General features: G+C 52.6%; 3 protein-coding genes across 5 annotated transcripts in view; 1 reads left to right on the forward strand and 2 right to left on the reverse strand.

The window, feature by feature from the left end:
- Positions 1 to 3,435, reverse strand: part of LOC111160074 (inositol polyphosphate-5-phosphatase J) — an 8,518-nt gene extending 5,083 nt beyond the window's left edge. Inside the window, exons 1-3 of one of the 2 annotated variants that reach the window (XM_022522884.1) lie at positions 3,250 to 3,435; positions 495 to 1,654; positions 16 to 132 (exon numbers count right to left, since the gene is read on the reverse strand). In XM_022522884.1, the coding sequence (XP_022378592.1) occupies positions 16 to 132; positions 495 to 1,654; positions 3,250 to 3,360 (1,388 nt within the window). In that variant the 5' untranslated portion in view covers positions 3,361 to 3,435. The remainder of the gene's footprint in view (positions 1 to 15; positions 133 to 494; positions 1,655 to 3,249) is intronic. The other variant, XM_022522885.1, reaches the window with a different exon arrangement.
- Positions 3,436 to 10,461: 7,026 nt separating this feature from the next.
- On the forward strand, positions 10,462 to 13,178 carry LOC111160070 (selenoprotein M). The gene is made up of 5 exons (XM_022522879.1): positions 10,462 to 10,650; positions 11,843 to 11,878; positions 12,271 to 12,305; positions 12,646 to 12,724; positions 12,825 to 13,178. Exons 1-5 carry the CDS (start codon positions 10,531 to 10,533, stop codon positions 12,981 to 12,983), a joined length of 429 nt encoding a protein of 142 aa, XP_022378587.1. The 5' UTR covers positions 10,462 to 10,530; the 3' UTR covers positions 12,984 to 13,178.
- A 162-nt stretch (positions 13,179 to 13,340) lies between these two features.
- LOC111160037 (smoothelin) lies at positions 13,341 to 35,691 on the reverse strand. 2 transcript variants are annotated; one of them, XM_022522816.1, is made up of 21 exons: positions 35,574 to 35,691; positions 33,706 to 33,833; positions 28,834 to 28,982; positions 28,339 to 28,432; positions 28,169 to 28,247; positions 27,975 to 28,072; positions 26,737 to 27,057; positions 26,578 to 26,650; positions 25,899 to 25,970; positions 25,296 to 25,817; positions 24,934 to 25,094; positions 21,739 to 21,891; positions 21,576 to 21,651; positions 20,304 to 20,468; positions 20,144 to 20,206; positions 19,857 to 19,923; positions 18,779 to 18,952; positions 18,444 to 18,561; positions 17,709 to 17,860; positions 16,681 to 16,749; positions 13,347 to 13,642 (listed from the first exon to the last, which is right to left on the reverse strand). In XM_022522816.1, the coding sequence occupies exons 2-21, from the start codon at positions 33,754 to 33,756 to the stop codon at positions 13,492 to 13,494; spliced, it is 2,808 nt and encodes a 935-aa protein (XP_022378524.1). In that variant the 5' UTR covers positions 33,757 to 33,833; positions 35,574 to 35,691; the 3' UTR covers positions 13,347 to 13,491. The 2 variants fall into 2 exon arrangements, with proteins under 2 accessions (XP_022378525.1, XP_022378524.1); XM_022522817.1 differs by lacking the exons at positions 16,681 to 16,749; positions 35,574 to 35,691 and adding an exon at positions 22,940 to 23,032 and having other exon boundaries at positions 13,341 to 13,642; positions 33,706 to 33,822.
- Between the last annotated feature and the right edge of the window lie 33,511 nt (positions 35,692 to 69,202).

Below are 69,202 nucleotides of genomic sequence, written 5' to 3' on the forward strand. Positions count from 1 at the left end.
CCCTGGCGCCCTCACCCTATGGCAATCATGTCTGCCCCGTCACTGTCACTGCCGCCGCTGCCCAGATGGAGGAGGGATGTGACGTCGTCAGGAGGCATGGCAGTGCCCACATTCCACGTGACCACAGTGATCCTGGGGTTGGGGGTATAAGAGGGGTTACCACTGGGCACCACTCCCTCCTCAACCTTCCTCCCACAGGGCTCTTTCTGGGGAAGTAAACTGAGGCAGGTGTAGGTGTAAGCTCTCAGAAGGAGGACAAGTGGGCCCAATATCCCTCCTACCAGACTCTCCCAGAGGAGGGTGATTGAGGCAGGGGTGGGCAAGTCCCTCAGGAGAAGATGCTGTCTCCTGAGGGTCCCACAGTAGGCCCAGTACCCCCAAAGAATCTTCCTCGGGCAAGTAAACTGGGGTAGTGTAGGGTAAGCCACCGTGGGAAGATGGCTAGCTTCAGAACTCAAGCCCCACCAATGTTTCTTGGGAGAGGGCCCCCTCACCAGAAGCCAGGGTCACTCTTGCAGGTAGGCTGAGCTGACCAAGAGGATGATGAGGTGGAGGTAGAAGGGGAGGTGGTGACCGGAGCTGGCGTTTCTCGGGGCTGAAGACTGGGGCTTGTGTGCCCACTAGACCCTGCACCCTGGGTGCCAGGCCTAGGGAGGGCCGTCTCAGGGGCTGGGGGGACACAGGGGGAGCGATTGGGGGAGAGGCTGGGGGAACGGCTGGGAGACCGGGGTGGCTTGGGCAGAGGTGGGGGCACAGTCTGAGCTGAGGAGGCTCCTGGCCGGAAGGTAGGGGACAGAAGTCCTGGGGAACGGGTGGCAGGCTCTGGAGGGCCCTGGCCCACATCCAGGGGCAGGGTCTGGGGTAGCCGGGGCAGGACAGGATCCTCAGGGCTGCTGCGGGGGGCCTCAGGCCGGGCTCTGAAGGAAGGGGAGATTCGGGGGTCTGGGGGGATTTGGCTCAAGGATGTGGAGCCCACAGGACCAGATGCCTGAGCTGAAGCCTGGAGATGCCCTTTGGAAGAGGGGAGGGGTTTAGAGGCTGGGGGATCCCTCTGTTTAGCTGGTGTCCATCCCCCAGAGGCCGAGGTCGATGTTATATAAGCTGGAGCCAGGACCTGGTCCTGAGAGGATGACAAAACTGGACTGGGCACTGGGGAAGAGTTGAAGGGGGGCTGTGGGGGCTGCTCCTCAGGGGCCAGAGCCAGGCTCAGGCCTGAGGCAGCCAGTGCTGGCTTGAGTCCCACGGAGGCAGGTGGCACCTGCTTCTGTTCCCTGGACGTCGGAGACAGCCGGGGCCGCAGGGTGGGTGGGGGAGGCCTCGGCGCTGCTGAGGCAGACATCACCAGCTGTCCCAGGGATGTTGGAGCCAGGACTGAGCCTGAGGTCACTGGAGGAGTCTTTGGCCCACCTGAGGCAGACACGACCAACTGACCCACAGATGTTGGAGCTAGGCTGGAACTGCGGCGGGTAGGAGCTGTCTTCTGCCTTTCCGGGGTAGACAGTGTAGCCAGGATGGGAGACACCAGAGCAGACCTTGGACCCTCTGTGGAAGGTGGCATAGCTGCTCTTGGGCCCACAGGCACTAGAGCCAATCTTGGTTCCGAGGGTACTAGGGCCATATTCTCCTTCACTGGGAGCTGAAAACTTGCATCCACCTTGCAGAAGACAAGTCAAAGACTCAGGGTAATCCTAACCAGGGGCTTGGGCCCCAAGTTCCATAGAGACCCCAGCAGACTCCGTCTAGCTAAGAAAGGTATGTATTTGCAAGGACGTACTCCCTAATTTCTCACCTCAATCCATTCTGTCATGAATCAGCTGCTCTTTTGGAAGAAACAGGATGCAGAACTTTATCCCCTCCCTCAAGTCTGACCCCTCTCATAGATGGGGAACCTAAGACCCCAACTCAAATGAGGCAGGTTGTGAACCTGAACCCAAGGGCACTCTCCTTGCCCTCCTGACTAACACCCACTCCCTGGGCACGCTGGAGGTTGGGTGTCTAGAGTCAGCCCTCCTTGCATATCCTCCTGCTCCCCTGGCTAAGGGCTACTGACCTAACACCCCAGATCTGCCCTCTCTGGACACCCTGGATCTAGCCTATTAAATTTGTCTCCTTTCCTCCACAGTTCCTCAAGAAACCCCCAGCTTTGTCCCTGCCAAGCATCCCAAACTCCTTGGTCCCAGAGTTCCATATAGGAGCAAGAGCCCAAGGCTAAGACTAGCCATGTCAATTCCAAGCCCAGCTCCGTTTCACCGCAGGCAAGCACCTCTCTGCCCAGGACCTCAGTTTTTGTCTGTAAAATGAAAGCGTCTGGTGAAGGGTTGCTGGCCACATTTTGCTCCCGAGAAGCCTCGGTCTCCTATTCTCTGTGTTTATGAGCCGAACATTTGCAAGGATTCCATCCGAGCCCATGGAATAGTCCGTCCTTATCAAGTGTGATTCTAACAGTCAGAGCAAGTCCAGGATTCTGTTGATCCTGGCATTCACTTCTCTGTGCCCAGCTGTACCCTCTCCCCTGTTTCCCCCACCTCTGAGGACAGGCAAGCAGGTATCCTCCTTTTGTCTGGCAGGTGGAATGGGGGGATGTGAGGCTCTGAGGGGACCTCCTCTCTCTTTCCCATCTGTCCTCTGTTTCTGATGCCCCTGTCTCCGGAAGACAGGATAAAACGTCCTCTGCCAGGGAGAGCAGAAGAAGATTTACCCTCGCCTTGAGGCGGCCCATCCCTGCCTCCAGACAGGCAGCTCTGTCTGTGTCCCATGTCCTTCTCAGTTCAGAGAACCTGAAACTCTGCCTCCACATTCCTCCTCAAACTTAGCTCTTTGAGGCTGCATTTTGGGCGTCCTCCTTGGCTCCAAGTGTCCCCCCAACCACCATACCGCCTCCAGCACTAACAACTTAGACATCCCAGATGTCACCATTTTAGTCTTCAGGGACAAGCCTCCTCATTTTGCATTGGTTCAGAGAAGACAAGCAACTTGCCCAAGGTCACACAGCAAAGCTGGAGTACAGCTGGATCCCACGACACCCGGCCCAGGGCTCTCCTGGGGGCTCCCAGAGATGGCTAACTCCATCTCTCTCTGGGTGTCCCATCACTGCCCCCTCACCCCCCAGAGTGCCCTGTTTGCCTAGCCCCTGCCAGTGGGCAGAGGAGAGTGCCCACCCCTCAGCCAGGGGCACCAGAGTGCCTGTGGTGTGTGGGGGTGTGTGGGACCAAGGATCAGGGATGGGGGACTAGGTTTTAGGGGTCTTACCTTGGAGGGTGCCCCAGTTTGGGAAACCCCACGGGGCACGGGCACCGGCAAGGGTCCCAGGCCAGCCCGGGTCCCTGGCCTCCTGCTGCCACTGCTGCTCTGGCCCTCCATGTCTGCAGCCCCTAGCAGCCCGGGCTCCCTCGGGCTCTGGCTCTAGCTCCTCCGCTCCCGGGAACCAGTGATGTCATCAGCCGTTTCAACCTGCTGAGAATTTAAAGACACAGGCACCTACTTCCCAACCTAGAGGTGGCCAAGGCAAGGTGGCCTGCTCTCTGGGAACCCTTCAAGCTGACTGCTGAGGCTGAAATGGTCATGTAGCAGGGTAGAAAATGTGCCCATTGGCCTGGCTGGGGTCCCAGCTGGCACCTGTCTGCCCCCACCCTCCAGCCATTAGGCCTGTGGGTTCTTACTCAAAGGTGGGTTATTGACACACCTGAGGGTAAGATAGAGACAGGTAAGTCAGAAGTCAGCACCCTTTACAGGGCCGCAAAGACATCCAAGTCCCTGCCATGATCCTGTGAGCTGCCTTGACTCCCCGCCAGCTCAGGGCTTGCCTTGGCCCCCACCTTTGTCCCATTTTTGGGCCTTAATGCCCGCCCCCTGCCTGGCTCTATCCTTCCCATCCCAAAGCCAGACACTCCGGCTCCAGCCACTGGAGTTCCCTCCTGTCTCAGCCTCTGTACCCCCCCTGCTATTCTGCAGACACCTGGCCACCTGCCCCGGATGTTTTCACAGCCCAGCCCCTCTCTGGCAGCTTTTCTCTTTCCAGTGCTCAACTGGGTGTGGTTTGGGTGAGGGACTAGCTCAAGGTCACCTGGTGGGGAGGTCTCAGCGTCTCAGTTTCAGTGAAGAAAGGGAGCTTTTTCAGTGACCCAAGACCCATGAGAGCCAAATGGGGTTTCTGGGGGCAAGGAACTAGGGTGGAGAAAGGCCCAGCAGTGGGGGAACAGGCTGGCAGGAAGGTGAAAAACAGGCCCAGGAAACTTCGATGGTCAGGACCCAGCACAGGGTCCCTGGAAATGTTTGCTGAATGAACTGATGATTCAGTCAATGAGTGAGGAGGGTAAATGAGTGACAGGGCTCTGAGGTGGGCCCTCTGCTTCTGCCTCTTTCCCTCTCTCTCTCTCATCTGCTAAGTAATCCCTGAGATCCTGATGTTTCCAGAATTGCTGGATTGCTTCGAGAGGAGTGATTGCACTCAGTGTGGCTAGAAAATGCCCAAAGTTTTGTACCCAGAGCTTTCTGGTGGTCCACGGTCACCTCTGTATCCTCATGGGCCTGTGTGGTCCCCTGCATGAAAGCTGTATGGACAGATGCCTCACCCCTTCTCCTGGATGGGTTTCCTCCCTCTGCTTAACTGTCTCTGGGTCTCATCTGTGTTTCCCAGAGAGGGAAGGAAAATTTGGACTTACCCCTCCCAGTCCTCTGACTCCCATTGTCTCTCATAGATGAGAAAACAGAGGACCCGTGAGGATGGAGGATCATGAGGATTGGCCTCCAATGCAATCCTGGAAGTTGGGGGGGCAGGGCAGATCCTAGTCCCTGGGGCCTGTCACAGGGCTCAGCCATCCACTGCTGAGAAGGGGCATCAGTGTCCTTTGGAGAGCAGGCAAATGTCATGCAAATGAGCATACAGAGGCCTGCTGCAGGCTGCAAGGCAGCCCAGGACTTCTCGTTACTGTCCCTCCCTGAAGTCAAATCCCATAGGGGACTTTGTTCCTGGCCCTGCCACTGACTTACCTGGGGAGGTTGCTCTGATTCCCAATTTGCGATTTGTGTAAGGGAGACGAAAACAGCAGATGCTTCGTATGGTTTCGGTGAAGGTTCATCAAGAGGATGTAAATGGAGTGTTTAGCCACAGAGCCAGAGCTCTCAGTGAGCTCCCCGTGAGGGCAGCTGCTCTGTAGTTAACATCATCAGTGCCGTCATCAGCATGAACATCACCATCATCAGCATCTGCTCCAACCTGCCCATTTAGCGGATGCTGAAACTGAGGCCCAGTGTTAGCTGCATTCCTGGGGGAAGGGACAGGGACTGTGAGACCCAGACATGGCTTTGCCAGGAGAAGGGGGCGGGGGAGGCGGACCCTGGCTGAGAAGGGAGCAGGGTAAGAGCTATATTTGAGCTCCTGGTGTGATGACTAAGGAGGTTGATAACAGGCTCTGGGGCTCTGGGCGGCAGGCTGGGGGCAGCTGCCAGGGAGAACCGCCCCCCTGGAGACGGCTGTCTCCAAAGGCCCCTCCTGGTTCCCTCCCTTCCCTCACTCCAGGGAGTAGGGGGGTGGTGTGCTGAGGCAGAGGGTACATCTTGTCCAGCCCCCCTCTTGGAAACTCTTAATGCTACCCTTCAGGCTGTTTAGGTCAGGAATAGGAAAGGAGAGAGCTGATGATTGACAAATTATCTCACTCTCCATAGTAACCCTGGGAGGTTGGTAATAAGATCCCCATTTGACAGGGGAAGAAACTGAGCTCTAGGGATTACACAGCCATTAGGGGTAGAGCATGGGGTTCCCAGGAGAGAGTGGATAATTCTCCCCTATAGAAGTGGCCGTTGAACTCCTTTGAAGGAGAGTTGGTGTTGCCAAATTGAAAAAAAGGAGACATGCCCTGGGAAGCAGAGGGAGGAGCGGGGCAGAAGAATGGAGTGGGAAGGTTCAGGCTATGTATGACAGGGTATAAAACCTGGATATGTGCCCTTGTGGTCCTTCGGCTCAGAGTAAACCCACTATAAGCAGGAAAGGGAGGGAGATTTTCTCTTTCCTTCCCCCCCCTTCCTCTTCCTTCCCCTTCTTCCACCTCCCAGGGGCACCTGAGGATGGTAAGGGTACAAAAGGGGCCTAGCCTCTTTCCTTTTGCTCCCTGGTCACCCCAACCCACAGAGAGGGAGGTCACACTGTGGCCACTAGCTGATAAATAAATGCCTTGTGATGTAGAGTGTGCCATAGGGTCCTGTAGGAAGGTGGAAGAGGGAAGCATTGAGGAGGGCTTCCCTGAGGAGGAAGCATACAGGGCATAGAACATTTCTCCTCCCTTTGCTCCAGGGTTCCTTATTGGTTCCAAGTGCCACATGTTATGTTATTGTCTCCTCCTTCTCCCCCTCTGGGGCAGGTGTCATCCTTACCTCCCGTTCTGCCCCGCAGGAAATGGGTTCAAGGACAAGTGACTTTCCCGAGGTCACACAGCTGGGGCTGCACTCAGGCATCCCTCCTCCCTCTCCTCAGCTCCCCCTCCTCCCTGGCAGCCCAGCACCCGCTGTCAGCTGCTCTGAAGTGAGCAGCTATTTTTATTCTGGTGCGAGGGGATCTTGGGCAGCAGAGCCATGTAGGTTAGAAGGCTCTAGGACACCGGCTTCAGCAGGAAAAGGGAGATTTACTGCAAGAACGTAAGCTTGCCTGGGGGCTCGCATTTCCTGCATACCAAGATGCCCTGGGCTCTCATGTATCCAGGAATTGCTTTTCTGGAGCTCAGAACAAAGCACAGAACCAGACTAAACCATGGCCCTGAGCCCAGATCCAGTTTGAGCCCTGATTTTGGTGTTAACTGAGCCCTGATCCCATGCCAAGACTGACTCTATACCCTATCCTGAGTGTAGTCTTAGATGGAGCCCTGATTCTACCCATGTACTGAACCCTATCCAAGCCTGACTAAGGCTGATCCCAACTTGAGACCTTGAGTCTGGACCCAGACTGAGCCCTGATCCTCATCTAAGACTGAGCCATAGTCATTGACTGAATTCTAACCCCAGTCCAGACTAACCCTTGATTTTAGACTGAGCCCCAACCCCAGGTCTAGACTGAACTCCAAGTCTAGTCATTAACTAAATCCCGAACGTGGTGGAAGATTGAGCTATGATCTTGGTCACAGACTGAGCCCTGAGCTAAATCATTGATTGAATCCTGACTTCAAAATGAGCTCTAACCCTGGGTCACATAACTCTGGTCACACACTGAACCCTTGTTTCAGACTGTGCACTGACTGAATCTGGTCAAAGGCTGAGCCTTGAATGTAGTCATAGACTGAGGCTTGATCTTGGTTACAAACTGAGGTCCAAGTCCATTTGTTGACTGAGCCCTAACCTGACTCCAGCCCTAGACTTGGTTCTAAACCTGGCTTTAGGCCAAGGGCTGACCCTGACCCTGACCCCATTGCAGACTAAACACCAAATCCAGCCCCATCTGAGGAAGGCTGCTAGCCTAGATTTTAAAAAATGCTACATAAGGGCATGGATTACAAGCAGAGATCTGTTCTGGGAGATCCTGGGCTTCCCATGGGTGCTGATGCCGGAATGTTCCTGCTAGTGTCTCTACCACTGGTTCCACTGGCTGGCTAGTCAACCCTCAGCAGCCCAGGCTGTGGCCCCTCTAGGCCACAACATCTAGGTTAATGCATTGAGAGTGGTTTGGTGGCATCTGTCCAGTGAACAACGTGGGCCCATGAAGAGCTAAGGTTTGACTCTGTCAGCAGAAAAGCCACAGGCTCCTTGGGGCCTCTGGCTTTAGCCACTCTGAGGCTCTTGCTGGGGTATGGGCTAAGGGTGAGGGAATCCAAGGCATTTGCCCCATTATTTTTGTAAATAAAGTTTACTGTTTGTATTTAGGTAATACATAATTATTATAGAAAATAGAGAAAACAGTAGAAAGAAGAAAACCTTCACCCTATAATTCTGTCTACCAAGAGATGACCATTTTGACTTCTTGGGTTGTTTCCATCTAGATTTTGTTATTTGGTCTAGGCATATATATCTATATATATGTATTTTATAAAACTGGCTCGCTACTATGTTGATGCTACAACATCTGTTGCAGCCCACATCCTTGAGAGGCTTCTGGAATGGTTCTCAACTGGTTAAGCCAATGAGAAATTTCCATTCCCCTAGCCACAAGACTGGATCACAGATGGACAAGTGAGATACAAAGAGACTTTTACGAAAGAGAGCTTGCTTCTCTCCTGAGAAGGTTACCAAAAAAGATCATCTCCTCCTCATTAGATATAAATGAAGAAGTCTGCGATCCTAGTTACTGTTGGCAGCCATCTTGATACTATGTAGCTAATGGGCCTAATAATAAGCTGACACTATGGAAGGCAGAATGGAGAGAAATCAGTTCTTGGTGACTTTATCAACCAGATCAGACCTTACCTGAAGCCCTCCCTGCTACTGAATTTTTTTTTTTTTTGAGCCAACAGATTTCCTTTATTGTTTAAGCCAGTTTAATTTGGGATTTCTGTGACTTGCAGCCCAAAGTGTCACAACTCCCAACTGATACTACTGTTTTATAGCTTAAATTTTTTTTGATACCATAACTATGGACATTCTCCAGTTGTTCAGCACTATGCTGCATCATTTAAAACAATTGGATGATTTCCTATCTTATGGAGGTACCATCATTTATTTAACTCATTCCCTGAGGAGACATGCTTAGGTTGTATTTCCAGTTTTTCACCATTATAAACATTGTTTTTTTTTAATCCATAAAGAGATTTATTGCAAAAAAAAAAAAAAAAAAGGCTTATACTACTGTGGGGGCCAGTAGGCATGTCTGAAATCTGTGGGGCAGGCCAGCTGTCTGGAACTTGTAGGCAGGAGGGGATGTTGCAGCCCACAGATAGAATTTTCTCTTCCACAGGGAAATTCCAGTTTTGCCTTATCTTCCACAGATGTATGCCTTGAAACACAAAAACTAGCAGGTACAAGGAGTCCAGTGCCCAGCAACTACTCAGCAACTCCTCTAATGGATGCTGCCCATGCCTTGGGGGCTAGAGTTTAGCCAGAGCCAGTGCAACAACCACAGCTGGGTAAACAGTGTTTCAATAAACAAACTTAACCTAACAATTGATGCCTTGTCTGATGGTTACTTTGAGCCAAATCCTGACAAGTGGAATGACTGGGTAGAAGCAATGTTTCTGGGGTTTTGATTTATTGAGTCAAATTGCTCCTCTGAAAGCTCAGATGAATTCACACTTCCATAGCAGTAAATAGAGTGTTAGACATAGCTTATCATGTCAACAGTCTGGATAAAACCCGTTATATTTACAGTGCCTTACTGTATTTACAAAGAATGGGTATTCAATAACAACTCTAAGCCCATTATTATTACATCTTTACAATCAAGTCAGTGAATGTGAGGTAGCAGGGTATAAGCAAAGGTCTCGGTGCAAACCTGACTTAATCCATTAGGCTTAGTGTTGTGGACCCAAGATACTTTTAGAGGTTATGAACATGTTTTAATTTTCATTTCTTTTAAAATTGAAAGAAAAAAATTGACATATAATAATGAATCCAGCCAGGATTATATTCACTTTTTAAAAAAATTAAAGCTGTTGTAAAATGCCATTTAAAAAAATTAATTAACTAAATTTATTTTACAAAGCCTTTTTAAATATATATTTGTTTAATTAGGGAAAAGGCCCAGGAAGGCAAAAATGCCTACAGGTCCATGAGAGTCATAATGCAGCTTTGACTTGATGTTGAGAAGGATTCTGATTCCCAGTCTAGATTCAACAGCAAAGAGCAGTGCAATCAATTTGCTGTGTCTGCCTCAGGCTTAAAGCGGGGAGGAGGCGTCCTTATCTAGTCATCTTTGGTTTGATGAAATGAGCGCAGGGATGTTTCAGGTTCAATTCCCAGATACACAACGTCATCGGTCTACCTTTCTGATCCTGCTTCTCAACTTGCAAAACGGAGTTCACAGGGGCCTTTATGTGGTAAGAAATGAAATAATGAAAGCTAACACTGCCAGGGACTCTTCTAAAGGGCTTTATATGTATTAACCCTTTTATCCTTCCAGCCCCTACAGAGCACGTAATATCCCACATTCCGCCATAATGTGTGCTCTAGGGATTTGAAATCTAGATCGGAATTTCACCCAAAGAAATTAAAGACACAAACAAGAATTCCCCAGCCTCAGTTTCCCCATCCTCAAATCAAGTGGCTGGCCCAGAAACTCCCTTGTCCGTCCGCATCCCTCCCGCGCCCCCTGCTGGCATAAGGGGGCACTGTCTGGCCGCATCCTGCCTTAGCGTCTGCGCTCTCGGTCAGCAGAGGGAGCGTGGACACTCTCGGGGCTGGGAAAATAAAGGCCTGAGGGCCAGAAAAGATCCCGAACCAGAGGAAGATTCCGAACCTTGCCAGAAGAGAACTGAAGGCCCCAGAGCCCGCCCTGGGGCGGAGATTGACAGCTAGGGGCGGGGCCTCGGGCGGGGCGGGGCCAGCCGGCGGACAGAGACGTGGCGCAGTGGTCCGGCGGTTCGCCTATATCTTGCGGGTCGTCTTCGGCGGGTTTCCATGCACCTCCCGCTGCCTCCACGGCCCCTGCTGCTGCTTCTCGCGGCATTCGCGGCCGCCGTCACTACCTTCCGGCCCGACTGGAACCGTCTGCACGGCCTGGCCCGGGCCCGGGTAGAGGTGAGTGCTTTGATCCCTAGCTCTGGGACCACTGCCCCCAACCCTGTGGCCTCTTAGCTTTGGAATCACCGCTCGTTTTGGCCCCAGGACCCTCACGACTCCCAAGTCCCTCTCAGGGCCGGGACACTCCCTTCCTTTCCCCAGCCTCAGGACGCCCCAGCATCCACTGTGGAAGCCTGAGACACCCGATCTTGCGGCCTGGAAAACCGAACTCCTCCCTAATTTCCCATGCGCCTGGACAGCGGGTCCCCAGACATACTGGCCCTGTCCCCTAACTCTACTCCCAGCCTGTGACTCTTCCAAACCTGCCGTCTGTAACCTAACTTTACATCGTCCCATCACTGCACTTTTTCCCGGACTTCCTCCCCCACCCCAGTTCCGGTTTGTCTCTCCCTTCCCAGAGGGAGGGAAGACTTTCTGGGTGCTTACCGCACCATGCAAAAGCCAACTGCATTACCAACACTTAACTTTGCAGCAAGCCCCAACCTCCTCTGTGGGGAAGTTACCCGTCAGAGTCCCCGTTTTGTTGTGTGACTTGAACCATCACAGATCTTCTAGGACCTTAGTTTTCTGTCTGACAAAAGGTGGGGGAGGAGGAAGGAGGACTAGAATAGGTGGTCCTGGGGTGTGGACTCCTGCTGGTGGTGTCCCTCCCCTCTGGGAGTGCAGAGAGGGGCCCACACATCGTTCCACGATGCTCCCATGTTGCGGATGCAACCAGATGGAGGCCCAGCTCTGCATGGGGCTAGGTAGGGACCAGATGGGAGGTATCTCTAATGGGGTCTCGCAGGGCAATTCAGAGCTGTTTCCTTCTGGCCTGCCTCCACCCTGAGGTTCTAGGGGCCAAAGTCCAGGCCCAGGACTCTACTGCCTGAGAGAAGTAATCATTTCTTTTGGGCATTGGGAGTGAGTCAACAGTAAGGTGTGCAAGCAAGAGCCTGAAGGTTGGTAAGCACTTTGGGTCTCTGGTCTTGCTCCTCTTTTCTCTGATGGCCGTAAGCCTCAGTTTTCCTATCTGTACAGTGTTTCCCCCTTCTGTCATAAGGGAATTCCATCTTCACATCTTGGGAACTGCTGTTCCAGGGGTAATCCACAGCCCCACCCAACTCTGGGAGTAGGGTGAAATGGTCTTGAGGGTGTGTTTGGAAAGATATGAAGGACTCCTGACCTATCTGATTTTGTCCCCCTCCAGACCTGTGGAGGATGACAGCTGAATCGCCTGAAGGAGGTAAGTTGTTTCTTTGTTTTTTGTTTTAAAAGAGGAAGGGGGGGCAGAAGGAGAGGGAGAGAGAGAGAATCTTAAGCAGGCTCCACACCTAGCACAGAGCCCAACTCGGAGCTCGATCTCACAACCCCAAGATCATGACTTGAACCAAATTCAAGAGTCCAGCGCTTAACCGACTGAGCCAGCCAGGCGACCCTGAAGGAGGTAAGTTTGAAGAAATGAGTCTCCAGCTTTGTCTCCACTCAGCCCCTTGGGGGATGGGTAACATATTCCTACAGATTAGCTGGGGGGATGTTCCCTGGAGTGGGAGTCAAGAATGTGTGATCTCAGCTGGCTTCAGTTTCATGCTGGTATCTGGAAGGAGTTGGGGTCTGATTCTCTTGGTTTTTCCCCAGGTGAAGGCCTTCGTCACCCAGGACATCCCATTATAGTATCCTTCTTCCGTCGTGGGGGAGGGTGAGTGGGGAGGAGGATCTGGGAGAATTTCCTTCCCCTACCTTCAGAGATAGGGTTTTCATCTGACAAGTGGAATTGATAGTGACTGCCAAGCGACTCCCTAGGTGGTAGGCAAGAGAAATTGACTAGTGATGACTGCCGCAGACAAGACCCGAGAAGAGGGCCATTTACTTCTCTGAACTCTAATTTCCTCACGTGTAAATGGGGGATCCCTGCCCTACCTGGGCAAAAGAGGCAGAGCTGTTCACCTGCTGTTCATAGGTGGGAGATCCCCATCTGCCTCGGGTCACCACCACACACCTTAACAACTCCAGTCACAACCTGGTAATGAAACACCTTCCAGGGGCCGACCCAGAGCTCGTCCTGCTGGGCCACCGCTACGAAGAACTAGAGGTGAGGCCTTAGAAGCCGGGCGGGGGCGGGGCCAGGGCCAGGCGCGGGCGGGGCCAGGGCCAGGGCCAGGCGCACTGACCCCACGCCTCCTCTACTTCAGCGGATCCCACTCAGTGAAATGACCCGCGAGGAGATCAATGAGCTGGTGCAGGAGCTCGGCTTCTACCGCAAGGCGGCGCCCGACGAACCTGTTCCTCCTGAGTACTTGCAGGCGCCCGCCAAGCCCGCCGGAGGCGCTCCGGATCGCCCTGACCTTTAAGTCCCTCAACGCGGGCCCAAACCTCCCCCCCCGCAACGCCTCCGCCTGGGGACAGAATGAAGCGCTCAGCGTCCCGGGAGCACTTCCCTCGCTGAGGGCCGACGCTTCGTCCCAGAGCCGGCAGAGATGGAGTTGGGGTTACCTCCAAACCCCTTTCTTCCCTACTCAGATCAATTAAATCCTCTTCCGCATCAACTGAGACTCGACTCCTTCCTTGCTGCGGGAGAGTGGGGAATAGGAGCCCCCCTAATACTCTCGAGAGACCCAAATACCTGGCTGCTGGAGTGGGGATGTGTGCACCCCTTGCCAAGCCGCCCTGAATTTAACAAGCCCAAGAGAGGCAGAGAGGAGTCAGAGTCGTTGAAAACCAATAATTTATCAAAACGCGGCGTGTATATGCGGGGGAGGGTGTCGCAACAGACGGCAGCAGTGGGCAGGCGCACAGGGAGGGGACGGTGCCTGGATGGTGGGGGCAGCTTGCCGCAGGCGGGCCGTGCGGGCAGGCAGGCTAGACATTCTTGCCGCGCAGGCGCAGCTCGTGGCGCCGCAGGTGGTTGTAGAGCGACTGCACATAGGTGAAGACGCACTTGGGGTCGGGCTTCTTGCCCATGATCATCATGTCCTCCACCTCCACCAGGGGCACGCAGTCCACCAGCATCCTGCAGGGAGGGGGCACGGGGGGTGTGGTTATCAGCGCCGGACCCACCTCCTGTGGCTACCCTCTACCTGGAGGTCTTTTCACTGCTTGCGGCCTGTTGGGTCTTCCATAAACTCCAGATTCTTGATTGACTGAAGGGATAAAAGCATTCCGGGAAGACAGGAAACTTCAGGCCACACTCACCCAAGCCTAGAAGCTTCACTATGGGAGCCAGGCCAGGTAGGTGGAGGTGGAGATGGGAGAGGGGTGCCATGCCCCATTTGACTCTGGGCAATCCATCTCTTTACCCCTAGCCCCCGGGGTGGGGGGGTGGGTGTCCTGCCTCCAGATCCCACCCATATTCTCTCTGGAGGGCCATCTCCTACACAGCCTCAATGGCACACTCCTGCTGGCACAAGCCTCTGGGTTGGGCCATTGTATCCAGTGGGGCCTTACCAATGGGAAATCTTTCTCTGCAGTCAGGACCTGCCCCTGTAACCCTCTGTGCCCTGGATTAGCTCTCAGATGCCTGGTATCTCCTGCAGAAAGGCCTGGGAACCACTGTCCTTGCATGAGGGGACAATCCTGCTATATAAGATGGAGGACAGTGAGTGTGTGTGTGTGTGGGGGTAGTTATTTAATTCTTACCACCTGCCTTGGGTAGAGCAGGGGAGGCAGATGAAGGTCCCAACCAATACAGACAGGACCACCTACAACATCCTCAAGGGTAGGACCGCCCTTCTGTCATCCTCCAGAGTGCTAGCTGTACTTTACAGATAGGGAAATTGAGTCACAGACCAGGAGGCATGTTTCAAGACTCATAGCTTATTAGGTGCAGGGCTGGGCCTCCTGGGACTCAAGCACCCCAGCCCTGGGTGTTGACACCTGCCTGGAGCCTCCTCTTCCCTACTGCAGGAGCCATCTCCCCACTCTGGAGTCAGTGGGCTGCAGCCACTAAGCAACTGACAGCCCAGAGCTCTAAAGCTGGTGTTTGTTCTTTGGCTCCATTTCCCCCTCCTCTCCCAAAGCAAGACATTTTCTGCCCTGCTCCCTCCCATGTCCATGTTAACTGAATTTCCTTTGGCAGGTAAGGCATAAGGGCAGGAACTGTTTCTATCGCCAACACACCAAAGGGTCCAGGACTACCTCCTCTCATCTTGTGCCTTGATCAAAGTCAAACCTGAGACCATGGTAGGGCTGGGGCCTACTCCCAGCTCAGCTGGACTCCTTCATGGAAGAAGCTTGGGAGGCAGGAGACCTCTGTTTCAGTCCAGGCTGTACCCCTAATCAGCTGTGTGTGCTAGATAAAGCTCTGCCCTGTTCTGTGACTCAGTTTTTCCATCTTTATAGCAACAACGTCTTGGCCTCATGGGAGACCCTGGGAGCACTTAGGATGAATGAGGTGGTTTCTGACTCTGTTGCTGATGTGCTATGGTGTCCTTGGGGTCATCTCTGGCCCTGGCTGGATTCATTTCCCTGGCTCTACTATAGGGAAAAAGACAGCCTCTCTCTGCAGCTTGTTCAAGCTGTGGCTATCTCCCCAGGGATCCCGGGCTCCCCAACGTGGAGCTCCCTCCCACCTCTGGTGTCTTCCCTGGAGACCTTATAAAGCCATTGTTTACACTGGGGCTCACGGCTCAGGGCTCCAGCTGCCCCAGTGACAGGCCAAACACAGGGCAATTCAAGCAACAGCACGGCTGAGTCACACTTTCCAACTGGATCAGGGCTGGGTTGGGCCCCTCTCCTTCCAGGCCAGCCTGCTGGGCAGCAGCTCCTAAGTCCATATATGACCTGGAGACAGAATCAAGCCCATCCTCCCCTCACCTGCATGGTTTCTCTGGGTATATGTGTGCACATGTTGGCTTGTCCCCCCACCCCACCCCGGCTCCAGGCTTTGAGGGGCATCTGAGTTCACCACTAGCTCTGTCCCTGACTCACATTACTTTGGGCAATCCCCTCACTCTGAGCCTTTGTCTTTTCTTCTCTCTACACAATAGATGGGAAAGTGATGGGGTAAGGAAGATGGGTCTAAGTGGGGAGTCTGAGTTCCAGTTTCTGGCCCTGTCTCTGACCTAAAACCTCCAGGATGCTGGGCCACCTTTCTCCTTCTCTGAGCAGCTTATCTGGAATGGACAGTTAGCTCAGGACCTGAATTCTCTACTGTGGCTCTGAGGTGAGGTGACTAGAGAGAAAATGCCAGAGCTGGTTTAGAGATCCAGAAACATCTTCCTGTTACACTGTCCCCGCTCTTGAGCTCTCCAATGAGTACGGCACCACCAGCTCCCCAGGGCCCAGCAGATCCCTTGAGCCTCCTTCTCTCTCCCCAGCTGGATACATGAGGAAGTCTGTCCTGCTTCTTATTAAGCTGCTCCAGCTATCTAGCCCATTCCTTCCCTCCCCATCCCTCATCCAGGCATTGTTCTAAAATGCCTACCAGACGACACACATCCCTTCTCTGTTTGGAAAGCTTTTATGACTCTTGTCCTCAGGAGGTAGTTCAGACTCTCATGGCCCCTTCTTCCCTTCATACCCAGACTAAACTTCCTTCCCCTCTGGGTGTGACATGCTCTCCATCCCTCTTGCCCCCAGCCCTGTGCATAGGCTCATCCCTCTTTCCGGGACTCCCTCTCCCTCCTTTAGCCTGAACTTGTCCTTCAGATCCCAGCTCAGTTTGCACTTTTTCAGACAATTGTCCTGGGCCTGCAGGCTGGGTCAGGTGCCTCCTCTGGGGTTCCCTCCTAGGCTTGCTCCATCTCAGTCCGGCTCATGTGGGTGATCACTGCCCCTTTATAGAATGGTCTTGCCTGCTGGGCCCTGAACTACCAGAAGATAGGGCCATTTCTGGCTCCTTCTGGCTCTTCTCGGGGTCCAGTTGCTTCCCCCACCCACCTCCCGGGTCTCTCTCTGTGCCCCTCTGAGCAGATTCCAGATACAGCACAGGTGGGCGAGGCGGCGTTTCTCACCGTGGGGCCCCTGAGCAGGGGTTAGGACTTTTTGGTTTTTACCAGCCCCTTCTGGACCAGACAGCGGTAGAACTCCTGGATGTACGTGTACACGCACTTCCAGTCAGGCTCTCGAAGCCGCACCATGTCCTCTGTGTCCAGGAGCTGCGGGCAGTCCGCATGGGTCCTGGGGAGGGTAGGGGGCCGGGAAGGGGGGGGGAGGCAGGGCCCAGGAGAGAAGAGGGGGAAGAGGCAGAGAAGAGAAAGGGTAGGAGAACAGAGAGACACACACATACACACACACACAGAGACAAGAGTTCAGTTACATTCTCAGTGCTGCAGTCTGTTGGCTCCCCCCCGCATGCCCCTTCCCCCTTGTGGACGTGCCGCTCACTACCCGTCACTAATGGTGTGCGATGCAGACAGGGGTGGGGGGCCAGACCAGTCACAGGTGCAGAGAACTCTCGGGGCAAGCGGGAATGGGGTGGGGGGGCAATGGCGTTGGCAACTGAGGTTGGAGAGGAGGGCTGTGCCCCAGGGAGGGGGGGTGAGGGAGGCGTGAGAGGAGGTGGGGGAGGGGGAAGAGGAAGAAATCTGGGGGAGCCAGAAAGAGAAAAGGAGAAAAGGAAAGACAGATGGAGGGTGCTGAGGGTGAGGTGAGCAGACGGGGTAACGATTCCAAAGTGGAGGGCTTGCTGATGTCCTATATAAGCCTCTGGCAACACCTATATAGGCTGGGTGGGCCCAGGGCCCAGGCCAGGAGCCTCCTTTTGGAATCTCCAGCTGGGATCCCGCGGGAGCAGGAAGCTCTGGTGATGGTGGGAGGAGAGCAGGACAGAGAAAGGGAGAGAGAGAGGGAGAAAGGGACAGAGGGAGGATGGAGGGGATATGGACAGGGCCACCTGGTGGGCCTTGGCAGGGGCTGGTAGGCGGGCCGGCGGCTCCTTCATTCCGGCAGGCACCTGGCACACTCAGCGGCGGGTGGGCAGGGTAGAGAGGGGAGGGGCCTTCTGGGGAAGGGGGTCTCCGCCGCTGTCTGACAGCGAGGCTGGCCAGCTCCAGGGGGCCTTGGGGCAGCTGGTCCTGGCCCAGATGCGTAGCCCCGGATGCCCAGCTGACACCAGCGGGGCTGGGGCCCACACTTACTCAGCAGATGAGAAGGCCACCTCGAAGTTCTGACGCCGGTTCTGCGGGCTGAGCTGCCCATAGTCGAAGGCCTCGGGGAAGAAGTTGTGCACTAGGGCACAGAAGGCCATCCCATCACTCCAACTTGAGGAGAAGTTCTGGATGTCCACGTGCTATGTATGGGTGGTGGGAGGACCGGTCAGCTTCCCTGTAACTTCTGTGCCCCCAGCGTTTGGCATTCCAGACGTAGGGCATTTGGGGTCAGAGAGGCCCTGTAGCTCGCCCAAGGATGCACAGCGGTTGGGCAGTGGGAATGTGAGCGTCCTTCCATTCAGTTTGTCAACTCCCACATCTTTTACTTATTGGCACAGAGCCACCAGGAAGCCCAGCACCACCCAGCTAAGACCATGGTCATGCCTCCCCTACTATTTCCCTTGCTAATATAAATTTACGGAGCTCCCCAACTCCCATTTCCGAAAGCAGTGAGGGGGGACTCCAAGGGTGAGGTCTGGCTCTGAACTGGGCCATCATGAGACCCTTCCACTTAATCACTTATTCTGCAATCTAGGGCATGCTGTGTGTCCTCTTTGAGCCCGTTTCCTCATCCCACAGAGGGCTTCCATCCTCCCTGCCAGGCATGGGGGCTGTGAAAAGCACAGAGTGTGAGGAGTTCTGCCAAGAGGTAGGTGCAGAGCTGCGGGGTGGGGATTGGGGGTAGAAAAAAGAAGCTAGGCTGCCTGGCCTCATAGAGCTCACCTCATAGCCACGAGTCTTGGCTCGGCACCAGTCCAGCAACATCTGCTTGATGCTGTTGGCGTTGGGGACCCCAAAGCTGGTGGAGCGCTGCACGGCTGCGCGGGGTCCACCAGGGCTGCTGTAGGAGTGCGTTGGGGTTGGTGGGTCGGGGGAAAAGATGACGGGTCACATGACCATAGGGGCCGCTGCCTCCGCCCGCACGCCCAGCCTGTCCCAGCCCCCGCCTTCCTCGTCCTTCAGGCCCCTCCCCGCACGGCTACCACTGCGCCTTCCCGTCTCTGGCCCCGCCCCATGTGGTCATTAGGCCCCGCCTGTCCACGCCCCCCGCCACTCACCCTGCGGCACCTTCCTTCTCCAGCTTCTCAATCATGGCCTTTCGCGCCTGAGAGGCCGAGGTCTTGGGCAGGCTCTGCGCCTTCATCAGCTCCTTCTTCTTCTCTGCCTGGCGTTTCTCGAGTGCCGCCAGGCTGCCGGGCCGCGGGCTGGCCTCATCCTCGCGGTCAAAGATGCTGGGGGGTAGGGAGGCGACTGTTAGGCTCCTCCTGAGCCTCAACCCCCACTTGCCAAGGGAGGAGTCTTGTAACTCTATACCCTGTGGTATATCCACCACCAGCAACACCAGTCAGCAAGGGAGGCATCCTCATCACACCAGTTTTGCAAAGTAGACTGAAGCTCAAAGGACATAAAGGTGGGAGCCACTCTTTTCAACAGACTTGGGCCCTGGGGAGTTCTCTGAGAAGGCTCAATCTCTGATCAAGTTACTAGGTGAGTTCAGATTCTGGACACTATCAATAATGCCCACCAGCATAATCAGAATGATGGCAATAATAATAGCTCATACCTAGAGCCTTTCCTATGTGCCATTTTAAACATCACAAGGGGAGGGAGGACCCTTGTCATTTCCACTAAAGCTGAGAAAACAGGCCTCAGGTTTCAGAGGGCATGGCGAGGGGGGAATGCAAGAATGTGATCACAGGTCCTTCTGACTCAGTTCTTGAACCCCGCTGGTTCCCAGCCTGCATTCTGAGCCTACCAGCCCCGAGATACTCTCTAGGATAGAGGTGTACTCCTCCCTCATGAGAATAAGGTGCAGAGTGCTCTGTGACATGGGATGTGGTCTGCAGACACTGGGAAGTGGCAGGGCCACCAGGCAGCTCAGGGGCAGGCACGCCTCTCTATGGGCTCAATGCTATCACTGCCACTCAGAGCTGGGAGACCCTGAGCAAATCTCTGGTCTCCCCAGTGGTGTGGCTGCGGATCAGGAGAGATCACAAGGGGAGCAGGAGTGGCTGGATTCCTACTCTGACTCTCCCTGCCTGTATGCTTATTACCTTCCAGCACCATGGTCTACCCCTCTGTAGAATGGGTGTGCAGTGAGGTACCATGTAGTTGGGGATGGGTACCTGTGCTCACCTGCCCATCTTCTTGGATGACGACGAGGAGAAGGTCTTGGTTTGCACCATGGTGCTGCTGCCACCATCTGCAAGAAAGGGGAAGAGGAGCAGGGTGAGGGCTTGGGCTGAACGCCAGGAGATAGGGTTGGGGGGGTTGTGAGGGGGGGATGGTGGTAGCCACAGGCAGAGAAGAGAAAGTGACTGCTGGATAGAGACACACAGATGAAGGTATGGAGAGAGGGCTTGAGGAAGAGTCTGAGGAGGTGGGCAGGCAGGCAGGCACAGGGCGACACCAGGCGGCCTTACTCTCTGAGCGCCTCACAAAACTGGACTCCACCGTGGTGGTGCGGGCCGTCCGCGTGCCATCATCTGGAGAGGCAGGGGGTGAGAGGAGGAATGTGAGGCATGGGGCCAGTGGGCTGGCTATATTCCCACCCGGAGCCCCGAGCCCCGCTCGGCCCCTTACTGGAGTGGACGAGCCGCTCAGTCTTGGTGACAGTGCTGACAGCTGAGCCATCAGCTGCCCGCTGGCTGTGCTGCGTGGTGGTCTCAGTGGCTGTGTTGCCATGGCCCTCCCCTGGCCGGGCCCGTGCCTCTTGCAGCCGCCGTTCCCGTTCCTTGTCCCGCTGGTCTGGGTGGGGTGGGGGTGGCAGGGGGGAAGCCCCATGCATGCCCAGAAGGGCCACCCATCACCCACACAGCACATATGCACGGGCACACAGAGCACACAAGATGGGGTGGAGGGCAACTTGTTAGAAATACGGAAGACACAGGGGACAAGGGCCCTCTCTAGGAGTAGCTGAGGGTGAGGAGACAGCTATAACTTGGCAGGAGGGGGTGGGGTGTGGTGGGTGGCAATGGACTCAGGCAGCAACAAGGGAATATGGACTAGCTAAACTCAAAGGGGAAGTATTTGGATCCAAGAAGGGAGTTCCTGTGGGAATGAGTAGTTTAGTTTATTCCCAAGTGAATGAATATGCAGATCTAGGATGGAAGTAGCAGAGTTCGGGGAAGGAGAAGCTGAGTGAGGCTGGTGGCTGAATGGGTCTTTAATGGGTCTAAGGGGGAAAAGAGCAGCTGGAGGAAGACATATCTAGATCCAAGGAGGGAGTAATTGGGGGTACCTGAGAAGTAATTCAATCCAGGGAAAGAGTGGTCAGGAGAGAAGCTGGCAAGAAGGGTAATTGGGCCTAAAGAAGTAGGCAGGTGAGCACAGGGGCTAGGCGATCATCAGTGGGGCCTGGTGGAAGCAGTCAGCTTCAGAGAGTATCTAGAGCAGCAAGTGAATCTAGAATCTGAGGGAAAGAATAGCTGGATCCAGGAAATAGCTATGCTCAGGGAAGGGGAAGCTGGGTGGGGGCAGAGGCTACAGAGGTCATCAGTGGCTCTCAAGGAGAGAAAAGCAGCTGTGGGAAAGAATATTTGGATTCAGGGAAGGAGTAGCTGGCAGTACTTGGGGAAGCAATAGGATCCAAGATGGAGTAGCTAGGAAAGGGAGTAACTGGGTCTAGGATGGAGAAGAGAAGCTGGTTGGGGCTGGTATAACAGGAGTAGCCAGGGGGAAAGGCGGGGCTAGGGAAGGGAGACACTGGATCCAGGGTGAAGGAGGCAGGGAACATCTGGGGCTAGAGAAGAAGCTGGGTAGGGCAGTTTATTGAACTAGAGTGTCCATGAATGGACCCCAGAGCAATTGGGCAAGGGAGCAGCTGGATATGGAGTGGGGCAAGGGGCTCTCTACCTCTCTTCTTTTGTCGGAGCTCGCGTAGTGCAGCCCGGATGAGCTTCCGTTCCTCAAAGTCTGTCGTCTGATCCAGCTGCAGAGAGAACTGCTGTCATTACCCACCTGCTGCCTGCTGGTTCCTGGCCCCTGCCAACCCCTAGTCCACCAGATATGGCCACACCATCTTGTCCAGGATGCTTTCATCCTCGATGGCCATCAGCTCCTCAGCACTCAGCGGGCTCCGCCTCTCTGGTGCCTTGTCCACCCGGCTTTGCTCGGTGCCATTAGCCACTTCCAGTGCTGCAGAGGGGGGCTCTGCTGGCTCGGGTTCCATCTGCAGGGCGGGGAGAAGGCACGCAGTTTAAGCAGGGGTATAGATGAAACCAACCCTGTCCCCAGGGGATGGGGAACCAGGCCCTGGGTCTGTTGGCACAGCCTTGGAAATAACCACCAACTGGTCAGACTGCCCACGCGAGGATGGTCATATTGTGGTCAGGCTCAGGTAAGAGGTGCTGACAGCCTTGCCATAGGGCTTCCCATCTCCCTGGAATTGTGTTACTACGATCAATGGTACCAATACTGGTGACTCATTTGGTAGTGAGCACTGTATAAACACTAGAGATTTTACTGTCCCTATTTAACATACAGGAAAACTGAGGCTCAGAGTAGCTGCATGACTTGCCTTCAGCCTGGGGTCTGAGCTGAAGAACTCCTGAGTCTGAGTTCTTTCTGGTACTTCATCCCCAGCCCCCTCCTAGGCAGGCTGTGCTGGTATTTCCCAAGGCCTGGGTCCTTCTGGGCCAGTGCCCAGGCAGCACAAGCCACACACATACACACACACACATGCCCCAAGGGTCTGGACCAGGGCCCTTGGGCTCCTGACCAGGTGTCTGTCTGGGGCTGCTCAGAGCCAAGTCCTCTCTGAAGCCTGCCCTTGCTCCCTCTAAGGGGCGTGCAGCCCCAACTCAGTGCCCTACCCCTCCCAGGCCACCTTCCAACCACTTGCAGACAAGCCCCCAGCCCAGTTATCATAGCCCCTCCCCTCCTGGCAGGGCCTCTCTGTCTGCTGTGAGGGTAAGGAGAGCCAAAGTGGCAGCTGCTTTAGGGAGACTCAGCCTGGCTGGGGCAGAGTAGGGATGGGGGTGGGGGTGGGGGCTGGGGCCTGGCCAAGGGCTGCTGGGGCAGCCACCAAGTACGCCTCAGGGCCAGGAGCCTGGCACCCTCTCGCCTGAGCATTGGAGCACCAGCATCCCAGCCCCTCTGCAGATAGGTAAACTGAGGCTCAGTGATGGTAGAGGCATATCTTAAGGACCCTCAGCAGATGCAGAACCCCCTCAACACCACCCCCCCGGGCCCTGCTTCCCCAGCCCAGAGGGACTTACAAGACTGCTGCTGCGGGCTAGGCCAGCAGAGGAGCGGCGGCGGGTACTGAAGGCAGGCGGGTGGGCCACAGGGGTCCCGGCATCCTCAGCCGCCTGGAAGAGGGCCTCGGGGTCGGCAGCGGCCAGGAGCAGCTCGCTGGGCTCCAGCTCAGGCTCAAGGTCAGGCACAAGTGGGACCCCCAGCCGAAGGCTCAGCACCTCCACCTGCCTGCCCAGTGCATCCAGCCGCCGGCTCAGCGCTGCCGTCTCCACCCGCAGCTCTTCAGCGGCCCGGGCCACGGGTTCCATGGCTGAGGCTGCTGCCTCAGCTGCCTGGGTCACTGCCGCCCGGCCAGCCTCAGCCACTGCCCGCAGCTCCTCCAATGCCAAGCCCAATCGCTCCTCAAGGGCCACAGCCAGCTCGGACCCGGGCCCCGGGACCCCCGGCATGGTGATGGCAGGGGTTCTATGGTGGGGTGACGATGGGGACAGGGATAGGGACAGTTGCCTCTGGCTGGCAGTGTCAGAGTCTTTGCAGCTGGCCTGAGGGCGAAGGCAAGGGCAGTGGGCCTGCCCCGCCCCTGCTGGCCTCCCGGCCTCCCAGCCTGCCACCCGCCAGCTGGGGCTGGGGCCCGGGCCCAAATAGAAACCTATTCTGGGCTCCCTGTGGAAGGGGTTGTGGGGGAGGGGTGGCCTGCCCAAGCAGGCCGACCGCCAGGCTTGGCCCTGGCCCTGCACAGATCGCAGACGGGCAGTACAACAACGCTGCACGGGTTCTGAAGGACTACCAAGGCCACAGCCCCATGCCCCGCAGATGGGGAAACCGAGGCAGGTAGCAAGGAATGGGCCTGCCTGGGCCACCATTTGCATGAGCTGTGAGGATCCAGCCTGCCAGACTCCAGAGCCTGCGCTCCTTTGCCTTTAGGCCATGCAATTTTAGAAAGCCTTGAACAAATGGGGGAAATGGAGGCAGAGAGGCAGGACTTTGAGCAATGTGCTAGAACAAGTGTCTCGTCCCTGACATAAACATTTTCTGGCCTGCCTGTGGCCCTTGGATCCAACTACAGATTTTGAGCCCATTTGAGGCACTTTTCTGCTGTCCCTCGATTCTAGATGGGGAAACTGAGGTGAGTTGGTGGCATTAGACGCAAGACTCACTGTTGTTACCTCCCACCCACCCCAAAGGCACCATCCCCTCACTCTCTCGGCAGAGAGCAGACAGGTCCTGCTCTGAGGGGGAAAGGGTATTTTCTTGCCCCCACCCTCTTCCAGTCACCCCCAAGAAGGCCCAAAGCTGGCTCTAGCCATCTCACCTCAACCAAAGTCCCATTCAGTCCCCAGTGAAGCCAAGAGGACATTACCTGGGCAGCCAGACGGCCCATTGGGGAGTCCCTTCCCCAGCTGAGCTCCCAGCCGGTTGATCCCAGGCTCGGGAATGAATAATGGAAAGGTACGGCGTATTCAGTTCCCGTGGCACCTGTTAGGCTGCTGCCTCCCCCTGCCTATCCCCAGACCCATGCTTCTGCTCAATCCCCCAGAGATGTAGACACAGATGGTAATCACTAATCTCCAATCTCCTAAGAGGCCAGGCTGATCTTGGATGAGCAGATCAGCAGCTTTGCTTCTTAGGGCTGAGGTCCAGTTTGGAAAGGAGCAGGAGCTCTGGGGCTACCACACGAAGAGGGGGCAAGCCCGCACTACCCTCTCTAGGCCTCAATTTTCCCATCTGTTCATTAGGAATGAACCACCCAGTTCTGGAGTAAGGACCACACCAGCATGTGGGAAGCCTGAGACCAGTACAAAGTAAGCTCCTGACACACCTGCTGGGTCTGCCCTTAGTTCTTCCACCAACTGGCTCTGGACTGTAGGTAGCCACCTTCTCTCTCCGGGCCTCAGTTTCCCTGTGTGTGCAATGGGGGAGAAGCGGAGCAGAGGAATCCTGCTAGCCCTACATCCTGAAGCGGTCTATAGAAGACTGATGGATTGTGAGGCTGGTAGGGTAAGGAGGGGCTCACCTTAATGCTGCAGCCTCGGGAGGCATGGCTGAAGCTGGTGACGTGAGTGATGCTACCCAGCTGGGCCAGGGTCCCAGGGCTGCTGATATGGGTGATGGTGCTCTTGCCCCCACTGCTGGTGCTGAGGAGGGTGGGAGGCGCCCGGAGCCCCAGCGTCAGTTCTGGAGGGGGAGAAGGGCTACTGTCAGATCAGCTGCAGTGAGGGAGATGCCAGCCAAGGCTAATGGTGCCCCTTGTTCCCAGCACAGCCTTTGGAAAAACCCTGAACCCTGGCCACAGCGCTGGTCCTATTTGCAGAGCTGGGTGGGTGGCTGGCTGCAGACACTCCTTCCCAGCAGTGGCGAGAGAGCAGGGAGGCCTACCTGCCCTCTGGTTGCCTGTGGGTAGCAGCACTCGGCTAGTGGATGCTTGGCCACGGCCATCCTTGATCTCGATGGTGAATGTGGTCTTCATACTGGCCCCTGGCTCGGCAATGCCGACAGGCACGGGAAGCGGGGCACTGGGCTCCTCTGAGCGGGCCACGGGCCCCCCTGCTCCGTTTTCAAGGGGCCTGGCAGCCAAGCCCCGCCCCCTGGGGCCCTCCTCCCGGGGGCAGCTCTGAAGCTGGGCCAGGGGCCTGGCTGTTCCTCGTGGCTCCTTGCTGGGGCGGGAGGAGGTGTCACTGGGGCCCCCTGAGGAGGAGCCGCTAGAAGAGGAGGCAGGGGTAGTGCTGATGTGGGAGGGGCCCAGGAGTCTTGAGGGGGTCGAGGAACCCAGGGCCAATCGGGATGGACCATCCTGGAGCCTGGCAGCCATGGGAGAATCAGAGGTGAACTTGCGCACACGATCCTGCACAGAGCCGGCCCGCTGGAATGGGGAAGGTCCACCGGCAGGGGTGGGGGGCTCTAGAAGGGATTAAGACGGCTATCAGTGACTTGGTGGGCCAGGGACTGCCCCAAGTCTCCAGAAGTGGGAACAGGTAGTACCTCTGTTCTGGGCTGGCTGGCGGGGGCTGAGCACCGACAGGGAGCGTTGGCAGGGACGGGGTCCAGCCAGGTCTAGCACTTTGGAGAAATGGTGGTGGGGGGGGGGGGGGGGGTGGGAGATAAAGAAGACTGGCTATGGGGGTTCCACCTCTTATAGTTCTCTTCTCCACACCACCTCAGCCTCTCAACCCCTTCTTGTACTCCAGCCTCCCCATCCCATCTTGTACCTCCTTAGCTCCTGGCCTCCCCATTCAGCTGTATCTAGCTTATAGGCTCCTCCTTCTCCTCCCACACTGACCCTAGGATGACTTGGACACTCCTGGGGGCTGGGGCCAGGCTTGGGCTGGAGGAAGGGTGCCCAGATCCTCCCTGCTGAGGGGGGGGGGGGCCCCCCCCCCCCGGGGGGGGGCAGTACTGCCCATGGCCTCAGCTGGGAGATGGGTGCACTCCCTTATTGGGGAAAAGAATGTGCCTGAGGCCCGTTGCCTTTCAAGGCTGCTGGGAGGCCTCTGGCCATGGGTGGGGGGACGGGCCAGGCTGGGGGTGGGGACACTTCAGGGCAGTGGGAGGAGTGTCAGGGACTGCCTAGCTTTGAAGAAGCTGAAGCTGTCTAGGCACTAGAGCCCATTTTCCAGACACAGAAGGGGAGGCTTGTAGCTACCTCTGCTGGGACCCTCACCTGCTCTCTTTGTGTTGGAGGGACCTTTGGTGGGACCTTGGATGGCTGGGGGCTCTGTGAGGCCAGGCAGGAGCTGCAGGGGAAACAGCATAGGCAGAGCCTGACTTCCAAATCAAGGAGCTCACCTGCCTGGTATCCCTGTCCCTCATCCAGACTCACCTTGCTGACCACCTGCCTTTCAGTGCCGGGGGTGGCTGGTGGTTCCTGGGGCTCAGGACTGGTGGCTCTGGGTGGCCTGGAGGGTGACTCGGGGCTGCCCACAGCCTCAGTAGTAGGACACTGGGCCACAGCAGGCTCTAGTGGAGGCTCAGGAGAAGCAGTGGTGGGTGAACTGACGGGCGAGGCAGGTAAGCTGGGTGTGCCCCCAGGTGGGGCCCGAAGCAGGAGTGTCACTGTGGTCACATCCCGGGTGGTGCCCTGGGGAGGTGGGGTTGGCTCTGGGACCTCTGCCTGCTGCTCCTGTTTCTCTGACTCTGGCACCTGTGGGTGATCCACAGGATGCAGCCAAGGCTCCCCAGACTGGCAGGTGCCCAGGGCAGGGCATGCAAAGCAGAGGGGGTAGGCAGAGCTTCCCATGGGCACACCTGCACACGCATGCAAGCTGATCTTCACTTCCCAGCCTCCCGGCACTGCCTAGGTGAGGGTGGTTTGGACAGGACCAGATCCTATGCCAAGGGTCGGGGATGACAAGAGACCTGCTGGGGACTCCTGGCCTTAATAGATCCCTGGAGCAGAGGCCCCCTGACCCTTGGATCCTAGCCAGGCTAACCAGAGTGTGTGTCTGTGGGGGTAGTCCTTCAGGAACTGGGACCCAGCGGCCTCTGCTGGCCACTTAGGGAATCTACACAGCTTGACCTCTCACCCACACTCCCTAGAGAAGAGTCAATTCCCAACAGTGCTCCACCCATCAGCTGGGGTGTGATAGGTAGGCCCTGATAAGCCAAAGTCAGGATGTGGGCTTCTGGATAGGGAGGGACAGCCTCAGGATCGATTTAAGCTGGGGAGGTACCAGGGTCAGATTTGCATTTCAGGGAGACTGCATTGGCTACAGAGCAGAGGTCTAATGGCCATGGAGGGCCGGATGGCCATGGTGGGTGAGAGGTAGGCATGGAAGTTGGGAAGCCAGCAGGGTGGTAATGGGAGACACACTCGGGATTAGTATAGACAAGATGGCTTTGAGGGGACGGCCTGGCTAGATGCAGAGCCTGGACTGGGGGACATGTGGCCAGAAGTGCAGGAGAATAGGCAGAGGCCTGAGACAGAGCCCTAGTGTCCCCCAAACACCGCCCACCCCCAGTCAAGTACCAGCCTAGCAAAGACACACTGGTGCTCTCTGCTGCTGGCATCCATGGGTGCAGGACACTGGGCTACCCTCCCACCCTGCCCACTTTCCTTACCTCACACCGTTCCAGCCTCTGTGCTGCCTGCCCCTTGCTCTCCTCTCTTGAGCCACTGTTGGCATGCCCACTGCACAACCTCCCGGCCAATGTGGCGGCTGGAAGGGAAGGAAAAAAATGCCAGGTGAGTGGCCAGGAAGGGATGTGGGTGGCGAGCAGCAGGGCACAGGGCGGGACTGGGGTGGGACACATACCCTCAATCTCCTGGGCCCTTATGCGGCGGATGGCAGCACGGATTAGCTTTCGTTCTTCATACTCACCGGCACCTCGCAGCTGGGGATGAGAAGCAGGCCGTGAGAGCTGGACTGTGGAGTCTGGCTCTTCACCCACCCTGGCCCATCCCCTGCCCTGGACTGGGCCTCACCAGTGCGGTCAGCTCTTCCACATCATTCATGGACTCCAGCCGCCCAGCCAGCCGCGCCAGAGCAGCTCGCTGCTCCGCCTCCTGCTGCTGAGAGCTGCGGGGACATCAGGACTCTGACCCCCACTGCCATAGCCAGGTCACAGAGGATGCGGGCTGAGGGCAGCGGCCAGGACTAGGTACCCAGAACCTTGGCAGGGGGGCAGGTGGCAGTGCATGCCCTCTGGCTACACACTGGCACACACATGCCCGTGTACATGAGCACTAAGACCACGGGCTCCGATATGCTACTGACACGGGTGTGTCTAGGACTCCATGACTGGCGAGGGGTCCGGACCCAGAGACATCCTGGCGTATTCCAGATGCCTGCCTTTGCTGCCCTTTGCACACCCAGCTGGGGAGCAGACATACCTGTGCTCCCACCTGCCTGCACAACACCTGCTGAGCCCCCAGTGTAGCCTCCTCCCACCTGTGTGACCAAGCCCCCCGGCCACTCACTGCAGCCAGTTCTCCTTGTTGTCCTGCCGCTCAGCACGGAAGCGCTTGGATGCCAGGGCCTCCTCCTCACGCTGCAGCTCCTGCCGCTGCAGCTCCCGGATGGCTGAGCGGATGCGGCGCCGCTCAGCCAGATCCGCTGTGACCTCCAGCTGTGGGACAGGCGGGGGCGAGGGGCCAGTCATTTTGGCTGCTGGGGCAGAGGGCGGACACCAGCTGCCCACAGCTTGGCCTGGGCCACAATGAGTGGTCTGTATCTACTCTCTCTGCCACATGCTTGTCACGAGCCTGCCCTCCCACCCACCCAGGGTCTCGGGAGACCCGGCCCATGGAAATAGAGCTCCTAGATGGCCCACTGTACATGATTGTTTACAGAGTGGGCGGAGAGCGACCACCCGCCTGGGCATTGCTTCCTAAGATTTGACTCCTGTCTCAGAGTCCTTCATTGAACCCCCTAAAACAGCCTGGGAGTCAGGAGGAGTGAGGCCACCCTATGGGCTCCCAACAGGGTCCCCAGGGAGGAAAGCGTGCTTAGGATGGCTAGAGTCCACCATGTGAGCAAGGAAGATTCCCATGTTCTGTCCCAAAGCACTACAGCCTTGCTGAGGGTGGCAGCCTCATCCACATCGGACTGATGGGAAAACCTATGCAGAAGCAGGTGTTTAGGAGTCCCAGTTTCTTGTCTGGCTAGAGGCTATTTTTTCCCCCCATACTGACCCAGTCTTAACCATCATCAAAGGCTCCAGGGCCCAGAGTAGGAGGGTCAGCTCCCCAGACAGATAATATAGCTGCACTAGGGTCTACCCAGGGCCCTAGAGAGGGTATAAATGGCGGGGGGGGGGGTGCTCCCACCAGCTTCTTAGCCCCTTAATCCCTGGGAGATTGGGGGTGGCTGGTCTAATCTGGTTCAGAAAGGGTACCTTTGCTGGGCAGTCAGCCAATTCTGTTGCACTCCCCCCTGCCCAGGCCCCACATCTCTCCCCTCTACAGTCTGTGGCTCAAGAGAGAGAGGACTGGCCCAGGGAAATCATTCAGGATTAGGGTCCAGGAACCCTCTGCCTCCTTCCTTTATAGCCTCCTCCCCCATCATTCCTTCCTACTCCAGGACAGGGGGTCAAGTGGTGGTGGGGATAGGTTTCAGCAGGGGTATGGGTTGGTCCAATCTGCCATCAGGTCACTTGCCCTGGTCTGAAAAGAGTAAGGAGAGTTCTGGGGGACAGATCCCTCCATGAGTCCCTCAGGCTCCACATTTCTGAAAAGCTATGGGAGGATCCCTTGAGGTTCAGGCCAGAAACCCCAGCTTGCTCCAGCCTCAGTCTGCGCCTGGCTGGGTGGTCAGGAACATGTCCTTAACCTCTCTGTGTCTTGGTTTTCTCATTTGCCAAAAGGAGCAATTGCTCCCACCTCAGGGCAGTGGGTGGGGATGGGGGCAGTGACTTGGGGTCCCCCTGCATAGCTGTACATATAGTAAACATCACCCCTTCCATGGTTCCAGCCACTTAGAAGGAGAGAAAGGCAAGGGCAAATAAGTGTAAGATATCATGCATAAGTAACATTTATCGGGAACCTCTATGACAGACCCAGCACTGAGCCCCCAGTCTGCCCTAATCTCACAGAAACCCTAGGTACTTTATCACTCCTATTTGACAGGTAAGGAAACTGTGGTTCAAGGGGAGAGAAGTCATTTGCTCACAGCCAAATGACCTGAGCCAGGATTGAACCCATGTCTCTCTGACTCCAGCGTCAGCCTTGAGCTGAAGATAGCTCTGTTGCTGGGGTCCCTCTGCTATGGTGGGTACCTCAAGGGCCTTGGCACCACTGTGTAAGGAACCCTGGACTAGAGACAACTATAAAGGCCAAAGAGGGCCTATTATAGCAGAGGGAGGGAGCAAGAGGCTTACCTTCCCACCCTCCAGCCTTGGCCTCAGAACTAGAGCTGTCTGTGTTACACTTGGAGATTGTGGGTCTGAGGGGTCAACTGGTTCAGTGCCCCTTTACAGAGGGTAAAGAGGCTAAGAGATGTCTAGCCTTCTTTGTCTCCTGGGTACCTCTTCTGAATGCCCTGGGTTCCAGAGATGGGGTTCTTATCCCTGAAAACAGCATGATGTGGAAACCTGGCTACCTCTGAGAAGACTCACTGTCCCCATCTGGAAAATAGGATCCTCCGGCTGATCCCCCTACCACATGAGTGGAGCGGGGCTGGGGGAAGGACAACCTCATGCTACTGGTCATCCCCAGCATGACGTTGCCCTTGAGCCTGGATACTGTCGGCTTATGTTCCCAGCCCTCTCAAGCCCCACCGTTGTGTGTGGAGGGGGCTGTGGGAGGGACGGAAGGAAGTACAAAGAGCCATCGTCCACCAGAAGGAAGGGGAAGAGGATAGGGCGGTTTCCGAAACTGCCCAGTAAAATTCTCCCGGGAGGAAAGAGGGCACTTCCTCCTCCTGGGAGGCCGGGTCTCCGGGCCTTTCTGTCCTCACTCTTGGGGAGTGTGGGGGGGTGGGGTCTGATAGGCCCCAGCATCTCTCTGGGACTCAGTCTCCACACCAGCACTACACAGAAGACTTGCCAGGCATTTCCTCATTCCCAGCTCCTCCAGCTACCCCGGGAGACCCGCCGGCAATGGAGCGAGGCCTCGCCAGGGGGCGCCGAAGGCCCACAGGCTCCGGAACCGCCAGTCTTCCCAGGGCACCGCCCACGCCCCTCACGGGCGGCCCTGAACTGGGCGCCCGGTGGGGAGCCAGACAGGAAGCCCCCGCCACCGCCTGCTTTAATGTCTCCGGCTCCGGAGAGGAAATCAAAGCACTTAAGCAGCTTCCCTAGGTCACCCAGCTAGAGAGCGCCGGAGCTTGAACTCGAACCCCGGGACCGAGGCGGAGGGCGTCCGGGTATGTGGCAGAGGTACACGCGGCGTGCCTGTCCCCGAGTGCCCCCATCCCGCGCAGGCACCCCGCCCGGTCCTCAGGAATGTGCGGGAGCGTAGGCCGGAAGCTGCTGCCCGGGTCCCCGAATCGGCCCGAAGCTGGGGCGCCAGCCAGCTTTCCCTTATAAGGCCCGGCCCTGCGGGGAGGAGCCCAGCTTGGGACGCCCCAGTTCTTGCCACGAAGCCGGCGGGAGCCAAGCCGGCGCTCGGGGCGGGAACCCTCAGCAGTGCCGGGGCGAAGTAATGGCGGGCGCCGGCCGTGGAGGAACCGGTCTTGGAGTGGGAATGACCTTGCGAGGCTTCGCAGTCCCAAGACAGCGTCTAGTTAATTCTTTCCCAGCGAGGGGGCGGGGCTGGGCCGACAGCAGCTAGCGCTTGGGCTTCTTTACGAGCCCACATGGGCCCAGTCGGGGTTGGCGACTGGAGAGCCCTGAGCCTCCGAGGGGACCCCTAAAGACGGAGATGCGCGGGGGCCTGGCTTGCTTTCTGGCACGCTCTGCCTTTATTGCCCTCAGCTGACTTCCTGAGGGAAGGTCAAGCTGACGTGGTGGGAACTTCTGGAAAACCAATCTGCCACACAGCCGGCTGTGGCGATGGCAGACACCCAGAAAATCTAAGGGGCTGGTCTGAGGGCACACAGGCTGACTGCCTTGGTACATCATGGCAACAGTGGCCACTGCCCAGTGACTCCTGTCCCCAGAAGAATGGTATGGGGGTGGGTAGGTCACTAGCCTTTTCCTAGGAAAGGTAAATCGCCAATTCACCCCCCTCCCCGCCCCAAAGGTTAAGGGCTGGGGGGCGGGGCTCTGGCCCTTCCTCCCGTTCAGTAGCTCCCTGCCCTTGATAGTGGTCACGTGCGCGCCCTGTTGTGTTGCCCTACAGCCTTTCTGTGCACCGGGACGGGTGGGCTATGTTTAGATAGGGCGATCAAGAAGCTGGGAAAAGAGTGGGCCTATTCTTCCATTCTAAGATAGGGGCCCATGCCTCCTTCTATCCCCATGCCAACTCTAGGATCTGGATATATGTTTGCACAGATCTCCCTCTCCCATTTTTCAGGTAAAGAAACTGAGGCTCAGAGAGGGAAAAATGACACACTAGAAATCACAGAGCTTATAAGGGGCCCCAAGGCCCCCCAAGGGCCTTTCCCTCTTTATGGGCTCTTCTGGCTTTGACTTATCTTTGGTCCCCCATGGCTCTCTTTGGGGTTTGTTTGGATCCTGGCACACCCTCTTTGTAGCTAGGTGCCCTCGGGGAAGTGATTTCACCTCTCTGAGCCACAGTGCCCTCCTGGCTTTTGGAGCTGCTGTAGTCACAGCTTCTGTGAGATGGTCTAGCACCCAGTCTGACCCCTGCTGTGCCCTGGCATTTTTTTTTTTTTAAGATTTATTTATTTATTTTAGAGTGAGAGTGTGAGAGCAGGGGGAGAGGCCAAAGGAGAGAGAGAATCCTCAAGTTGACTTCCAGCTGGGGGGGGGGGGCGGGGGGGGCAGACGTGGGGCTGGATCCCAGGACCTTGAGATCACGACCTGCGCCAAAACCAAGAGTTTGAGCCACCCAGGCGCCCCTGTGCCCTGGCATTTTTAATCATTGGTGCTACTGTTATCATTGGGCCAGCCTCCGGGGGCAGGCACTGCCCAGGCAGTTGCTTGGGAGAGCAAATCTAGCCTCCCCACACCTATAGCTACACATGGGTGAGTCCCCAGCAGTTACTGTTTAACAGGTGGTGGCAGTGGGGGCCTGGGAGGGACCAGGCCTTAGCACCCAGCATGGACAGGCACATGCTAGTGGGTCCGTGGCATCAGTCATGCATAACAGGCTTAGTCCTGTTCTCCTGAGCCCTCCTCCTGCCCCCTCCCTCCACCCCTCCCCTCATCAGCGGAGAGGTAGCCTGGACAGGCCCTGCCTCTGACCTGGCTTGCCTGTCATCACAGCAGGGATGAATGGGCCACTTACCAGCTTCCGCAGGGCTCCCTCATCCAGCCCGGCGAAGGCCTCATCCGCCATCTTGCTGGCCTCTACCTCTGTCTGTCCCCTCCTCGTGAGATCTCCAGTGCCTGTGGCACCTGACAGCTCAGGGAATTCTGTAGGAGACAGACATGAATTAGGCATGCCCGGACCTCTGGAAAACACAGGCACTTGGGCTCTGTGCCTCAGTTTCCCTCTCTAACCCATGATCATCTGTTGGGGTCCCATACTTGCTCCCTGTGGCTCCGGACTGGGAGTTTCCCTCAGTCCTAGGCTGATATGCTGAAAACTTAACAAACCAAGGGTGGGAGTCCCTGGTTCAAGCCCAGCTAACTTAAGGCTAGCCTGCTGCGTGGCCTAAACTGGGCTCTTCACAGGGAGAGTAGAGACCTGGATTAAGGCCCACCACAGCCTGCTCACCACCAGGGGGTGCCCGCCAGACTCCAGTTTCCTGCCCCACCCACCTATCCCCAGGGCCTGCCCAGCTCCCTCCCGGACCAAAAGCTCAGGCTCCCTGGCTGTGGGCTGTGCCCATATCCAAATCCATGCTGCCACTGCCCCTCATTTCCCCAGGTGATTTAATCCATTTGGAGATAACATCCTGTCTTCCAGTTCTTGACGGCAGCCCTCTATACACACTCCTTTCTTCTCCCCGTCCTGCCCTCCCCCGATGCCAGTTGCCTAGACCTCATGAAGCCAGGTGTCCAGGCACCTAGCTCCTCCTACCAATTTACACACTTAGAATTGAATTCCCCAGCTAGAATGGCCTTCAGAACCTGATCCATTCAACCTCTGGATAGGCAAAGTGAGGACTGAAAGGGGCCAGGGATTTGTCACCGGGGGGAAGAAGGATCCCAAAGACCCATGGCAGAGGTGGATTTAATCAAAATCTTGGCCCCCTCTTGCTCCTGAAGCCCCCTTTCCAAAGTGCCCCTAGGGGCTCAGGACACTCCCTCTTGCCCCATCACTGCCCATCATGGCCCCCTAAATCCTGGCCTAAACTTCCAGCTCTTTCCTTCCTTCCTCATCCCTCATGTCTTTATGGAATTTGAGGGCCCACAGCCTGACACACCATAGGTGCTTAGTTAATGAGTGGTGACTGAAATGGCCCCAGGATTGCCCACCCCCCCAACCTCATGTTGATTCATTCCTCAGTTATGCCTTTCCCCTCCCCAGAACACTCACTTGTCCAGTCACCCCATCCGGTGAAGGGGTCTGGTGATGGTGGGATGTCCTAATCCACACAGCTGGGGTTCTTCAGACCCTGCCTTTTCAAGTGGCTACTTGCCTTTCCCATCCCCTTAGGCTGGATAGGTGTCAACCACCCATCTTCCCTCTGTTGGGGTCCTTGCCTCTTTCTACCTACCTACTTTGGGGTAATCCCCCCAAAGTGCCTCAGCAACACCTGACATAGGTTCTGTGGACACTCTGAGTTCCCCCATGTCTCCTGAGGGGCAGGGGGTCCCTAATGCGTAAGCCAGGACGCCAGGGTACTACTATAGGAAATGTCCTTCTCCTTAGTGATTCCCCCTGCTGCCTCACTTCAATTACAGAGCTCCCTATCACACACATAGTCTGCGGTCCCCAGGGATTGAGAGAGGCCTTAGAGTAATGTGGGACCTTCCCCAAAGTGTGTGCCCCCACAGACTAGGGACCCTGAGGTTCGTGGAACCTCCTGAAGATCCGTGGGTGGTATCCTTTCCCGCGGTCTAGAACCTTATGCCATGGCTTACAGCCCCCGTGGATGGGTGGGAGCTCTCAAGTCTGGGAGTCCCAGAACCCCTGTCCAGATATCCGGGTTCCACCCCCAGGACCCATCGGGGGTCCCCGTACCTCCCAGAGGCCTGCACACCCACCTCTCAGTCCGGCCCACCCGTTCGGCGCTGGCTCTGGTCAGGTCACTCGGGATCCGACAGAGTAGGAGCGGTCAGGCGGAAGGCGCCGCGACCGGGATCCCAGTCCCCCTCAGCAACCGTCCCCGAGAATCTGCTAGCGCCGCCCGTCCAGCCTCGCCGGCCTCCCTGCCATCCCCGCCCCTCGCTGCCGCGCCAGCCAATTCTTGGGAGGGTTCCGCCCATTCTCGTGCCCCATTGGGGAAATTCAATTTGGCGGCCACGCCCCCAGGGCAGGCCCGCCCTACGCGGGCCAGGTAGGGGATCGTAGTCTGGGGGCCACTGCAGCCCCGACTTTGGCTGGTTGGGCAGGCGTGGGCAGGAGGACGCAGCTTCGCACCAAAGTAGTGGAGGGCGCCCAAAGCCGGGGTAAGTGGCGCGGGCTCGTCCGACTCGTGGAGTGTTCAGAACAGGCCCTCTCCGCCCTCCTCTTTGTTCAAGAGACCTTGTCCTTTCCCCCGACTCCGCCCCCTTCTCGCGTTAGCCGTAGGGTTTGGCTGCCGCCCAAGCTGCTTTCGGGACACCTGGTCCCGGCCACCTAAGAGCAGGGTTTGTGACCGGGCAGCACGTCGACCTTATGTTGGTGCATCTCGAGGAGCATCTCAGGTGGAGTAGGATCCATCACAACTATCCTTCCCTAGTCGACACACCTTTGGCCGGACGTTGACTTTATCTGTCATGCATTTCCCTTCAGAGCCCCCGCCCCGGCCAAGGACCGCCTCTGGTTGCGCTAGCGTCCTAAATAGGGAATACGGAGTCCAGACTCTCATTCAGTAAGTGAGGAAAACAGGCCCAGAGAGATTCAACATGCCCAAGACAACACCAGGAGTCAGCCAGGGGACCCAAGAGCTCAGATCCACTGGGGAGGGTGGTCCCCGGTATTTCGTGCTGGAGGCTCAGGACCCTCCCACCGACCCACAGATCCAGGGTCATTGGATCCTACCTGTTCAAGGAGCTCGGGAGGTGGGGACTGGAGTCCTGTCTGTCAAATAAAAATAATTCCAGCTTTTTTATTTTGTACTTTCCGCGTGCCAGGTATATATACTCCCTATAATGACTATTTGAGCCCAGGGTTACTGTTCCGTTTTACAATTGAGGACAACAGCTGATGGTGGAACTGTGATTCATCCCAGCACCTTTTGAGCCCAGAATTTGCTTTTACCCACTGTGATGTGGGGTTATGAGGGAAGTAGTTTCTGCCTATTGCCCCAGCAGAACCCCACAGCCCTGCTGTCCAGATCCTGGTGACCACCCACCCACCCAACCCACCTCAACCCCATCTAGAGATAGGGCCAGTACACTCCCAGACTCTTTTAAAAGGTGTCATCTTATTTCATCCCCGTCTCCCTGAGGGGTGGTTCCACTTTACCCCTGAGAAAACCAAGGCACAGAGAGGGAAGAGACTTGTGAAGGTCACACAGCAGGAGGAGCAAACAGAGCCCAGTTTGGGAGCCCACGTTTGGAGGTCCCCTTCTGGGTGGGCCCCATCTAGGCCCTCTTTACTTGACCTAGATACTGTCTTATTCACCAGAATGAGGGGCAGCCCCCTGGGCCCCATCTAGGCCCTCTTTACTTGACCTAGATACTGTCTTATTCACCAGAATGAGGGGCAGCCCCCTCCAAGGCTAACTTGGTCCTACTTCAAACCTCGTGCGGCCTCGGAACAGTGGGTTGGGGTGTGGTACACCTAGGCTACCTCAGCTTCTCAGGGCCTGCCTGTGTGGCTCCAATGAATGGCTTGCTTCTTGCTAGCCCCACACCCTCCCCCCGCTCCATACCCCGTTCCCGCAGGCTGGGAGGAACCACACAGGTGATTCTATGCCTGCGGACTTACTAGGGCTTACTAATTCTCGCACACGCTCACCAGGTCTTGGCAGTACGGAAGAGGTGCGTGGGTCCCTTCCTGAGGTTGAACCCTCAGGGCTGGGGTCCTCCTCCAGACCTACCGCCCAGATTCTTTCTTCCTCCCTGCAAAGGGTGGGGCGGGATGACGGGGGTGGCAAAACAAAGATCAAAGGGTAGCCAGGTACAGTGCCCAGGAAGCCTTCATCCACAGCCCAGGAAGGAGTAAACATCCCACGAGGAGAGCCTTTCAGTAATTGAGCACCCATTGCATGTCAGACACAGGGTTTGGCCTACTGCAAGTTAAGCACTGTGCAAGATAAGTATCACCTGGATTTTACAGAGGAGTAAGCTTAGGGAAGTGAAGGCACCTTGGGCTGGTAATGGCATTCAAACTTGAGTGGAATTCTGCCCCATGCCTAAGGCCCTTTCCTCCATCTTGCTTCCTCTAGGATGGGGGAAATCCTGGAAGACTTCTCAGAGGAGGTGATTTGCATACTGGTCCTTGAGGAAGGGTGTGAAGAAATCCATCACACAGAGAAGATGGGGAAAGGCATGGAAGGGTACTTGTGGCAGGGAATAGTGTGAGTTAAGGCTGGGAGGTTTGTAAGTAGGAAAAGGAGGAGAAATGGGTTGTAGATGAAGCAGGAAATGGAGATGGAGGTGGGCCCTGAATCTCAGGTGAGCAAAATGTACGTATCTTCAAGGCACTGGGGAGGTTGGGCCTCAGTCTATCCATCTGTAAAATGAGGGGATTTGACGGGCCTGCTTCAGGCCTTCCCCAGGCAAGGGGCTATAACAGAAAGGGTCCAGATTCCTCCAGGTCCAGTCCTGGACTGGCAGAGCAGGGAGTGGATGGAGCAGCTCAGGAGTTAAGGGTAATATTTTGCTCCAGTGCCCGAGTCTGAGAATAAATATTTTACCAAGCTGCCAGTGCCAGATCCCTGAATCACCCTGGCTTCCCCTTCCCCCAGCTTGGGTCCTGCAGAAGGCAAGAGAGATGATGGGTCTTAGCAATGGCTTTGCCCCAGGCAAAGTTTTGGTCCCTTCAAAGCCTCAATTTCCTTATCTGCAGAGTGGAGGAATTATGGCCTGAGCTACCTAAGCCCTTTCCCCACTAGACTATACAACGTAAAATTCCAAGACTTTCAGGGAGATCCCACCTTGGGATATGCTCATAAGTGGCTGTGAGGTCAGCCAAGGCCAGAACCTTGGGTCTATGAGGGAGTCCAGGGGCTGCTGGGCACAGGGAGGGTTAGACATGGGTCAGGGCTGTGCCTGCTGTTGGGATCTCACAGCCTAATCAGAGTAGGGGGAGACATGGTATGTGGACTCTAAAAATTGTACAGAACGAAGCCCTCACTTGCTGTATGGCAGGCTGAGGGGATCGGGAAGGGCAATCTGGTGAAGGGAGGAGCATGAACAAAGGAAAGGAGGTAGGACTGTGAGGATTTTGTTGGGAAAATGTCAAGTAGATGAAGCTAGAGCATAAGGTCCTTGAGGAGAGCTGATCCTTATTGAGCTTGGTGGAATCCAAGGGCTGTAACCTTCTTCCTCATAGGCAGAACTGGAAGCTCCCACGGTCATGGCCAGCAGCCCCAGGAATAGGACTGGGGACCTGTTTGGCAAACCAGTTTGGCAAGGCTGTCGCCTGTATGATGTCATCCAGCTGCTGTGTTCTCTGAGCAACAGTACCAGATAAACTTCCGGCCTTGGAGAAGAAGGGGGCCTGGCTTTAAGTGCTGAAGGATGGGAAAGGAGTGACTCTTCATTGGAAGCTTGGAGGCAAGTGGGCTCCGGGAAGAAGGGGGCCTGAGATGCCCAGGAACCCCACTAACCCAGTCTCATGGAAAAAGGAGAGGATTCAGGATGAGCTGGCCTGGACCTCTTGTGACTTCTGGGGGGTTTTCTGATGCCTGACATCCATCTGAGGTCATGATAGTAGCCCTGTGTAATTGCCACTCAGTGGGTTGGAGCCTGGCTCCAGATCGCCCTTATAATACATGAGTGGCAATTTTGTTATTACCAAGACCCTCACAGCTCTGTAGCCCTGTAAGGAAGGACCATCATTATACAGAAGAGGAGACCGGCTCAGCGAGACCAGGCCATGTCCACACCTCACACAGGATTTGAACCTGGAATCTTTATTCTTTCTTTCTTTTCTTTTTTTTAAAGATTTTATTTATTTATTTATTTGACAGAGAGAGAGAGAGAGACAGCGAGAGAGGGAACACAAGCAGGGGGAGTGGGAGAGGGAGAGGGAGAGGGAGAAGAGACTCCCTGCAGAGCAGGGAGCCCGATGCAGGGCTTGATCCCAGGACCCTGGGATCATGACCTGAGCTGAAGGCAGATGCTTAACGACTGAGCCACCCAGGTGTCCCTGGAATCCTTATTCTTTTTTTTTTTTTTTTTTATTTTTTTATTTATTTTTTTTTATTTGTTTGTCAGAGAGAGAGAGAGAGAGTGAGCACAGGCAGACAGAATGGCAGGCAGAGGCAGAGGGAGAAGCAGGCTCCCTGACGAGCAAGGAGCCCGATGTGGGACTCGATCCCAGGACGCTGGGATCATGACCTGAGCCGAAGGCAGCTGCTTAACCAACTGAGCCACCCAGGCGTCCCTGGAATCCTTATTCTTAACCACAGTACCCTGCCCTCTCCTCTGCTGTTTGGGATCTGCCATCTGCCCACATGGGTCTTGTCCTATTTCTTAACTATTCAGCATAGCAGCCGAATCTTGGCATTGTCGAGTCCTAGATGCCCACCTTGTGATCTGAATAAGTGCTCTGAGTCCCAACGAGGGCAAGGAACAGGCTTTAGATTATATAGCAGCTTGGAAGTGGAGACCCTCCGTACCCCCGATCCCAGCCTCCCAAATCCCTTGCTTCCCCCTCAGCCTGGCACACCCAGGCCTGAGATACCAACACCTGGCACATACTGAGTGCTCATTATGTGCCCTTCACTCATTTAATCATCACCATGGCCTTATGAGGTAGATGCTCCGGTTATACCCATTTGATAGATAAAGACACTGAAGCTCAGAGAGGGAAAGTCACTTGTTCAAGTGGATACAGCATGTCGGTGGTAGGGCTGAGGCCTGAGCCCAGTTGTGTGGCCCCTTCCCCTTGGAGGACCTGAAAGCCCTCATGGGAGGCACAGACCTCGAGGCAGGAGGGCATATGGTCCCTTTGCCAGCTCCAGAGGTGAGCAGGGTCCAGTTGGTAGTTTCCACGCAGGCCTGGCCTCTCCTGGCCAGGCAGAAAAGTGCTGAGGCTGTGGAAATGCTCTGAACCTTCTCAGAGGAGGCGGCCACGGTGGGAGGGAGTGCTCGGTGCAGGCCTCAGAGCCAAGTGGAGACGTGGCGGCTGGACCCGCTGCAGGCGAGGGAGGGCAGGCGGGGTGGGGCCCAAACCCAAACCGGCCTCCGGAGCAGCTTTCCCCGCCATCCGCCAGCCAGGCCTGGCCCTGCCCGCCCTTCTAGCTCCCCATCTGGATTTGAGATGAGGACTCTGGGCCTAATAATAGCTGAGTGGCAGCAAAGGCAGGGCCCGGAGCTACAGCAAGTGGAGGGCTGGGGTCCCCCCCGTTGTCTCATGCTGGCCTGGAACAGGTTTCAGAACTTTTAAAAATAATAGCAAGGGCTTATGAAGCACATACATGTGCCAAGATTGGTGCTAAGGTTTAGCCCACAGTAACTCGTTTTTTCCTCACGGTCATCCACTGAGATAAGATTGTTATTAGCCCTATTTGAAGGATAGAGAAACTGAGGCACAGAGAGTTAAGCAGCTTGCCTCTGATGGTTGCAGCTGCCTCCAGCTGCTGAGCACATACACGTCTGTCACAGACGCTGTGCTAAGCACTTTCATGTATTTTCCCATTTGAGGAAACTACATGAGGCATTAGGGGCAGGTTGCATTTGCTGAGATGAGGAAAAAAAACACCAGAGAGAAAAGGGACTTGCCCAGGTTCACATGGCTCAAGAGACAGAGTTGAGACTCAAACCCAGGACTCCCAAACTCTAGGGAAGTTAAGACCTTGGCCTCTGGAATCAGACAAACCTGACTGTGCTGGGGACATCATGGCTCCTTAGCTCTATGTGGCCTTGGCAATTTGCATCCCTAGTCCAAGCCTCTGTTTTCTCCTCTTAAAATGGGGGTTTGGCTGAGAAGATACTATTCCACCTGCCAGATAGTAAGCCCATCTGGGGGGTAGTAAGTGGTTTATACTATGCATTTACATGATACATTCACGAATTCAATTCTCACAATAGCCCCTGAAATAGGGACTCCTCTTGTCCCCCCGTTTTGCAGAAGAGAGAGAAACAGGAGGCTCAGAGAGGGAAAGGGACTTGCCTGGGATGCATAGCAGGTGAGTCAGGATTAGAACCCAGTGCTATGATTCCAGAGGCTGAGCTCTTATCTCTTTACATTTTGCCCTCTGATACTGAGGCACAGAGCGGGTGTGGGCTATGCCTGCGTCACATAGCAAGGTGGGTCTTTATGGACATACGATGCGTGAAGGCCAGGAGGGGAAAAGTTGTCTGCCAGCCCCAGCTCACTGAAATCACAGATTCTTTGGGTTTGGAGCTCAAGATCTTCCCCAGTCTCAAAGGCTAGAGCAAGATCCAGATTTGGGGCCCTCTTTCCTAGGAGGCTAGGGTGCTCTATTCTGTTCCAATTACTATCTGCTTCATCTTCCTGGGCCTCAGTTTCCTCGTCTTGCAGTTGGGGGGTACTAATATCTCCCGTGGTAGATTGTTTGCAAAAATCACTGCAATGCTTTGCTCCTTCTAAGCAAGACCCTTTGCAATGTGACCTTGAAACCCCTCCCATCAGGGGACAGAATCTGTTTCCTCTCCCCTTGAATCAGGGCTCAGCCATATGACTTATTTTCGCTAACAGAATACAGGGGAGGTGACACTGCCAGTTCTGAGACTGAATCCTTAGGGAGATATTGTAGCTTCTGCTCGTTCTCTTGGAAACTTCCAGGCTGGCATGTGACCAGACCGGGGTCTCTTGAATGAGGATGAAAGACCACCGGAACAGGAACGAGTTGTCCGAGCTGTGGCTGTGCTCATTAGTCACCGGCTGATCCCACGGCTGACCACCAATGGATGTGTAAGCCCAACTGAGACCAGAAGAACCTTTAGCTAGGCTCAGCCCAAATTGCCCATCGGTGAAATCATGAGCTAAATAAATGGTTGCTGTTTTAAGGCACTAAGGTTGGGGTGATCTGTTATGCAGCATTGCTGTGGCAACTAATAACTGGTATACAGGTTTTTTTTTTAAGTTTATTTATTTATTTAAGTAATCTCTACACATGGTGTGGGGCTTGAACTCATGACCCTGAGATCAAGAGTCTCAAGTGGCATGTTCATCCCACTGAGTCAGCAGGCGCCCAGGTATACAGTTTTGTTCAGTGTAATTAACGTAACAAACCAAAAATCTTAGTGGCCTAACCCAATCGGAGTTTATTTCTCACTCACACAAACTCTGATACAAAGGGCAGAGCTCTCCTAACCCATCTCTTTTGGAAGGCACCTCTTTTCCAAGCAACAACGCCCTCACGCCCTCCTGGAATCTGTTTTTGAGTCTTACACATGTAGAAAGGGAACCCAGAAATCAAAAGAGGCTCACACAGTCTTAATTGCTTTGCCCAGGACTGCAAGGTTGACGCTGTGCCCTTCCTGTGTGCACAGGAAGAGGGAATAGGTTAGAGAACCCAAAGCATTGTTTCTGCCACATTTTCTCTCTCTCCCCGGGCTGTCATGAGGGGTCAAGCAGAGAATTAACATTTATAAAGAATTAATTCTAGCACCTAGCACAGGGTGGTTTGAAAAAGGAACAATTTATAGGTGAAGAATCTGAGGCTGAGAGAGGTTGAGGAATTTGCTCCAAATCACACAGTGAGCCAGCTGAGCAGCTGTTTTGTGGTAGTGAAGGTTCAGGACAGATCTGGAGTTGGACAGATCTGGGTACTTCCTCGCTGTGTGGCATTAGGCGAGTTACTTAGTTTCTCTGGGCTTCAATGTCCTCATCCACAAAATGGGGAGAGGAATAGGTCCAACCTCATAAGATCAGGGGTGAGCGTTCAGGAACGCGTGTGTGTCAAGAGCTTAGGTTAGATCCTGGTACGTGGGCACTGTTTAATAAGTATTAGCTATCTGAACAGATGTGATGCTACTTCTGATCTTACCTTGCCAGGGTCAACAATTTTTTATGTTTTGTGAAAACTCCACCCCTTCCCTCCACCTCTTGTGGTGTGAATGGTCTTATTTACTTGGTTAAGAGAGGAAAACTTTTCCTCGGTTGGCTATTAGTCACTCAACAAACCTTTACAAGCATGAAGCCCCCAAAGACCCATGGGTGTTCTGCTGACAGAGGTCTGAAATGCCCTCATTATGGCTCCTTTTAGACTAAAGCGTGGCCCTGTGAAATACATCCCCTTCCCAATGCACCCTTAGGATCATCCCATCGCTGAGAAAGAGGCAGGGCGAGAGGGTCTGGAGCCGATGGGCTCCAGCTGGGGAAAGGCCAGAGCCAGAGCAGACCCTGCTGGGTGTGTGGTCCAGGCATTCTGCAAATGTCTGTCACACAGAGGAAAAGTCCAAGATGGGTAAGAAGTGGCTTCCCCTCCTTTTCCCCCATGTAAGCCGTCTCTGAGCCTCTCCTTGCAGCCAGCCAGCCAGAGGTTCAAGAGCATATGCTGAAACTTGGCAGGTCTCGTGGAGCTGACAGTCTGGATGGGGAGACAGACTCGGCAGACAGAGCACCATATAAAGTTATCATCACAGATTCGGGTGAGCTCGTGAAGGAGGGGCCGCATGACCATGGGAGAACGTCCTGGGGGCCTTCTTGAAATCATTTTTCAAGATGTGTTTCTCGAATGGATAATCCTGGGAGGTCAGAGAAGGTGTCTCTCAGGAGATAATTATGGTCAGATCTGGAGGATAAGAAGAAATTTGCTGAACAAAGAACTGAGTTGGTCTTGGGGTGAGGGGTGGTGTTGCAGGCAGGGGGAATGAGCTGTGCAAATGCAGGAACAACCTCCAGGAACTGATGGAGGACCAATGTGACTGCAGTGTGAAGGGTAAGGGAGGAGTCGGGTGGGAATGAAAAGGGAGAGGGGAGCAGGAGCCAGGCCAAAGGGTCCTCGTAAGTGATAAAGGGTATATAATTTGTGGGGTCTGGTGGAAAATGAAGACAGGAAACCCCGTGTTCAAAAATCATTACGAATTTCAAGATTGTGACAGGAGAGCATTAAACCAAGTGTGGTACCCCGTGGCACTGCACAGATCATACACTTGTGATGTTGTTCCTGCCTGTGGACCATGGTAAGAAGGAAGGACTTCACTGAGTGCTGGAGGGAGCCACTGAAGGCTCTTGAGCTAGGGGTGATAAGCTCTGATTTGCATAAACTTTAGCTGCTTATACACCTGGGTGGTATGTGACCCTCTTCTCTGTACAGGTGGTCTGATTCACTTCCTGAAATGCTTTCCTCAGAAGGGCATTCTCCTGCTCAAGAACCTGCAATGGCTCCTACCCCCAATCAGATCCAGCCCAAACTCCCTACAAGATACTCAATGTCCTTCATAATCTGCCCTCCCACGATTTAGTTAACCTGTTGCCAACCCGGGCCGTGTGCTGAATCCCAGAGTTGATGAACTAACTCAAACACAAAGCAATTACAGGAGGGCAAGCCAGGACTAGAACCCAGGTCTCCTGACATTTTCCCACCCTGCCTTGGAGGAGTGTGAAGCCTCACAGTGTGCTCTGTAACCCATCCCACCAACTTAGCACAGACCTTGCATATAATAGCTGCTTGATACCTGCCCGTGGAGCCCATCTTTGCCAGGGTAATTGTGTTCCAGGGTCCAGGATGTAGTCAGTGTCCTTCCTGACTCCTCCTCTCCATCCCGGCTACCTCTAAGCATTCACCACTCCTCACTGCACCTCTCAGTGCCTGGTGGGCCAGGTCCTGCCCACAGACATGTCTCTGGCCACAAAGCTTTTTATTTTATTTTATTTTTGAAAGGTTGTATTTATTTACTTGACAGAGAGAGAGAGCAAAAGCAGGGGAGGAGAAGAGGGAGAGGGAGAAGCTGACTCCCTGCTGAGCAGAGAGCTCAAAGCAGGCTCAAATCCCGGACCCCGGGATCATGACCTGAGCCTAAGGCAGAGGCTTAACCGACTGAACCACCCAGGAGCCCCTACACAGCTTTTAAAACCTTTTTAAATTTGTCGCTGATATTTAAAAATCAGGAAATTTCACAGGGAAATCTGCATTTTTGTTTCACCGTAGTCTCCAGCCTGGGTCTGGATTCCCCCAGGGTAGCTGCTCCCTTGTGAAGTCAGTCCTCCAATGAAGGGGTTCTGCCCTAAGCCCCCACTGGGCCTGTGGAATTTTCGACCTTGAAGAAAGAATGCCCTACTTTCCACCAAGAAGCAATCAGGATTCTGGAATCTGGCCAATCAGGTGAATAATGGAGGGGTGGGGCCAAGAAAAGTAAACCCCGCCCCCCGTCTCTGCCAAAGGGAAGAGGGATGCCCATGACCTGGTGTTGCTGGTGTGGGTGAGAGCCTGTACATAATGGGTAAACTGGTTTGCAATTAGGGAGTAATTTGTTACCAGTTAATTAATGCACAATAGAGAGCTAGGGGGCTGGGAGGAGAACAAGGGACGGAAGCTCAGAAAGGAACCTCAGGTCTCTTTCTGGAAAAATATTAAGAGGCCAATGAGGAATCCCCAGGGTAATTTTTGAAAACCTCTTTTATATTGTTGAAGGAGATGTAAATGTTCAGAAGCCCCTCTCAAAGTATTTGGTCCCTTTGAGAAGCAGGTGGGTCTAACCAGGCTGTGGTGGTTGGGACTGGAAGGTATGGAGGGGGACTGAGACTAACCTGCTCTTACTTTGGGGGGCAAAATGCTTTTGGGTATTAGGAAATGCTCTTTGCAAAAATTAGAAACCTCCCTGGATCACCCTCAGCAGAAGGGACACTATTAGAAGGCCATCAGAAGTGGTATCAAGATTATAAAACTCTAGAAACAGCAGACTCATTGTTTTAGTCCAAATTGTTTTCTGGTTTCCAGACTTCCTTGTGATCAGCCTGTTGGTAAGAAGTACACACTTCCTGCATTCAAAGTGTGGTCGGTGGACCAGCAGTTTGGCATCTCCTAGGCACTTGTTGGAAACACAGAGTCTCAGGCCTCCCCTGAGACTTACTGAACCAGAATCTGTATTTCAAGAAGATTTTCAGGGAGATTCATGTTCACATTACAGTTTGGGTTTGTGGCCACAAGAATCAACTGGGTGCTGAGAAGGAGGATGGTTCATAAGCCTGAAGGTTCCTAGGCCTTCAAGAAGAGCTGTTGCCTTGGTGGTCTATAGGAGGTGGGTGTTTTCCAGGGTCCACTGGGGAGAGGTCAATAAAATAGGCGAACAGTCTTGAGCTGCTGCTGCCAATTTCTGCCCAGGTGCTAGTGGGGCAGGTGGGAGATGGGCCAAAGAAACCCAGTCCTGTGACTTGTCAAAGGAGGAAGGCACTTCGGACCCTAGAGGGGATGCCCTGTATGCTGCTGGGTTTCTACTTAGGGGGCTCTATTTCAAGGCACTCATATGCTTGGTGGAAGAAGTCAGAGGGTAGCTTGGGCTGATGTCAAAGCTGGGGACCTTCAACCGTCCTGCTTTGCTCTGCGCAAGCAGTTCCTAAAAGCTCCCCTTGGGCACAGAATGAGAGTAGCAATATTGATTTGGCCCTATGGGGAGTTTCAAAGCCCTTTAGCCTTTATCATATTCGATCTTCATAATGATCTCGCACAAAGGACCAAAAAGAAACAGCCAAGCATGGATGGCTTCTGCCTCTAAATCGGGTTGAATTCAACCCAGTGAGTGACTGTAACAGCTAAGTTTAGTGAGAGCTGCTACTTAACTTATACCTCCCTCTTGGTTTGTTAAAGTTCTGTTCTCAAATTAGAAGTGCTGTTGAGTTAGGAGGCTGGGTCAGGGGTGAGCTCATCCTTTTCACATTATGAAGTTGTTCATTTAAAGTATGCCCATGTTAGAGCTCTCTGTAAGAAGCAAGCCTCCATCCAAGCTTGTTCATTACTTGGTGGGGTGTGAGTTTCCTTTTCAAGGCCAACATATTATTGGAGTAAGGCAGTTCCTACTTCTTCTACTTATTTCTGTCATGAGAGACAGACGTGAGGTGTCACTTGGCACCTTGAGGTAGCTCCCCAAATTACAGACAGACAGATTGGAGAAGGAAGTTGTCAGTCTCTATGGGGCTCACCTTAGGTCTCCAAAACTTACTAAATGACATTACAAGCAAGGCTTGGCAAGTAGGGAGGGAGTCCAGCCAGAGAAGGCAGATAGAAGCAGGGGGACATGGATGCATACAGGATGGAAATGGAGACGTGATAACAGGTGGTGGTGATGACAGAGCTGAGATCCCTGGAAAAAGAATGAACAGTCCTAGTTAGCATTGCAGAACACTACTGAGAGCGTGGTCCTCCTTTATCCTTGGCAGCTCTGAGTGGTTAGATAGAATTATACCCATTTTACAGATAAGGATCCTAAGGTCTAGCAAGGTCATGGAGCAACACATAACCAAGCCATGCTTCTCGCACCAGGGCTTAGTGGGTGTACAGCGGATGTTTGTGGAATACAACTAGAGACTGTGCATTTGATAGCAAGTTTTAAATGACAAGAAATGGATATTTTTGTGTAGTCTTAAGTATCTCCCCACAAGGTGCTTGCTAATTACAAAGGGGCCCTTTACAACAGAGAAAGTTGGCAGAAGCCTTAACCAAGTGATTGACGTTAACATCATCAGTAATGATCATGTTGACAGAATGTAGCCCCTGAATGATGTACTAAGAAGAGTACAACATTGCTTGGTGGTATTCTTGCCAAAAAAATGCATAATCTTTATCTAATCACGAGAAAACATCAGACATCCAAATTGAGGGATATTTTATAAAATGACTTACCAGCACTCTTCAGTGTCTGGGTTATAAGTGGAAAGAGAGCTTGAGGAACCATCACAGACTGGAGGAGACTAAAAAGACATAACGAGTAAATGCAATGTGGGATTCTGACTTAGCTTCAAAGGAAAATTGGCAAAATTCAAACAAGGTCTGTATGTTAGTTAATAGTATTATTATATTAGTATTGATTTCCTGGTTCTGATCATCGTATTACAGTTGTGTAAGATGTTAATATTAGGGGAAGCTAGGTGAGGATTACAGAAGGTGAAGATTTTAGTAGAACTCTGAACTTGTTTTTGCAAACTTCTGTAAGTCTAATTTCATGATAAAACACTTTATGAATTTGATGATAAATAAATTATATCTCAATTTTTAAAACACTACAAATCTTGACAAAGTAAAGCATGAATATGTAGCTTCTTCAGATGATAACGTCTCCTCTATCAGTGCTTATTTTTTCTCTTCTGATTTGAGATGGCATTTAGAATCTCTGTACCTTTTACATATTCTCTGCTCAAAAGTCACGTCTTCCAAGGTCTTCTCGATCTCCACAGCTAGGAGTTATATCTTCTTCCCCTGAACTCCAGTGATACTTTATCTGCCCTTTATTAGGGTATTTATCATCTCCATGATGGACAGTTATGGTATTTTCCACCTAGTCCTCTTGCCTGGCTCTTCTTTCCCCATCTGATTCCAACCACGACTTTCTGACAGGAGCTGCCATGGTTTTGTTTTTGTTTTTGTTTTTTTGGAGCTGCCATGTTTTTACAGACCCATCCCGAGCCACAGTTGATTGGTCCAGGGGTGGACATGTGACTCAGTTGGGCCAATCAGACACTTTCTTGGACCCCTCCCTCCCACCTCCGGAACTGAGAAGTCAATTGGTCTGTCTGTGGAGGCTGGTGTTGGGAGTTACGAAACGTGGAAGCTGGAAGCTGTTAGCCGTCACCTTCTCTGCTATATAGGGGGATCCCTGTCTGCCACTAGCGAGGGAAGACAGATAACACAGCAGCAGAGAGTGAGATCGAGAAAGACCGTTTCTGCTCGTTTTTGGAGTTTTCTGTTCTTGCCAGGTGTAGGTTGGTCGGTTGACCCTACTGTCTACTACATAATCCCCAGAATCCAATCTCCCAACAAAATCTCCTCCCAATAAATCTTTATTAAAGTAGCCAGGGTAGTTTTATGTAGCTCTCAACCTGAAGACACTCAAAGAATATAGCTACTCTGAATTATTCCCCTAAATGTTTTCTTTCTCCCACTCATCTGGAGATTGCCAAATGCCCACTGAGATACAGTTTTCACTGGCCTGCAGCTAGGGAAAAAACTAGAAGTGGTGAGTTGTAAAGGTAATTGTTTTTAATTGCTAAATTCTGAGATTAGTCCTTATTAAATTTTATGGTGACAGTAGAAAGCAATGCTTTATTTTTCCTTTTCTTTGGTGCTCTTTGACAAATAACAAATGTTGCCTCATTTCGGGAGAACACTTCGCTGGGATGTCAAATCCCAGAGTCTGGGAAGCACTGGTCAGGTAATGACTCCTCTGGGCCAGAGCCCTCGCCTAGCTTTCCCAGCAGGCTCCTGATACTCTAGGGCAGGGCATACCTTGGAAAGGAGTGAAATGAGCTAATGGGTTTAGAGAGCTGCTCTGATCTCCTGCCTGTCACGGGGGATGATCTGATTCAGAACTGTTATAGCTTGTTCGTTCACTTCATTCTTTTATGATTTTCAAATCAGGCCAGATTTCTTTATCTATTTGCAAAATTCCCCCCTCGTCCCATCTGACCTTTCCTTTCCATTGGACCTCAGGTTAATTTTCTCTTTTATCCTATGTCCAATGAAGGGCAGCTTGACTGGGAGGAGGGATGGCAACTCTCCTCTCAGAACGTGGAGGGTCAGCTCACCGTGGTGGGGAGGGAGCATGGGAAGGGGAGTCAGATAGCATTGCAGTCCAACTCTGCTTTCCCTGCTGGCTGGTTGCTAACTCCCAGGCAACTCGCTTTCTTTCTCCAAGCCTCAGTTTTCCCATCTGTAAAATGGGGGTGCTGTCTAGCCTACCTCTGCATGGGGCTCTTATGAGGGGCTGAGTAAGGCTTTGGCAGCAATTTGGAAACTTGAAGCAGGGAGAGACGGGGCCAGGAGTTGTTTTACAGGGGCAGTTGGGAGTATTTGAATAGAAAATGATGAAATTTTTGAAATGGGAAGGTAGGGAGGTCACTAAGTACTTCCTAGCTATTCTTGGTTATATCTCTTACTTGTGGGTGACCTCACCTTTCTGTGCCTCAGGTTCCTTGTCTGGAGAGAGCCAGGTCCCACAGTGAGTATGTCGCACTGGGCACTGAATGGCACAGAGAGCTGCTTAGGGAGAGAGAGGCGCTCCAGGTGGAGGGGTCTGAAACAAAGGCTTGGGATTAGGAATTACTGTGGTTTGCATGAGAAACACTGGTCTCACGTGATGTGTTTCCTGGGTACGATGATAATGCTTCTCTATCATGACTAGAAGGAAACAAGATAATGCAGTTAGAGCCCTCAGCACAGACTGATACACAGTAAACTCAGACGCGGTGCTTGTCCTTGCTGCTGGTGTTTTATCCATGAAGGAAACAGACTCTCTGAGAGGTGATGTTGCTGGCCTAGTCACACAGTTCTTGGAGTCAGGCAGAATTTGAATCCACATCTTGACTCTAGAGGCCGGGCTCTGAACAACTGTGTTCCATACAGTCACCCCTTTGTGGGCCTCTGCTCCCGACCCCAGCTGCCTGCCTGACTCAGCAACTGTGGGTGGCCTTGCTCCTGTGCGTGGGCAGCAGAGCCCATAAGAAGCTTCCCAGTTCCTTGAAAACCAAATATGGCCAGATCGGGCCCTCTGAGGCCCGACCCCCAGGCTGGGCTTGCTCCTGCCTGCTCATCTGGGCCGTGGAGCCCTATTCTCGATACAACCTCTTGGCTCTGCCCCAGAGGACTCTGGGAGAGCCTCTGTTCAGATCCCCTTCCTTGTGGGATCTTGTTGAGCAAGCCTGGAGCCACACATCACACCCATTCACCCATCCATCCGTCCATCCATCTATCCATCCATCCATCCATCCATCCATCCATCCATCCATCCATCTCTGCTTTCCTCCCTCCCTCCCTTCCCTTTGTCCTTCCTTCTTTCCTTCCTTCCATCCAGTGGGTTCTGACCTGTGTAGTCACTTTATGTGCCAGTCTCTCCTTGCAGACTAGAAGCTTCTTGAGGATTGCAGACCAGGCACTAGAAGATAATTATCCATGGCCCAAAGCTTATCTGCAGTATGGTCCTGGTGAAGCTATTATTATCACCTCCATCTCACGTTGGGAAGACTGACACTGAGAGAGGGAAGTCCCAAGGATGCCCAGCAGAGAGGAGCAGAGCTGAGACTTTTCCCTCATCTGTTGGACTCAAGAGGCAGTAGGACCCAACTCCTAATGGAGGGACAGATCATGATGAAGGTCAGGCCCTTGGGGGGAGGACTGGGACCACTTCTTCAGTTCTTTGTTTTTTTAATAACATTGTAAAAAAAGATGTTATTTATTTGACACAGAGATACAGAGAGAGCACAAGCAGAGGGAGCAACAGGCAGAGGGAGAGGGAGAAGCAGGCTTCCTGCTGAGCAAGGAGCCTGATGTGGAACTCAAACCCAGGACCCTGGAGTCATGACCTGAGCCAAAGGCAGATGCTTAAGCGACTGAGCCACCCAGGTGTCCTTTTCCTTCAGTTCTTAGCTTCTGAGTAGTCAGTCACCTTAACCCAGAGCCTTTCTGAGACAGCTGTCCCTCACTTACTTTCCCTCCTCCAGCCCCTCTGTGACTGGAGCTGACACTTAACAGGGTGGCTAGAGAGGATTAATTCTTTCCCCGGGCTCCCCTTTCTGAGCCTTTGAGAGGGTCTGTCCCATCTCATAACCTGCAAAGTCCTTCTCAAGGTCACTGGCATCCTCACCTCAGCCCCACAGGGGATAGCAGAGCAGGGAGGATCTTCCCCATGGTTCAATTGGGGGAACTGAGGCCCTTGCACTGGTCACATGCCACATCCGGGGGTGGCCTGGCTTCAAGGAGCAGAGCATGGAATTAGCTGCTAGATCTTTCTTGAAGCCATGGTATGAAGTGTTTAGAGTACAGCAGATCCCAGCTCTGCTCCTCGCTAGCTGTGCAGCCTTGGGAGAATGACTTAACCTTTCTGAACCTCTTCTCCGACAAATGGGGACAGTGCTAGGACCCATTTGAGAGGTGTTGGGGGGGTGAAATAAAATAATGCTTGAGAAGCACTTAGCACAGTGCCTGGAACACAGTGGGTGCTCAGACAATGAATTATTATTGTGCTAAGTGCTTAACATAGAACATCAGACCAGACCAAGGGTAATTTACTAACATTCCTTTATTGCTACTGTGTGCCAAGCTCATCCAGCAGGACACCATCCCTATAGCTTGGTGCCATTTTACAGATGAGGTAACTGAGATTCAGAGAGGGAAAGTGACTTGCCCTCACTCCCTTTCCAGTCAGAGGAAGAAACTGGGTCTGGACTCAGATCTGTGTCCATACCCTCAGCTCTGGTCTGCTCTGCTGGATTCTCCAACCTTACCATCCTAAGGCCCAGAGAGGACAAGGGATTTACTCGGGGCTCCACAGCAGCTGGGAGCAAGTCAGACTGCACTGCAGAGGGCTCTTCCATTCTGGCAGCTCTGCACAGGTCTGGATAATTCTCCAGTTTTAGAATTAAGATGGGAGCTGACTGACACAGTCACAGTCCTCAAAAGCGTTCCAGAGTCTGGCCCATGGTCTCAGGCCAGCCAGCAGATCTCAGCTTCCCTAGACACCCCCCTCAGCCCCCCATTCCACCCCGTGACCACCCCTTCCCCACCTCCAGCTTTCTGCATGCTCTCCCTTGTTTTCAATCCGCTGAACCTTCTGCCAAAGAAAACTCTTCGATGCCCGCAAACCAGCCTTCCAGGGAGGAGGCCGGCCTGGAATGTTGGAGGGGGGTCACCAAGCTGTTTGTGAGCCGGCTAGCAGAGAAATGTGAGCAGCTACCTTTTTTGGGGAAAGTCAGAACTCCTGTGGGAAAGGATCCAGGCTTAGGCCTCAGTTTCCCCACGATCACCACCACAGCATTTATGGGGCTAAGAGTAACTCTGGCTATTGATTCAGCAGGTCTTGGGGGACTGCTGGGTGCCAGGCACTGAGTTGGCCACTTGGGACCCAGCCGGGATAGCATTGAGCCTGTCCTCAGGGGCTGACTTTTCAGCAAAAGGCAGTCAGTCCCTCAGCAAGTCTCCTGATGAGTGAGAGTCAGCTGCCCCCGGCCCACAATCCCTGATCAGCACTCTTGGGGCTGGGCGGGTTTTTGGAACTCAGAATTTTGGGGGCTTTAAAAGGTGACTCAGTGGGGACTGGGCCCACGCACCTCCAGTCAAATCTATGAATATTGATGTAGTGAGAAGTGTGAGTATTGAGTAAGTGGGATTTATAAAGGTCCTGCCCAGGCCCCAGTCCATTCAGGTTGGGTTTTGCCTCCACATGCGTTTTCTTTAAATACACGGAAAAGCCCTTGGTTATCTGGGCTTTGTGGACTGTTAGAGTTGAGGACAAGGAACTGAAGCCCTGATTCACCTCCCCATTTCCTCTGACAGGAAAACTGAGACACAGGCCAGCGGAGTCACACACCCAAGGCCCTGGTTGGTAGGATTGCAGGAGTCCAAACTCAGAGCTTGTCATGGGCAGGGCCCCTGGCTGGGGGAGAAGTAGGGGCTGAGTAGAGAAGGCTCCTGAGCCAAACCTTGGCAGCCCATCAGCCAGTTCTGCCAGGAAGGAGTTAAGAGCACCCTGGGTCTCGGCCAGGCCTCCACACGCGTGGGGCTCCTCCTCACACTGCCTGCCTGTCTGGGGCCTGTTTACCAGGCAGCGCTTGCATCACCGGCTTCGACGGTGCAGTGCAAACACACTCACATTCTTGGGTCATGAGAAATGCACAATTGTGATGACATCATGCCCAGAGAGAAGATTCGCGCCAGCCTCCCTCCTGCCCACAGTCAGAGCTGTTTAATTAGTACTCTTAACTAGAGTTCTTGTCTCCTTGTAAAATCCAACTGGAGAAACTTAGGGATGGGGGGTAACGGGGGGTTGGAGTGTGTGTGTGTGTGTGTTTTAAGGGCTAAAAATAGCCTATCTGGGACTCCTTTTGGGGTATTTGTGAATATCAGTGCACCACTGTTTATATTAAATCTATGTCACACTGGACATTTTTGTCTGAATTTGGCTTGGAGACAGGATGAGAGAAACCATCCATGTCCTTTTGTTCCCTGTAGTTTTTCCTTTTGGGAGGGAGACATGTAGGCCAAGTAAAAGGGCCCTTGGAGAAGATTTAGACCAATGCTCATTATAAAGCCAAGGAAAGGGAGGCCCAGAGAGGAGAGGGCCTTGCCTGAGGTCACACAGCAGAGACTCCAAATTCCCACACCACGCATGCGCATTTGGCAACACTGCTCTCAGTCCCCACTTCAGCTTTGTGAGTTGGATTTTCAGGGTGTTGGGAAGAGAGATGCTTCTAGTTAGAGCTTCCTAGGTATCTTTTGCGATCAGAGTGGAGGCAGTGGTGGTGGTGGTGGATATGGAAGTGGCTGGGGAGCAGAGGAGAGAGATTGGGACCACAGGAGACCTCAACCTCACTCCTCTGCACACCCCGCCCCGCAGAGGAGCTTAGCCCAGGCCATCCCAGGCTTCCTTTATCTCCCCCTTTCTCAGAAGTGCCACCCCCTCTGGCCTCCTTCTATGATGACTGAAGACTTACTTCCCACCAAGGGGTGCTGGATTTATAACAAATGAAAATAGAAGACACCCCACTGAATTTGACTTTCAGATAAACAGCAAAAAATGTTTTCGTATAAATATGTCTCGTGCAATATTCAGGTATCTGACAACCTCAATCCCCTTCATCTTTATCATTCCCATTGTGGCAGATACAGTGTCTCCCTGTCAGCCTTCCATCTCCTTCCTCATTAACCGAACCCTGATGTTGTCTGGGTGGCAGTGTGTCCCAGGCAATGAGTCAATCATGATTAGTCTAAGCTCGTCATGACAATCTTGTTCTCCTGTGCCTTCCCAGACTCCCTTGCAGTCAGGAATGACCTGGTGGCTTTAAAAAAATGTCTGTAAATTTTTTGACACCCTTCCTTTGAAAAGGTGGAAACTCATCCCCACAACCTTGAATGTAAGCTAGACTTAGTGACTCATTTCAAAGAGTAGCGTCTGAGGGTAGGTCATAAAAACCATTGTCGCTTCTGCCTAACTTTTGTAGATTACTCACTGTGGAGGAAACTGGTGACCATATCGTGAGGACACTTAACAGGCCTGTGGAGAGCCCACATGGGAGGAGCTAAGTCCTCCCGCTAGTAGCCAGCACCAACATGCCAGGCATGTGAGTGAGACAACCTTAAAAGTGGCTTTAGCTCCAGTCAAGCCTTTGAATGATTGCAGCGTGGGCCACCATTTTGACTGCAGCACAAGCCAGAGATATCTTTGCATGAGTCATATTTTTTTAAGATTTTGTTTTATTTTGGGTGGCTCAGTGGGTTAAAGCCTCTGCCTTCGGCTCAGGTCATGGTCTCAGGGTCCTGGGATCGAGGCCCGCATTGGGCTCTCTGCTCAGCAGGGAGCCTGCTTCCTCCTCTCTCTGCCTACTTGTGATCTCTCTCTCTCTCTCTGTCACATAAATAAATAAAATCTTTAAAAAAAAGATTTTGTTTTATTTTTATTTGTTTTTAAGATTTTGTTTTTAATTAATCTCTGAGCCCAATGTGGGGCTTGAACTTACAGCCCTGAGATCAAGAGTTGCATACTCTAGGGCACCTGGGTGGCTCAGTGGGTTAAAGCCTCTGCCTTCGGCTCAGGTCATGATCTCAGAGTCCTGGGATCGAGTCCCGCATCGGGCTCTCTGCTTGGCAGGGAGCCTGCTTCCTCCTCTCTCTCTCTGCCTGCCTCTCTGCCTACTTGTGATCTCGCTCTGTCAAATAAATAAATAAAATCTTTAAAAAAAAAAAAAGAGTTGCATACTCTACTGACTGAGCCAGCAAGGTGTTCCTGTAGTAATCATATTTTTAATTTTCTATATTTTACGATGTTTAAGTGTCTTAGGAGAGCCTTGCTGGCTGGGGAAAGACTGCCCCTCCCGGTTAGGGCTAGCTAATTCCTAGAGACAGTGAACAAGCTGTTGGTGAACTCACCTTTCATATACAAACAGACTAATTAATTCTGGGTCCTTACCCCCAGCCATCTCCTTATCTAACTCACACACCAAGCCAATATTTCCCTTGACCTAGATCATTCTAGTGCCAAGTACTAGACAACTAGGGACAGCCCCTGTGCCCTAAAGTCTGATGGAATTATCTAGACTATCCAAACATTACCCTGCCCTGCCCTACTTTTCCCACAGAAAACCCAATGAAGGTTGTGGCCTTGGCCTTCTCTTGCTTCTTTTTGTCTTCTGGCTGACAGTGATGCTTTCTGTGTGGCATGCGGTGCCTCTTGTCTCTTGGAAGATGGTGAGTAGTGGTAAACTTTGCTTTTGGTGGCATTGGACTTTCCATGTTGTCATGTAGTCATCTTTTTTTTTTTTTTAAGATTTTATTTATTTATTTGAGGCAGAGAGGCAGGCGGGGTGTGGGGAAGCAGGCTCCCTGCTGAGCAGAGAGCCCGATTCGGGGCTCAGTCTGAGCCGAAGGTAGAGGCTTTAACCCACTGAGCCACCCAGGCACCACATCATGTAGTCATCTTGATAAATTAAGACTCAGACACAAATCACCCCTGAGAGATCCTGACCCAGAGCCACCTAACTACGCTATCTCTAGCTGACCCACAGTAACCCAGAGATAGTAAAATGTTTATTGCTCTGTTAAGCAACTGGGTTTTGGGTAATTTGTTTCCCAACAATGTGTAACTAACACGAATGGTCATGTGACCTAGTTCTGACTAGAACAATACAAGGGAAACTCCGCTGGGGTGCTTCCAGGAAGCTTTCTTCATAAAAGGATCAGAAAGGAGAGGAGAGCTGAGGGGTATCACCCTCCTTGAACAAGGATGATACTTCAAGAAGTGACTGCCATCTGGGGACCTGGAGGCACTGAAAATAAGGATACAGGAGTGAAAAAGTAGAAAGCACCTCTTTTATTTATTTTTACTTATTTTAAATTTGATTATTTTTATTTTTATTAAGATTTTTTTATTTATATATTTGACACAGAGAGACAGGGAGAGAGGGAATACAAGCAGGGAGAATGGGAGAGAGAGAAGCAGGCTTCTCGCAGAGCAAGGAGCCTGCTGTGGGGCTCGATCCCATGACCCTGAGATCATGACCTGAGCTGAAGACAGACGCTTAATGACTGAGCCACCCAGGCACCCCTATTTTTCCTTATTTTTTAAAAAGACTTATTTATTGGGGCATCTGGGTGGTTCAGTCAGTTAGACATCTGCCTTCGGCTCAGGTCATGATCCCAGGGCCCTGGAATCGAGCCCTGCATTGGGCTCCCTGCTCAATGGAGCCTGCTTCTTCCTCTCCCTCTGCTGCTCCCCCTACTTTGTTCTTTCTCTGTCAAATAAAGAAATACAATCTCAAAAAAAAGAGTAATATTTATTTATTTATTTTGGAGAGAGAGAGTGCATGCATGCATGAGTTGGGGGAGGAGCAGAGGGCAAGAAACCCAAGCAGGCCCCATGCTGACTATGAAACCCAATGTAGGGCTTGATTTCAGGATCCTGAGATCGTGATCTGAACAGAAATTAAGAGTCAACTGTTCAACGGACTGAGCCACCCATGTGCCCCACACTTGTGTCTTTTATAACATCATTAAGCAGGTGGACTAATTCGGTGACCACCTGCGTCAGTTCTGTAGACAAGCAAACACTCAGTGTGCTTATGGTTTAAGCTACTGTATCCTGCAACTTGCCGCTTCACGCGTTCCTAACCAATACAATCAGCGTGCACAATAGCATCTCACTGAACTGGAGTAACTTGTGCAATGACTTCATTTATCTACAATCTGAAATGAAGCTGAAAGTCCAACTGAACACCAAAACCAATCGCACAATGTCCATAACAAACACCTTTCTCTTAGGCAAGTGGTCCCTGGCCTTTACTCACAGCCTTTTAGCTTTTACTTTAGACACAATTCTAACGAGCATTCCTAAGGTGTCTTCCCAGGCAGAGTTGCCTAGAAATCAACTTTAGTTCAACAATCAGTCATTTGCTATTGACTATTTGCTATTGTTGCCTAGAAATCAAATTTAGTTCAATAATCAGTCATTTGCTATTGTACAAAGCACTGTGGGAGGCCCCACTTATCTGTAAGTGAGTTTTAAGAGAAAGAGCAAATTGATCCGATTGGCCAAGCAACGTGGGCTGTAAAGTGGGGAAAGAGCAAGCCCGGAAAAAGGAAAAGAGGAAAGTTGCTAGTGAATGCCAGTTTATTCAGAAAATATATATTTCAGAGTATTTTTTCATGGAAAATTCCATCAACAGGACAAATCACTCTAACTCTTCTTAACTGTTGCTAGTACTGGTTTCTAAAATACCCAAAATACTTGTATGCTTCAACTTCCTGAATCTTTTAGTTTTCACCAGTAAAATATGTGTGCCAGGCCTGGATCTGAGTTCAGAAGAGATGCAGGAGTGGCAATTCATAGCTAACGTGATGCACTGTTATTTCACCTGTATAGATGGGAATACCATGGCCCAAAAACAGCCCAGAGTGATGCGGCGAGCTAGTGGCAGAGTGAGGACTAGAACTCAGAACTCTGAACTTTCCCTTTTTCCAGGAGGGAGGGACGGAACACCAGTCCCCTCAAACCACCACCCAAACATTTCCTCTCCTGACAAGGAGGGGTCTTCACCCAGTGCTGCCAGCTTCCCCAACCCTGAGTCAGGAAGCTCTGCCTGCCCAGAATTTCCTGTGTGTGGGAAAGAAACAGAATGAGCAGATAAATCCTCCGATGCTTATTTTCAAGTGTGTGAGGTCCTCTTCCTGGCCTCGATGCCCTGGCCAAGAGGACCAATCCATTGACATGTGTTTTGTTTCTAAAAGTAATTTAGAAGGATTACTGTGCACCCATGAAGCGTAAGTCTAGACAGGATAGTGGAGGAGAGTATGGGTCATTGTTCCTATGCTTGGGGGGCTGCCTTGGTTTGGGTTCCCCCAGAAGCAGACCCTAAGACAACTAAGTTTCAGTCATCTTTCTGAGAAGTGAATTCCTGCAGGGGGGTGGGGAAGTGAGACAGGGAATGGAAGTCAGCCAGTAAGGGAAGCATTGTCAAGGTATTACTGGGGTGGACAACCAGACCTCAGCCCTCCTAGGGACCTCCGACAGTGTCGGAGCATACCTCAGTCATCCCAACCAACTGGGGGTGTCTATCCACCAATTTTCTTTCTTTAAAAATTTTATTTATTTATTCGATGGAGACAAAGAGCACAAGCAGGGAGAGCAGCAGGCAGAGGGACAAGCAGACCCCCAGTGAGTGGGGGTCGATCCCGGGATTCTGGGATTGTGACCCGAGCCGAAGGCAGACGCTTAACCGACTGAGCCACCCAGGTGCGCTATCTACCGATTTTCCACCCTTCAATGGTCCAGGGCTCTTCTGGGGGTGCCATGTCTCACCACTTCCAGCTTGCTCACGCTTAGGCAGAAGTGCACATCTGAGGCTAGACTCATGCTGTCAGGCAGTTATAGGATTCACAGCAGCTGTGGTGGGGAGAGGTGCTTGTCAGTGGCACACGGGCAGTGTCTGTTCCAGGAGTTGACTGCTAATTGGTTTTACATTCACAGGAAAAGGTGGACACAGGCCCAGGAGACGTGTGTCTCCCTCCCTGTGGGAGGATGTGGAGGGTGTGTACACCACAATCACGGGGGCTTTTCCCTCCATCACCCCTTTCTTCTTGTTGAAGAGCCACTTTCCATGTCTTCCTCTTTGACACTCTGCTAGACCACATTTCCCAGCCTTCCTTGTAGTTAGAAGTGTGCTGATCCCAGATAATGAAGAAGGCTTTTTTTTTTTTTTTTTTGCTCACATCTGGAGGGGACACACAGCCCAAAGGGGAGGGCTGTGTGCCTCCTCCAGACGTGGGCAAAAAAAACCCAAAACCAAAACCCAAACCCTCCCCATATTGGGCTTTTTCTTACTTTAAATGCATGGGCAAAGGCCAAGGGGCTGGAAAGAGGAACCCAAAGCAAGTTAGTGCTCCTGGAGGTAACAAGCAAGGAAGAGTGGTGTGAGAGGAAGGTGCATGATCCTGACACAAGATTCATGGAGTTGTGGGAGGTAGTTGAGGGATTTGGGCCAGATGCAGCCTTGGCACCCTCCCCCGTCTCCCTGAGGCAAAGCATCAGTTTAAGAAACCAGACTGTAACCAGGAGGGGCTGAACCTAGAATGTGCAGCTTGGATAGTCATGTAGTCGTGGAGTGCAGTGGGCCCCACTCCTGGAGTCCTGCGTCCCAGAGTCCCAGGGTCCCCTGCCCCTCCCAGTGGAGGAGGGGCTTTGCTATGTCCTGGTCATAGCCCAGCCTCACCTCAGAGGATCATTCCCAGGTCACCCAGCCTGAATCTGGTAAAGACTTGAAATCAGGTGGCCTAGACCCTTTCTTGGGCTGAGTTCCTCTCATCCTACACAAATGACTCTCCAATATAGAGCCACAGGCTCTTCTTGTGGGCTAGCCTGGGAACCTCACCCCCACTGTTTTGTTAAACGTCAAGTAATGGACTTAACTAAAGAAGCTGCTTGCCTGACCTCTGGGTCTACTTTAGCCTGCCCCACCCCCTCCCCGGGAGCAGTGTCCTCTCGGGAAATGTGGCTGACCCAGCTGCATCCGTGGGAAGGCCTGGCCCCCCGCACCTCACCCTCCTAGCCCTGCAGAGGCCTCAGGAAATGACCCTCTTAGCAGCCACGAGCTGCGAGCCAGAGGACAATGACAGAGGGACGGAAGCCTGTTTGTCTCAACTAACTTGTCCCCTTGGCTGGATGCCAGCTGCTGGAAACACAAAGCTGAAGATTCAGTGGGAAAATATATTTTTAAGAAAAACAAACAACCCTGTGGGCTTTAGTCAACTTCTGAGGCTCTGAAGGGTTTTGTTTTCTCTAATTGCATGTGTGTATTTGTGTGTGTGCGAATTTAAAATGTAGATAAGGTCAGAGAATCAAAGAATCTACGGTTTGGAAGAGCAGCGGTCCCACCCAAGCTGCAGGCCCCCCTGTGGTATCTGTCTTTCTGTGGCTGGGCCCCGCCTCTCCACACCGCTGTTAATCACATCACTGGCTCTGGCCACAGTCCCCACCCCACCTCCACGTACCACCTAGAGGCCTAAGAGCTTTTCTCAAATCTGAAACAGGTCACCCCTTCTAGGCCAGCTCTGTCCCTGTTCAAATGCCTTCAAGGGGCTCCCTGAGCACCCTCTCTGAAACAGCATCCCTCAGATCTTCTCTCTTAAACACTCCTCAGTGCACTTAACCCCATCTGGACTGGTCTGGCTTGTTTACATGTGCCCTGTGCATAGTAGATACTCAGCAAACGTTTGTTGATTGACTGAATATTTTTCAGCAGTAGTTGCATTCACATCAGAGTTAGCTCTGAGAATCTGGTTTTTACTGAATTGCAACACACGTCATTATTAGTTACAAACCGTGTGCTAGGGCCAGGAGGTCAATCAGTCAGTCAGGAGCTCCACTCATTTGCTCATTCATTTGGAGGGTAGAACCTTGAGTAGGTGGTGATCGGGTCCTGGGGGAGGAGGACAGTGCGGAGAACAGCAGGAAAGCTTTGTGGCAGAGGGAATTTGAGGTGGGTTTTCCATCAAAAGAGAAGCCAGATGGGACGGAGGACTGTCCAACTTGAAAGAACTGTCTGGCTTGGAAAGTGTGAACATGAATGTGTGAACATGAATGTGTTTAGAAAAGGAAGAGAGCCATGGAGTATGGAATTTAATTTATTCCCACTTGGGACTGCCAGGGCAGACAGAGATGTGGTTGTATCTGGGGCTGCAGTGGGGACACTCCATTTTGTTCGCAGAAGCAATGGAGGGATGAATATGAATGGCTGAGGTGTGGTGGGAGTGAAGCTGTTCAGTCTGGGTTTTCGTTTAGGGACAACGAAGTCTAAGAAAAGTAATGATTTTGAGAAGACTGTTTTAAGATCCTGGGTATCCCTGGCTCCAGAATTCAGTCTCCAATGATGCAGACTACCACGAGAAGGTTCTGGAAAATACAGTTGCCTGGAAACCAGCCTGGGAGAGTCTGATTCTGGGAGAGGCCCTCTCCCAGGAGTTGGGGCCTGCACCTGCATTTTTACAACCTTTCCAAACATTCTCATCATTTGCTGGGTTTGGTGACCATGGAGGTCCTGAGAAGCGAAGGAGGCCAGACAGGGGCAGAGGCAAAACGGGCATTTATTTGAACCAGGTCCATGTGGCCCTTCATGCTGATGGGCTTCATCTGCAGCCTCCCACTGGACTAGCTCCTTTCTCCAGTTTTCTTTTCCCCTGGATGTAAGCAAGCATCCGGGCCACGGCTGAGGCTCCCAGCCCGGTTCTCCCTTCCCCTCCCCACCCCCAGCCTCAAAGGTCAGGTACCTCCCAGCCTCCGGCAGGCATGTCCATTTATGGCTCTGTTGTTCCAAAATGTGGCCAAATTTATAAACTCCCCCTTCCTGGAGACACGAAACAATTTGCGCAGAGTACAGTGCGGGGGCAGAGCTGGGAGCTTCGTCCGGGGCCTGGACTTCAGCCCGGCAGCCCGGGCCCAAGCCCAGCGAGCTCTGGTGTTGGATGGGCCCCATTCCCTCCCTGGGCCTCAGTTTCTCCACCTACAGAGCAGAGGAACAGGACTAGATCATTCCTGAAGTCCTTCTTAAGTTTAGACACATCTAATTTATTGCTTACAAATGCCAATTTCCTAAATCCATGGGCCCAGTCATTGTAAAAGGGCTTGGCAGATGAACTGCAGACTTCTATGCTCTTTTGCATAGCTTCTTTTTTTCCTTGAAGGCTTGCTTGTTTTTTTTTTTTTTTTGCTTGTTTTTTTTTAATTAGAAAAATTACCCAAGGTATCAATTTCCATGGTAAAATTAAAGTCCCCCTCACCTGCTCCCCATTCTTATGCTCCTCCCCAGAAATATCGATTGTCAGAAGTTTGGAGTGGTGGGCACCTGGGTGGCTCAGTTGGTTAAACTCCTGCCTTTGGCTCAGGTCATAATCCTAGAGTCCTAGGATCGAGTCCCACATCAGGCTTCAGCTCTGCAGGGCATCTGCTTCTCCCTCTGACCTTCTCCCCTCTTATCCTCTCTCTTTTTCTCTCTCTCTCTCAAATAAATAAATAAAATCTTAAAAAAAAAAGTTTGGAATGGTGCTTTGAAGACAGGAGTCGCTCCCTTTATTTATACATGTATTTGTGTTCATATGGGAGGGTTTTCATAGGATTTATTTCCTACCTACATGAAAATTGCATAGATGGGCATCTCACTCTTTTTTTCTTAATGTCTTATATCCCTCTTGCTATATCAGCTTCTTTTTTAAAACAGTTTGATTGAGGTATAATTCACATACTATAAAATTCATATGTTGTGAGGGTATAGGTCAATGACTTGTGAATATCTATTGCCATGCCATTTGGTAATAAGCTCTCTGTCACTGGAGGTATTCAAGGAGAGCCTGGCCAGCCATTTGGCAGGAACTATCAAGGAGCTCTCAAAATCTGATAGGAAACTGGGCTATGTGTCTTCGGAGCAGCAGTTTGGCTAAGGGGTTAGAACATTTCCACACACTCCCCACCCCTCAACAAGTGCCCTTAGGCCCATTTGCCAGCCCATTGCTCAGCCACAGGCAACCACTGATCTTTCTGTCTCCATAGATTTGCTTCTTCTGGACATTTCCTATAAATGGAATCATACAATCTGTTCTTTTACATCTGACTCCTTCGCTTAGCATAACTATTTAGAGGTTTTCTTGCTAATATTCTATTTTCTAGATATGCTACATCTTGTTTAATTGTTTGCCAGTTGGTGGACCCTAAGAGCGTGTCCAGTTTGGGGCTACTGGGAATGATATTGCTGTGAATGTTTACCTACAAGTCTTTGTGTGTTCTCTTGGGCGGATAACCTCAATCCTAACCCTTTAAACTGCTGTGGTATCCTCCACTAGAAGGATGCACTTGGATGTAACCAGTCCTCTGTTAATGGACATTTATTTTTTTTTAATTTTTATTTTTTTAAAGATTTTATTTATTTGAGAGAGAGGGATATCACAGGTAGGCAGAGAGGCAGACAGAGAGAGGGGGGATGCAGGTTCCCCGCTGAGCAGAGATCCCGATGTGGGGCTCGATCCCAGGACCCTGAGATCATGACCTGAGCCGAAGGCAGAGGCCCAACCCACTGAGCCACCCAAGCACCCCTATTAATGGACATTTAGATTGTTTTCGAGGTTTTATGCTCATAAACCTGCTGTTCAGAACTTCTTCACCCATCCATCTTTAGGTGTGTGTGAAAGAAGAGAAATGGCTGGGTCACAGAGTGTGTATGTTTTACATTTGTTGAACTGTTGCCAAATCATCCTCCATGACACTCCTACCTTCTCTTCAAAGGAACGGAGAGAATGGTGAGAAAGAGAATCTGCTACAAAAATATCGCCTGCCCACTGGACTGGGTGATGGTTGGGGGTTGAGGTACTGGACAAGGAGAAGGGCCACTCCTGGATAAAAATCCCCAGGGTAGGGCAGTTACAAGATACCTGAGGTCAAGCTGGAGAAAGGAGAGCCTGGTAGAGGGACTAGAACCCTTCCTCCCAAAGCCTCTCCTTTGCAAGTGTTAAGTAATGAGCTCTCTTGTCACTGGAGGCATGCAAGTGGAGCCTGGCTAGCATTTGGCAGGGGCTATCAAGGAGCTTGCACGATTTGATGGGAAACTAGGCTATGTGGCTCCTGAGCAGCAGTTAGGCTAAGGGGTTAAGAATGTGGGCTTAGGGGGCGCCTTGGTGGCTCAGTCAGTTAAGCATCGCACCCTTGGTTTCAGCTCAGGTCATGATCTCAGGGTTGTGGGATTGAGCCCAGCACTGGGCTCCACGGCTCTGCCCAGAGTCTGCTTGAGATCCTCTCCCTCTCCCTCTGCCCCTCCCCACTCTCAGGTGTGCGGGGTGCACTCTCTCTCCCTAAAATAAATAAATAAATCTTAAAAAAAAAAAAAAAAGAATGTAGGCCTAGGCTTAGCTGGCAGGGGCCCTAGTTCAAACCCCAGCTCTGCCATTTTCTCTTCCCTCCAGCTCCAGGTAACCAAGATTCTGACTCCTTCATCACAGATTTATCTTTTCCATTCTAGAACTTCATACAAATGTCATCACACAGAACATTCTCCTGTATCTGGCTTATTTCATTCAACCTTATGTTCATGAATTCCTGAGTTCTTTTTAAATCTCTCTCCACCCAGTAGGAGACATTTATCAACATTCGGTCTTTCATTAATTTCTTCCATCACTGAGTCACTCATTCAACAAATATTTCTTGAGCCCTTACTGTGTGGGGCGGGCTGGCCAAACACAGTAACCTATGGCAAAGACTGGTGAACTCTGAGTCTCCCAGGATGTTCTGGTTCCAAACTATTTTGGCTCCAAATACGATGGTGACAGCCCTACTCTAAACTACCCCAGTATCTGGTAGAATCCCCGAGAAGCCACACAGCTCAGTGGCGTGGGGCTCAGACTCTCGGATCCATACACCGTGTACTTAGTAGGTGCTTAGTAAACAGTGGCTATGACTATTTCTTTGGCACAGAAGCACAGTAAGGAGCAGAGCCCTCCCCTTTGCCTAATCCTTCACTGCCCCTAAAAGCTAGGTACCATTACAATCTATATTTTACCAATGAGGAAAGGATGCTCAGAGAGGTGAGGTAACTCTTCTGAGGTTGCACAGCTATTGAGTGGCTGAGCTGGAAATCAAACCTAGACTTGCTGAGTGTCAAGTTTGAGCTTCACCTCTGCTATGGGGAATCAGCTGATGCCTCCTCGCCCTTTCTTTAAGCCAGAATCTCTCTGGACAAAGGTCGTGCACTTTGCCATTTCTTGTTGTCTTTCTTCCACTTTGGAAGGGTGTGGGGGTCAACCCAGGATGTTTTCCTGGCTTTGGATTTTGTCTGTTTCAGCTTAAAATCATAGTAGAGGGGGTGGGGAGAAACACAACTCACCAGGACCAGCTTGTGCCCCTGTCCAGAGCCCTGGGGCTGCCTTCTAGATGGTCTTACCGCAATTTGTCCACGTCTGTCCTGCTTCCTGGGGACTGTCCATCTTTGGGCCCTCCTGGACCCTTACTCTAAGGTTCTATCACGTGATCCCTAATGGCAGAATTTTCCTAAGTGACATGAGATTATACATCTGGGCTAGTTGTTACCAATGCCCTGACTCACCAGGCTCAGCGTGTTCCTGGGAGTGAATGAGCCTTTCATTTTAACTGCTGGCTTTTAAGGGACCAGGCACCCATTTTTTCCAACCATGTAAAATCTATTAGAGAAGGAAAAATGTGGTTCAAAGAAGTAGTGAAGTTTTCTCCATGGGAGCACATTTTCCAGAGAAGAAAATATGTCAATCTTATGATATACTTGAGCAGCTTTCAAAAAACATTTTTTTCAGCACATGAACCCTTTTGCAGAGGTTACTGAAGTTGGAGCTCAGTGTACAAATGCTAAAAGTGGAGCTTCTGTGACAGGAGGAGGAGGGGTGGGGTGGCCGAGTGGCACAGGTCCCCTCCCACTCCCTCACCACTCCACTCCTTTGTGAAACTTGCCACTGGGTGGGGAACCCAGTTTGAGAACCTCTGAGAGCACCCTGGCCCAGCAGTTGAACCCTGGGTCTGAGCCCCAGGGTCATCCTTTACTAGTGTGTGACCTCAGAAAAGGCTTCTCCGGACTCAGTTTTCCCATCTGGGAAATAGCCGAGTTGTAACTAAATAAATATAAACTGCTTCCTAGTTCCAAGATTCCGCGTTACTGGGGAAAGTTTAATTGAAGCCTTAAAGTGTTGGAAATATGGGCTTTTGTAAAAAAGAAACAAAATTCTCTTCTTTGAGGACATCTGGTAACAAACTAAGGGCTATAACAGTGCTTTCTAAGTAGAGGTACTGTGGGCCTCCTTGCATGAATTGATAGAAAAAAACCAAGAGGTTCATTTACTTCATTATTAGAAAGCAAGTGAAGTCAAATCAGTATGCTGTACAGCTTAAATTTGTAGAGTGTTGTATGTCAATTACAGCTCCATAAAACTGGAAAAAAATGGGGATAATATTAAAGTGTTGAAAAAAATACTACCCAGAAAAATCACTCCCATAAATCAATGCAAAAAGTCACTATCATATTACCATATGTGGCAAGGGGAACACTCCAGAAAAAAATAAAAAGAAGAAGAAAGTAGGCTATCTGTGTAATTGATTTGTCAGTAACCCTTTCTCTCATGCTCATTATATGAAATGTACTGAGTAACGAAAAGTACTTAGTAACAAAAGCCAAATGACATGAATATAGGCAGTTACTGAACATTAATGTAGACAGTTTTTTCAAAAAATCAAACATGCACATGCAGCTGGGATGCCCAACTGTTTCGCTTTGGTTAGATGGAGTGGTTTCTTGGGACACAGGGCTCTTAGTGCTAACACCAGAAAAATCTCAGGCAAACTGGGAGGAGCTGGTCACTCACCTGACCTATAAGCGGTTAGCATGTGCTAGACAGTCTTCTAAACATTTTTCACATATTAACTTTTTCAACCTGCATTGCAACCCTTTAATGGAAGTACTATTATGATCTCTATTTTCTAGGTCCGCAGGAGGAAACTAAAGCTTCAAGAGGTGAGTGGCTTTTCCAAGGCCACACAATTGGTTGGAGGCAGAACCAGGATGAAAACCCGCCCAATATGGCTCAGAAGGCCTGGAACTGTTAAAGGTCACACCTTCTTGCTCCTGAATTGTGTCTTTGGAGAATCACAGAGCTCTGGCCAGTGTGTGACCAAGACCAGCCAGGCACTCAGGAGACCCAGGCCTGGCTCTCTGTGTAGGTTTTTTTTTTTTTTTTTTTTTATTTTACAGAGAGGGGGAGAGAGAGAGAACAAGTAGGCAGAGCAGCAGGCAAAGGGAGAGGGAGAATCAGGCTCCCCACTGAGCAGGGAGCCCAATTCGGGGCTCGATCCCAGGACCCTGGACTCATGACCTGAGCTGAAGGCAGATGCTTCACTGACTGAGCCACCCAGGCGCTCCTCTCTGTGTAATATGGAGTAACTACCAGCTTCTTTGGATGCCGTCTTCCAGCTCGGTGAAATAAGGGGGCTGGTCTGGAATAATTTTTTTGTTTTTTGTTTTTTTAAGATTTTTTTTTAATTTTTATTTATTTGAAACAGAGAGAGAGAGATCACAAGTATGCAGAGAGGCAGGCATAGAGAAAGAGAGGAGAAAGCAGGCTCCCCGCTGAGCAGAGAGCCCGATGAGGGCCTCGATCCCAGGACCCTGAGATCATGACCTGAGCCGAAGGCAGAGGCCTAACCCACTGAGCCACCCAGGCACCCCTGGAATAATTTTTTTAAGCAGTGCAACTTGCCAGACAGTCGAGACCCCAATATATAAAACAGACCATACTCACAAAATTTACGTTGTCAGCATTTAGCTGGAAATTCTTCTTGCTGTACAGAATTTCGGAGACTCTGCTCCATAGCCTGAGGCTTCCAGAAGCAGAGTATGAAAACGTGTGGTTTAATTGTTC

The sequence above is a fragment of the Enhydra lutris genome, unplaced genomic scaffold (assembly GCF_002288905.1).
Source record: "Enhydra lutris kenyoni isolate GAN:26980312 unplaced genomic scaffold, ASM228890v2 scaffoldscaffold73, whole genome shotgun sequence".
Lineage (NCBI taxonomy): Eukaryota > Metazoa > Chordata > Mammalia > Carnivora > Mustelidae > Enhydra > Enhydra lutris.

Bases quoted from the DNA above. Each gene is read 5' to 3' on its own strand.
- LOC111160037 (XM_022522817.1), bottom strand. From the start codon at position 33,756: ATGGCGGATGAGGCCTTCGCCGGGCTGGATGAGGGAGCCCTGCGGAAG. The intron at 26,651-26,736 runs GTGAGTCTGGAT...TTTCCCCTGCAG, and splicing joins AAAGGCAGGTGGTCAGCAAG to CTCCTGCCTGGCCTCACAGA. The intron at 25,971-26,577 runs GTGAGGGTCCCA...CCAAAGTGCTAG, and splicing joins CTCCAACACAAAGAGAGCAG to ACCTGGCTGGACCCCGTCCC.